Source organism: Cucumis melo, chromosome 4 (assembly GCF_025177605.1).
Source record: "Cucumis melo cultivar AY chromosome 4, USDA_Cmelo_AY_1.0, whole genome shotgun sequence".
NCBI classification, from domain to species: domain Eukaryota; kingdom Viridiplantae; phylum Streptophyta; class Magnoliopsida; order Cucurbitales; family Cucurbitaceae; genus Cucumis; species Cucumis melo.
Genome location: NC_066860.1, coordinates 4733214 through 4787440, shown reverse-complemented (window position 1 = coordinate 4787440; position 54227 = coordinate 4733214). Strand labels below are relative to the sequence as shown.

The window sequence follows — 54227 nt, the reverse complement described above, 5'->3', positions numbered from 1 at the left end:
GTTTTATTATAGAGAAACACTGTCAGCAACATACAATGGTTGTATTCAACCTGTTGGATCTCATTTTGATTGGAGAGTTATAGATTCTGTCATGAAAATATTATCTCCAATTTTTAAACGGCAGGTTGGAAGACCAAGAAAACAAAGAATTCCATCTGTTGGGGAATTTAGTAGTTCAACCAGATGTTCCAATTATAATCGTAAATGACATTATAGTAGGACTTGTAAGCAAGGCAATATTTGAACAATTAATGAAAATACGTACTATCTTTCTTTCATTTATTATGTATACACGTTTGATATTAAATTTGATAGAGAGTTGTATCGTTTAGACATTAGATATATAAATGATCGCTTAATATTTTTTATGTTTACTAAGAAGATCGTTTAGATTTTACTAAATGATCGCTTAAAGATATATGCACGATCTTTTACATTAGTGTGTTACATATAAATGATCGCTTAATATTCTTCACCTGTACATTAGGAAATCGCTTAATATTCTTTTAGATATTAGTGTGGTTTATATAAACGATCGCTTAATATTTTTTATGTTTATTAAGAAGATTGTTTAGACTTTACTAAACGATCGCTTAATAGTTTTTATGTTTATTAGGAAGATCGTTTAGACTTTACTAAAAGATTGCTTAAAGATATATGCACGGTGAGTATTTCTGTACGTAAATGTTTTTATATTTTTATACAATTTTTTTGTGATATGTATCTAAACGAATACAAACATTAACTCAAAAGTATAAGAACGAAATATATATTTATTTACCAAAAATATTTATTTGCCTAAAGTTCCAATACATACTGTTGTCTAAACAGTTTCATGTTTTTGACAGTTAGACAATCATGGTCAGCATTTATTAGAAGGCATTCAATAAATTTAGAACAGAAAATGCCACAATCCAATGAACATCTTCTCTGTAATGTGGTAGTTGACCTGAGTACTGGTTAAGGGCCATATTTGAATCGTTTTGAATGGAGGTTCACTCTAATTGCAATTGCGAGTGAGGTGATGCATCGTGCAGACATTTCAAGAGCTTGATCACCAAGCTTCTTATCAACATAATTTGGCATCGAGTCGAACACGTAGATCTTGCATTTTCTCATATCAGCTGCAACAGCCAACCAGTGTTCTTTTATGTTGATGCAGCCAAGCACGTAGTTGACATCTCCCCACCCTGGCTTTTCTTGGAAATCGCCAACAGCTGTATTGAAATAGTATTCCAAATTTTCTTCTGTCCATATATTTAAGTGTGTTGTTGTGTCTGTCCATTCAGCTTTCTTATTGTCCGCTGTCAGCAGATGAGTATCAAATAGACATTGCCAAACTATGCAATGCGGCTTATTGATTCAAGTCTTGAAAAACAAGTACAAAAATTTAGTCAGAATATAATTATGCAGTATAACTTCTATACAAAAAAAAAAATTAAAGAATAACAACTTATTATAAACTCGGAATCTATTGCTCTAAAAATATACTTGCAAAGTTTCTTGATATACAACATTTTTTTTTCTGCAAGTGGGATAATAGCAAATCCTTGGTTTACAAAGAAAATTCAACGATCGTTTAGTGAACGAAAGAAGAGTATAAGCGATCCTTTAGAAAATACAAATGATCATTTACTTACTAAGAAATCGTTTAATATATATAAACTATCGATTAGTGAATAGAAACGATCGTTTAGAAAATACAAGTGATCGTTTACAATATTTTTTTCCTTACTAAGCGATTGTGTAATATATATAAACAATCGTTTGGTTTAGATAAAGTATGTTGTACTCGATCATGTATTTTTATATGTAAAATGAAATTTGAAAAGAGTACTTACGTTTCCTATTATCCATTTGTTTTCTTCAAGTTTTTTAAAGAAATCTTTCTTTCTGGTTGTGAAGACTATTTTCCTTTATTTATGAGTTGTTTTTCTTGATCTTTTCCATGTTAAGTATTCGTTCCATAATTTTTCATCCACTTGCCACGTGGGATTATATGTATCTACATTAATAATTTCGACATCTGGTACATGTATTGTCGGTTCTGATATGATCTCAATAGATGTTGTAGGTAGATTAACTTGTTGATCTTGATCAGACACCTTTTTATTTGCTATTTTACATAGCTTTCTTCTCTTCATTGGTTGTTGTTGATCTTCATTTGTTTCTTATAATGCACAATGTTGTTAAATAAGGAAAAAAATAAAAAACAATAATAATTGATGCAAAGTACTGATTCTTTTATATACATATCGATATAAGTTCTAAATCAATTGTAGAACTTTCTTTCTGCGTTACTGGTTTATTTTCAACCAAAGTAACTGCTTCATTATTTTTTTGAATCTCAACCTGTTGTTTTCTTGTTTCCTGTAACGTATGATATTAGACAAGTAACAAACTATTAATTTAAAGGACTACACATTTTGTTGTGTGTACATACCAATTAAGATTCTATTTTTTCAGTTGAGGTAGATTGCTGCACAGTTCCAATTGTTTGATCCTCAGTTACTTGTTCATTTTCCTTTTCTTTTTCTATCTCAGCCAAAGTAACTGGTTGATCATTTTTTTGTATTTCCTCAAATGTATAATATTAGATAAGAAACAAACTCTTAATTCAAAGGACTACATAGTTGTTGTGTATGCATACCAGTTGAGATTCTTCATTTACAATTGAAATTGACGGTGGCACCTCATGAATTTGTACAGTTTGATCCTATGGAGTCATTGTAGGTTGGTTGAGAGTACTACTTAATGATGGTAGTATCTCACAAAGTGGAAGAGGTTGGCTCACAAGTGGACAGGTAGTAATCATTTCTGGCAGGTATTTTCTTTCTGACTTTAAGCATTTAGATTATAATCAGTAGCAAGTCTGCATCCCTACCGTCTATGCTTATATCACTACCAGATTCATCTTGATGTTCCCTACACAAAATGAGAAAAAAATGAGAATAAGAAAAAAAATACAATTGTTACTTATTCAGAATGTAAACAATTTTGAACATTATAAAGCAGTAAACAATGAATGAAATGTTAACCTTTAAGTTTCCACGTTATGATCTTGAGTGTGTTGTTCTCAACATATGGCTAATCATTGCTCATCATATCTTCTCTATTATGATGATCATCATTTTTGTCCATATTGTCTTGATTAATTCCATCATGAAGATCATCTTGAAAGTGATGAGTATCATCATTGCCTTGATTTTGATTTTGACTCTAATAAATAAATAAAAATGAAAATAAAATAAAAAAAATGATTGCTAAACGCTCATGTATAAAAAAGTAAATGATGATATATAATATCTAAAAGATCATGTAACTATGATAAATGATCGTTGAAATTTGATAAGCGATCAAATATTTTAGTTACACGATCATTTATTTAAACAACCGATAAACGAAATACCTTCTAAAACCGAAGTTTACCTAGAGAAATCTTTCCAGTATTTGCTTCATTTCAAATAGCTCCAATGACTGCTTTTTGATTGTGTCATCCATTCTACAGACTATAGAAGTTAATGCAGATACATCTTTATTAACTTCTTTGATGTTCTTTTTCAGTGTTTTGTAGGATTTTGAATGACTTTGTTGTTTTTTGTCATTGGATCTATGGCTTTTCTTCTTGGTCATTGGATGCATTTCGGACTCATCAGCCACTGTTTGTCTTTTTTTCTTTCGTGGTGACAGTTGTGGAGATGAGGTTGACTGCAAGTTGTTATTGTCCAATGATTGATTGTTTGTTGTATCATCAGAAGTAGTGTTATCACTATTGTCAATATCTGGCATGGATTCATCATCCTCCATTTCCATGTTATCATCCTCTCGAATTTGACTTTCCATTAAAACTTTCTCTTGGGTTGATAGCTTGAGTTTAGCTTGAACAACAGTCTGCAATGTTTACAATCAAAGAATTGTTAATACGTTGTATATCAAACAAGCTAGTAAACGATCGTTTATAAAATAATATGATACTCGATATGATATTTGACATAAACGATATTGCATTAATCTAAATGATTGTTTAACAAATGTAAACGATCGTTTAACAAATGTAAATGATCGTGTAATTTTTGTTAAACGATCATGCAATTGTTTTAAACGATTGTTGAAACGTTTTACTTACATTCTTATTGTCGAATATGTTCTTTTGCAACATTTTGTAAGATGGAGCTTGTGTGCTCCATGTTAATATTCTAGGGATTGATCCTTTGTTTTTTTTCCTAGGTGCTCACTTGTAGTTCAGAGTATTTCATAAGTCCACATCTAAAACATTTAAACAAATATGTTAAACTTTGATGTTTAATTTGTATTTAATTAAAGTGTATGAACAAATAAAAATTACCTGAAAAGCAAGTACGTAGCCTTTTATGTTGTAGTATGCCACGACTTTGGAACTTTTTGCACTCTTTAACATGTATGCTTCCTTTTTCCCTTGTAGAATTGTCTTTAAACTGTTGAGCAAAGAAGTGTAGAAGAAAGTTGACCAATCAAAGTTCTTGAAAACTTCTTCATCATCAACTTTTCCTAGAATATCCATATCAAACTGTGTTTTTTTATCCTTTCCGACCATCACAGTTTCTATAAAAAGGGCCAGGGCAACCTTCACAGCATCTTCATCATTTGTGAACTCAAAGTTTTTGAAAATTTCTTCAAGTTCCAAGCACGTTATTATTTTCTTGTTCTCTGATCTAAATAGAAGGGTCTGTAGGCTCTTATTATCAGAGTCTTTCTCCAATGTTACTCTGGTTGGCCACAACCCGATTATGATGTTGAATTCATTTTGGGTGAAACAAACATTCTTCCTCAAAACAGAAAAAGAGATTCCATTTGCGTTGGCTTCTTGAGGTATCTGCCTCAGTAAGAAGTGATGGATCAGCTGGCCGTTGAAGACAATGTTGACATTCAACAATAGACCAAATATTGTTTTGTCGGACATTTACAGCTGTTCCTTGGTCAGTTTATCCTTAATAAGACTGTCAATCTTGTGCACTTGGCATGAGACAGTTGTAGGGAAATACTTGTCGCTAGGTACAACCATCCTGAAAATAATGATCATAGTATACTTTCGTTATGTACACAATCGCTTATAAAAACTAAACCATAAGCCCTAAAATTAAACGATTGTTTACTTGATGTAATAGATTGTTCAATCCAAACAGAAAGTAATAATAAATTGAAACATTTATCAATCTAGAGAATAAAAGTTTAAACAAATCCGAAAACCTAAACGATTTAGAATAAGAATTTAAAAACTGAACGGTAGTTTTTCAAGACAAAAGTTGAAACGTTTGAAAAATAAAGAAGGAAAAGTGTAATAACGTGAAGAGAAAAGTTCTTGAAACTGAGAGAAATATTATAGTAGGAAAAGTGCAGCAAAATACCTTTTGACGTTCAAGAGAAAAATGGACTGAGAGAAGAATGGAATTGGAAATCTTTGAGACGAAATGCTGAGTGATCATTGTGTTTGTGTATTATGAAGTGACAAAAAACGAAGAAGGCGGAACGTATATATTAGTTGTTTTTACCAAAGGGGTAATGTTGTAAATTTGTGTACTATTTTAAAAATGTTTGCTCGCGTTCTTTACTGTTTAATATATATTTAAACGATCGTTTAATTAAGTGAAAACGATCTTTTAAAAAAATGTAATTGATCGCGTTGTTAAACGATTGGAAAAACATATAATGTTAAACGATGATGTTGTACAACTAAATGATCATGTAGGATATCATTTATAAGATGTACGATTTACACAATCGTGTAGTATATTACTTAAGCGAATATGTATATATGCGGTTAAACGATAGTATTGTTGAATATGAACGATCGTGGTAATAAATGTAATTGATCATTTTGTATGTTTTACAAGATAGTGTAGGATATAAAGAGTGAAATGGAATACGAATTTATCGAGTATAAAATAAAGAAATTTTTGAAAGTTAAATTTAATGATTTGAAGCTTTACAAAGATTATAAATCATCTATAAAATATTGAGAAATTTGTAGGTCGAAGGATGGGGCAATATCAATGTATTCTTGAGTTGACATTGTTCTTTCGTTTCTCTTGCTGCTTTCTCCTTATGTTGAGACTTTTGTCTTTTTTTGCTAAATAACATTATTTTTCTTTTGCATTTCTTTAATTTCTCTCTTGTTTCCTTTTATTTCAAGTTGATCTTGTGGTTCTTCACTACTATCAGTGTCAATTTCTTCTTCAGTTTCAGTTTCGTTATTATCAAATTCATCTTCATCAATCAACTTTTGTTTTTCTTTTGTTGTATCTTTTGTATTTTCTTCCCCTTGTTTTTCTATATTATTTTCTTCGATGATTACAATATTTCCCAATTGAATCTGGCTTCGTTTTGTTTTGTCTTCCTGGCTCCTCCTATTTTTAACTGCTTCTTCTTTTTCTCCATCTTTAAATTCAATTATCTGAATGTAAAAAGAGAATGTGCTGTCAAAATGATTGTGCAACAAAATGTAGAAAGGCATGTAATATAAAGATTGTTTAGTTATGTTAAATGATCGTTTAGTTATGTTAAACAATCGTTTTGTTATGTTAAACGATCGTTTAGTTATATTAAATGATCATTTAATTATGTCAAACGATCGTTCAGTTATGTCTCGTTTAATTATGTCAAACGATCGTTTAGTTATGTTAAACGATCGTTTAATTATATTTAAACGATCATGAAACAAGTTGTATATTAAACAAATTAAAACCTGTCAATACGTGTGTTTTTGGTGTTCCTAAATGAATAAGCCAGTTGTTGTTTTCGTCTTCTTCATATATCTGGAAGCACATAAAGTAAGAATGTTAAGATACATCATGAAGAAAACACATCCATATTGATAAATTATATCTGTCTATATGAGTTATTTTTATTGTTTGGAAAAGAGTTAAACCTTGGACAATATTTGTGTTTTGGGAGTTTCTAAATCTGTAGTACTATTGTTTCCAAGCTACTTTGTGTTTCTAAAACAGCAGTTTCCTGTAAAGAAAAAGAAACAACATAATCGTGTTTTATTTTATTTGGAAAGTGAGGAACATTAAACAAAACAAAGGAGTGGAAAATGAATAAGGCACTAATCGTAGGGCAATTTGTTGTTGCATACTTCACCATTTAATTAACTTGTTCATCATCATCAAGAAGATCAAGGCTACAAGTAGGTGGTCTATTTTTCTCCACGACTTTTGTATATGCAACTTCTTTCTCATTCTGTTGTTGTTGAAGTTTGGCTGATGGTGGTCCTACATTCAAGCTTGTCTGTAACACCCCATAAATTTAAGGAACTTATTATGGGTGTTACATTAAGTGGAATTAGAAGTTAAGGAATGTATTTGGTGTTTTGTGTTAGATTAATTAAATATATATACATGGGTGTGTATATTTAATTAAAGATTTTGGAATTTGGTAGAATTTGTTATTAATTAAGACGTGAGAGCCAAGTATCCCAAGCTGTTCAAAGATTAGAACTTTCGAGGACGAAAGTTGTTAAAGGAGGGAAGATTGTAACGCCCCAAAAATTAAGATAATTTATTGGGCGTTATTTTGAATCCATTTAATGAGAATTATTTGTTTTAGGTGGGAATTGAAATTAATTAAATATTTCTGTAACGACCCAACTCTTTATACTAAGCTGAGGTCGTTACTAAAAAAGGGAACAATGACAAGAGACACCTTTTTGAAACGAGGGAAGACTAAATTTTCATTAAAAATGGAATATTAAAACACTGAAACATAAACGCGGAAGCAAAACTGAGTCCCCATATGGCATGTCACGGATCCTTCTCTGTCGCTCGCCAGCTTTCCTCTACCTTTACCTTCGCCTGAAATGTTAAACATAGAAAGAGTGAGTATAAACATATACTCAGTAAGGGACCTACTACTAGTCCCGCTAGGTGTCTGTTAACTTCCCATTAGAGTCCTGAAAATGGTACCCAATCTCTGGCACGTTCCCGAACACGTGCAACATGCGCTCCCGTAGGAACGAAAATCTGGTCTTCGGTGTCCCGAGGGAGCACCTAGGACATGCTGGTCTGTAGTGAACCCGGGGGTAACACTAAGACAATCGGGATGCGAGGACCCCGTCGAATCACTCGAATCATATCTATATCCATGCTAGACTGGCGTCCCGTCGGACCACACAGTCCTAAATAGGTGGTGATCCCGAAGGACACCCATGCAGGTACGACTCTAATAGACAAAGTTAACAGAACACCCTATCCATAGCATGTAGCATAACATAACATCATAACATGGCATGAGTATTAATCTTAACGTCCTTAATCATGTGATTAATATATCATGCATTAACAATCATCAACAGTCATCAACAACATACTACCGGTCATTAACATAACATCAGCCATCATCAATCATCAACATAATAATCTCAGTCATCATCATCAACATCAACTATCATCATAATCTCGGTATAATCATTATCATCAAATTATGCATTTTAGCTACCATCAATGCATAATCATAATTACATGCGGTCTCTTGAATTCAGTTCGAAGGTCTAGTAGGAGAATCTCTTACCTGGAGATTTTAGCCAAACAAAGGTACTCCTTAGTTGACAGTAAAATTCTCCAATTAACTTGATCCTAATCATAAAAGGAAAACTTAGTATCTTAATTAATGAAATTGGCAAATGGCTAACACCCAAAAATCCTCCCAAATTAATTAACTTTCTAAAAATTGGGTTGAAACCAATTCAACCTTGATTGGGAAAAATCCAAGATTTAGATCTTAAAAAGTTTAGCCAATTGAACCTTTAAAGAAACCTCAAATAGATCCAAAATTAAATTAATAAAATATTAATTTAATTTCATTAGCTTACCAAGGTTACTCAGATGGAGGTTGGAAAATCCTCTTATCCTTGATGAAAAATTCATCACTTTAAATCCTCAAGCTTCCAAAGAGACCAATCTTAACTTTAACTGAGGCGGCGACAGCAGAGGGTTATCTTAGAGAAGAAGATAAAGAACCTTTTTCTTTTTCCTTTATTTCCATCTTAAGCATTCTAATGCTATTTATAGACTCACATAATAACAATAATAATAATTATTATTATTATTTCCTTTTCCTTTTCCTTTTAGGATATATATATATATATATATATATATATATGTATAATACCAAAAAAATATACATATATCTTTATTCCCATTATCTTTCCTAAATCAATGCCTTAATCTTAGGCATTTATAACTATTAGTAATAATAATAATACTTCTTTATTATTATTATTTTTCTCTCACCAAAATCTACAATAAATATATATATTTATTTAAACCATTATTCTCTCTTATAAATAAATATATATCTTTTTCGTCCAATCAAATCAACCATCTCTCTCCTTATGGATTATCTTCTTTTCCAAACAAATATAATTATATTCCATCATATAATTAACTTCACTTTTCCATATTATTAATTAAATATATATATCCATATATATATACTCAATTAATTACAATTCCACCAAAACTAACTTTTCCCTCCAAAATCTCAAATTAACTTAAATCCTCAATTCTTTTAATCAATCAAATCTTTTCTAATAAATCACTTATAACTTCCAACATGAATTATCTTAACCCAACCATAACAACTTCACTCCATAAACAATATTTATCTTTCTGCAGAATAATTAATTATTTCTCAAAATAATTAATTATTATTTATCTTTCTCCAAAATAATTAATTATCTTCTACAATAATTAATTATTATTTATCTTTCTCCAAAATAATTAATTATCTTCCACAATAATTAATTATTATTTATCTTTCTCCAAAATAATTAATTATCTTCCACAATAATTAATTATTGTTTATCTTTCTCCAAAGTAATTATCCTTTTACAAATAATTATATTTTCCCAAAATATAATTATTTTACTTTTTCTCCTTTAATAAATATCCTTTCCCCAAAATACAACTATCTTTTCCTTAAATAATTATATTTCAACAAATATAATTATCTTTTCCTTTAACATAATAATTATATATATATTTCCACATATACATATAATTATTCAATCTCCAACAAACTTTCCACCCCACAATTTAATTAAATAACATCCATAATTATTTAATTAAATTCAACTTCAACAACACTAAAAATCCACAACTTTACTTAATTCTCTTAACCTACCATTTAAACAAAAACTTAACAAACACCACGTGCCAAAACCTCTAATTAATTAAATATTCATCCAAGAAATATTTAATTAATTTCAATTCCCACCTAAAACAAATAATTCTCATTAAATGGATTCAAAATAACGCCCAATAAATTATCTTAATTTTTGGGGCGTTACATTGTCATAACCATTGTCAACATGCATTTTATTTCTTTTATTCCTTGTCTTAATAATATTTGTTCTATTTATATTTTTTTCTTAATTTTTTCTGATTTCACTTATTTCATTTAAGATTTTATTTGTTTCATTGTTTTTTTCCCATTTGTTTCTCTTCTTTTTTGTTCTTGCTCTAATTTTTCTTTTCTTTCCTGCTTCTCAATATTTTTGAAATATCTCAAAATTGTTTGAGAATCTTCTTGTGATGAGTCTAGAGGTGTCTTGGAGAACTACAAATAAAATGATATTACATTATTAGTGAAAAAGTAGTAGCATTGGTAAACAGTGATACATTTATATCATCATCTATTCTAGATATAGATGGATAGAAAATCTTTTATTGTCTATCTAGATAGACGTATATATAAGCATGCTCTAAGTTTACTTACATTTTCAGATTAAAAAATGTCAATGTTTAGAGTCCTCCAGTCACTTGTTTCCAAACATTTCCATGTTACAATTGGTGGCTCTTCCTTTGCAAGCTTTCTTCCAAACCCAACATCTAAATAGGAAAATCTTGGTATTTTCTCAAAAGCCCAATAGACTAAAGCTAGGGGAAATCCTTGAAGGTATACAACATCCTTGTCACTGTAGGATGGTTTTTTCAAGAACTGATATGTTAGGATGTATGATAACCTTCCCCATGGATAGCCTTTGAAGATTTCTTTATTATCCTATATGTCTAGATGTAGGAGATTTATGTAGTTGTGTTGCTGTTTGGGAATTAAAAATGCTTCTAAGATATAGAGGTTAACTAGCTTTTCTTTCGATGAGTCTTTCTCATTGCACAATGCTTTGAAAGTACTTTCTATATCTCTTCTTGTTATAAAGTCATCATGACGGAAAAGCGCATTCTTCAGACCATTTTCTTTTCTTTCTCCTAGATTTAACTTAGGGAATTTGTGACCTTTTAGTGCAGTCACAAAACAAAAGTATTTCAGCCCAAATTCTGCTATATGTCAATTGAAGTTAAAAGCAAGGACATTAATTTTTTTGTATGGCATTATTTTCTTAATAGAAAATTCAGGAATTGTGTTGGTATTTTGACCATTTTAATGTTAAGGAACTGGCTAAAAAGGCTGTTCGTAAAAACTCGAGAGAGAATCCTTTTGTCTATTTCTGACTTGATCTATTCAATGTTTCTAAGCTGTAGTATACAGTAATTCAAAGGCTTTTTTGTTCAACTTCCATAATAATGTCATTTGGATAGTGTTTCACCTGTTGAATGATATAATAAATCGTATGTTTCAAACAAGGACAAGTTTAAAAAAATTACCAATGCAGAACGCTATAAAGAAAAAGATACAGAAATATACAACGCTATACATACAGATATTCACATTATAATTTGTTACATTTTTTCCTTTTTCTTTCTTTACTTTACTTTCTTTTGTCTTTGCTTTACACCTTATTGATTTGCTACACAATGCTTGTTGATTCTTGCTCACCGTCTATTTGTAAAAAAAAAGACTAATATAAATTATACAAACAGTATAGAAATAGATATGTTTGTATGTGGTATAGATCGCGATAGATATAGATTGAACGAAATGATATAGATTAAGGCCTGTTTGTATGCGTTATAAATCGTGGTACGTATATGTGGATGGTCGAGATAGATCGAGATGATTATAGACTCAATAAATCAAAATGAATATAGACTCAAACCTTTTTGTATGTGATATAGATGGTGCTAGATATATGTGGATGATGGAGATAGATCGAAATGAATATAGATTAAAATCTTTTTGTATGGAAGGCAGATCGTCGATCGGGACAGTTATGTTGAAGTAGTTACCATGATGTAAATGATTGACGACGAAGACGATGAAAGAAAAAGTTTGAGCAAGTTCCTTCACCTTTTTATAGCCTCTTTATTTGGATGACATTTTTGTAATTACGGTTTATTGAAGTTTCTGTAAATTTTCGTTTATAAACGATCGTTGAAATTTCTCTACACGATCGTCTATACTTAAACTTTTTCGTCATCTTTTACTGTTTATTACCTTATTATTTATATATATGATTATCGTTTATATAATGTACAGAATCGTGTATGCTTATCGTTTATATTTACAAACATGATCGAATGTACAATCGTTAAAGTATATTGTTATCGTTTAGCGTTTATTGTTGATCGTTTATGTATTTTGTACTTTACGAGATCATGTATCAATTGCATATTATTCTACACGATGGCGTCTAATAATCGTTTATTAACATTAGTCGCACGCGCGCGTGGGGACGATTAATCGCGCGTTTGTTGGCATATTTTTGGTATTTCGCATTGTGGGCCTATGGGCTTTTTCCATTTCTGAAATTGTTCTATAGAGTGTAAATAACTTGCCGCTTTGTTATATTATTAAAAAAACCCCTTTATCTATCTCCAAAATAATTATCTTTTTACAAATAATTATATTTTCCCAAAATATAAATATTTTATTTTTTCTCCTTTAATAATTATCCTTTCTCCAAAATACATATTATCTTTTTCCTTAAATAATTATATTTCAACAAATATAATTATCTTTTTTTTCCCATAATAATTATATATACATACATACATATATATATATATATTTCCACATATACATATAATGATCAAATTAGGGGTGTAAGAATAACCCGATCAACCCGAGAACCCGAACAACCCAACCCATATTATATGGGTTGGGTTGGGTTAGTTTAAAATGTGGGTTGGGTTGGGTTAAAAAAATTTAAAATTTTCGGGTTGGGTTGGGTCTCGGGTTGGGGGTTGAAAAATTCGGGTCAACCCAACCCAACCCGAATTAATATAATATATATATTTATATTTATATTTATACTTTATATTATATTTTTTTTAAATAAAAGAGTCATTTTTAGGTTTTCATTTGTTGAAATTGAAAATCTTCAAAGTAAAGCAGTAGCCTCACGTCTCCCTCCTCAGTCCTCAGCCGTCGGCCCGTCATTCACATCTCCCCGTCGTTCACGTCTCCCCAGCCCCAGCTCCAGTCGCCGACTCCCCCGACTCCCCAGCTCCGTTCTTTTATGAGTAATTTGTTTGGATTTATGTATCTTTCAAAACTTTGAATTTATCTATGTTTGTAACTCTTGAAACCTTCGATTTATGTATGTTTAAGAACTTTAAATTTATCTATGTTTGTAAGTGTAACACTTGAAACTTCGAATTTATGTATGTATGCATTTTAAATTTATCTATGTTTGAAATTTGAATGTCCAGTTTAAAATTCTTTTTAAAAGAACAAGTTTGAGCTTTATAAACTTTGGTATTTAAAAATTTAAAAAGAAAAAAACAACCCGACAACCCAACCCAACCCAACCCATATTTTATGGGTTGGGTTGGGTTGGGTTGGATACTTAATTCGGGTTATTCGGGTTGGTAACCCACCCAACCCGAAAATATGGGTTGGGTTGAGAATATCTCCCAACCCAACCCAACCCAACCCATTTACACCCCTAGATCAAATCTCCAACAAAATTTTCCCTCTACAATTTAATTAAATAACATCCATAATTATTTAATTTAATTCAATTTCAATAATACAAAAAATTCTCCAACTTTACTCAAACCTCATAACATACAATTTAATCAAAATCTCAACAAACACCACAAGCCAAAATCTCTAGGTAATTAAATATTCTTCCAACAAATATTTAATTAATTTCGATTTCCACAAAATTGAATAGTTCTCATTAAATGAATTGAAAATAACGCCTAATAAATTAAATATAATTAAAAAAAACTAAGATAATTAACTTCAAAATTATCTTAGCTTTGGGAGCATTACAATTTAGATTTAAGTAGCCAAATCTAAACGATTTTTTTCAGGATAATTATTTTGGAAAAATAATAAAGATAAATTATTATGGAAAATAATTAATTATTTAGGGATAATAAATTATTATGGAAAATAATTAATTATTTAGGGATAATTATTGATTGGGAAATTGATATGGTTGGGTAAATAAGGAAAGAGAAGGAGTTAGATTTATTTAAAAGGAAAATTGATAATTATATATTGGAATATAATTATTAGGAAAAGGAACGTAAAATCTCAGACCTTTAAGGAGTTTTTATTAATTATGTTAAATTATTTGTGTGTTATATCAAGGATTTGAGCTAAAATTTAATTGTTGGGTTAAGATAATTTATGTTAGAATTTAGGGAAACTTACATAAATGCAACAAAACTGTAAACTATTTATGGCCCGTATAACAAGCCCATTAAGGCAAATTATTTTTTCAGAATTCCTTATTTGCCCTTATTCTTTTATAACGATCTTTCTGATGTTCTTCTTCTTCCCGATTTTTTCACGATCATCGTTTTCGAGTTATTCATCTCGTCTTTTATATATCTTTCCTCTTGATCATTCTTTGCCTTTTTCGTAATTTTCGACAACATTCGCTCTCATATCCATCATCTTCGATAATATCGTTTCTTTTCTTGTCATCTTGGATAATCAAGATCGTTTATATTGCTCTGTTAATATCGTCTCGGTGATTTTGGTTTCGATTAGTATTCTAAATATTGTTTTTTCTTTAAACTACTTAGTTGATTATAAAATTTCGTTCAAAATTATATATTTCGATTTGAAGATAGAATATTTAGAATATGTAGGTATTATTGTAAGACATCCTGTATTTGGTTATGAATATCGTTGAAAATTTTGATTACTGTTTACGTTGATTTAAAAATTTATATTTCAGTATGAATGTCGTTTTTGTTTTTTGTTGTTTGTAAGAATATAAATTTTTTTTTTTTAGTTTTGAACTTTTAAGAATCACTGTAAGAATTGTGTATTTCATTATGAAGATCGATTGTTCGAAGTTTTTCACAATAATTTTCATTGAATTACTTGATCGTTTACCTTTATCAACATCAACGTTAGCAATATACAGACGATCGTTTCGCTATATGAACACGATCGTTCATCTTTATGAACACAAAATTTTTTAATATTTTGTATGATCAGCGTTTTTAAACGATTATGTATCAAAATCAATACGATGGTTTAAACGATCAAAATTTTTAAACGATTGTGTATCAAATTCAATACGATGGTTTAAACGATTAGCATCTTTAAACGATCGTGTATCAAATTTATTACCATGGTTTAAACGATCAGCATCTTTAAACCATCATTTATCAAATTCAATACAATGGTTTAAACAATTGTCTATAGCTTATTCTATACGATGATTTATTTTATTATATACGATCGGCTATTGGTGTTAAACGATCGTTTAGTATTTATTAACTTCTTACCACAATTGTTTAATATTCGGTTATTACATCTAGATACTTATATATATATATATATATATGTATGTATGTATGTATGTATATTTGCAGATTAGAAAGTCTATTTCTATTGTTGTTTTTTATGGAGGTCAATGGAATGGTTGCAATGTTTATGAGAATTACTCAGTGTCCGGAATTTTGGTAGATATGCGAGTCAACTTTAATACTTTGGTTGCTTTGACATGTGAACAACTTGAATTGGATGAATCAATAGAATTATCTATTTTACTTGATTTTGGTAAAAATAATGTTCAAACTATGGTACCAATAAAGGACAATGATGTTGCTTGGTAGTTAGCTTTTGCTAAAGATGCAACTAAAAGACATCCATTAGTTGCTCATGTAAGTGTTAATTGTTTGGAAATGTCTTCTTCATCTAGTAGTGTACGGGAGAATGTTGATATGTCACTGAATATAGGTTTTTCTTCTTCTGTTTCAAATGATGAAGTTATAAGAGACATCTCTTATTATTTGAAAGTAAATAAGTGTTTTCAAAGTGTTTTTGCATCATAGCAGTGAAGAACAACTTTCAATTTTGGACTACAGTATCAAATTTAAGGTCTCTTGAATTTAGATGTCTGTAAAAAGGCTGCAAATGGTATGTAAGGGCATCTCGTTATAAGAAGAATGATTTGTGGATGCTACAAAAATACACTTCCGACCATGATTGTTCATTGAGTACTGCCCAAAGTTCTCACATGCAAGCTTCTTCAACAGGAATTTGCAATTGTTTGAAAGATGATTTTAGATTCATGTCTACTGATCATTCCATTCCTAAAGAGATTGTGCATAAAACTCATACAAATCTTGGAGTTAATATAAGTTACCAAAAAGCTTGGAGGGCGAAAGAACGTATGGAAAAGATATTACATGGTGACACAGTTGAATCGTATGCATTGATTCCAAGATTCTTTCATAAATTGATTGAATTTAACCCAGGTATGATTAGTTTTGTATATCAAATTTAAATTCATTTGCAGATAAATGTGGATAGACTAATATCATAGTCTATCTAGATAGACCAATATTAGCATCTTTCATATTCTTTCTGTTCTTTTTTGTTTGTGCTTATAGAAATGTGTTTTTTAATTATTATAGGTACATGCACTACTTTAGAAATGGATGAGAGTGGTCATTTCAAGTTTTGCTTTATGGTTTTGGTGCATCAATTGTGGGGTGGAAATATTGTAGACCTATTATTTCTGTTGATAGGACATTTATGAAGTGTAAGTTTGGTGGCATCCTATTAACAGCCTCATCACAAGATGGTAACAATCAAATCTTCCTTCTTGCTTTTACCATTGTAGATTTTGAAAATGATGTATCATGGACATGGTTTTTTGAGAAGATACGAGGTAGTTTTTTAGAGCTGGCTAATTTAGTCATTGTTTCTGATAGGCATCTTAGCATCCCTAAAGGATTTTTAAGATTGTTTCCTGATGCTGAGTATTTTGTGTGCACAAAACATCTTTTAAGTAACTTGAAACTTTATTTTAAGGATCCACTACTTAATAAGTATGCCTTTAGCTGTGCTTATGCCTACACGGTTGAAGAATTTGAGTACCATATGAGATGCATAGGATCTGTTTGTTCAAATGTCAAAGATTATCTTAGTATTGTTGGTTTTGAGAAGTGGTCTCGGACATATTCACGTAGACGAAGGTATAGAATGATGACATAAAATTGTGCAGAAAGTGTAAATACAGTGTTTAAAGATCTTAGAGAACTACCTATGGCTATGATGCTTTGTTCAATTAGGGATGTACTGTTAAAGTGGTTTTATCAACGAAGTAAAGCTACTTCTACAATGAAGAGTCATTTGACTTCTTGGGCTGAGAACGTTATGTGTTTAGAACATGAAAAGTTGATAAGGTTATTGGTAAGAGTTTTTTTTTTTAATCTCGGACAGTTAGAGATAGATTGCTATCTTTGTTTAGTGAATGGACATTCATTCCAATTGCAATTGCCAGTGAGGGGATGCATCATGCAGGCATTTCAAGAGCTTCATCAACAAGTTTTTGTTCAACATATTTTGACATTGAGTCGAACACGTAGATCTTGCATTTCCTCATATCAGCTGCAACAACCAACCAGTGTTCTTTTATGTTGACGCAACTAATCACGTAGTTGACATCTTTCCACCCTTCTTTATCTTGGAAACCACCAAAAGTTGAATTAAAACAGTAATCTAAATGTGGTTCTGTCGATAGTGCTAAGTGTGTTGTTGTGTCTATCCATTCAGCTTCCTTATTATTTATTGTCAGCACATGATTATCAAAAAGTCATTGCCAAACTATGTAGTGTTCTTTATTGATTCCAGTCTTGAAGAACAAGTAAAAAAGTTTAGTCAAAATATAATTATGCAGTTTAACTTCTATAGAAAAAAAATAAAGAATAACAACTTACCATAAACACCGAATCTAGTACTCTAAAAGTATACTTGCAAAATTGCTTGATATGCAACATTTTTTTTCTGCAAGTGGCACAATAGCAAATCCATGGTCTACAAAAAAAAAAAAAAATCAAACGATAGTTTAGAGAATTGAAGCGATAGTTTAAACCATCGTTTAGCAAATACAAGTAATCGTTTACAACATTCTTTTCCTTACTAAGAGATAGTGTGTTATATATAAACGATCATTTGGCTAGATAAAGTATATTGTACTCGATCATATAGTTTTATATATAAAATGAAATTTGGAAAGAGTACTTACATCTCCTAGTATCCATGTGTTTTCTTCAAGCTTTTTGAAAAATTCTTTCTTTCTAGTTGTGGACATTACCGTCCTCTTTTCATGAGTTGTTTCTTTTTTTTTTTTTTTATTTCTTCCAAGATAAGTATGCCTTCCATAATTTTGGATCCACTTGCCTCATGGGATCATATCTATCTACATCGCTGAATTTGACATCTGAGACATGTATCTCAAATGGCCTTACAAAACGTGGACATTACCGTCCTCTTTTCATGAGTTGTTTTTTTTTTTATTTCTTCCAAGATAAGTATGCCTTATGTTTTTTTTTATTTCTTCCAAGATAAGTATGCCTTCCATAATTTTGGATCCACTTGCCTCATGGGATCATATCTATCTACATCGCTGAATTTGACATCTGAGACATGTATCTTAAATGGCCTTACAAAATGTGGACTTAGCTTCCCCTTCTTTTCAAACCTCAGAACACCCTTCATAGGTGCTACCTTCAGAAACACCATGTCTCCCACATCAAACTCGAGATCCTTTAGCTGTTTATGAACATAACTCTTCTATCTGCTCTGTGCTGTCAACATATGAGCTCTAGTCTTCTGTATGGCTGCATTTGTAGTCTGAACTAACTAAGGGCCTAACATTTTCTACTCACCAACCTCATCCCAACATATAGGAGACCTACAACACCTACCATACAGAACTTCAAATGGTGCCATGTCAATGGTAGCCTGGTAACTATAATTATAGGCGAACTCCAATAAATGCAAATAAGAGTCCCAACTCCCTGAAAACTCCAAAACACAAGCTCGCAGCATATCCCCCAAAATCTAATTCAGCCTCTCTGTTTGACCATCAGTTTGAGGATGAAAGGCCGTGCTGAAATCTAACCTCGTGCCCGATGAAAGCTGAAGTTCTTTCCAGAACTTTGAAGTGAAACGAGCATCTCTGTCAGAAACAATAGATACAGGCACTCCATGCAGTTCACTATCTTAGTCATATATAACTATCCCCACTTACTAGCAGTGTAAATAGATTTCCCTGGAATAAAGTGAGCCGACTTTGTGAGCCTATCCACAACAGCCCAAATCACCGTATAACCCTTCAGAGTCCTAGGCAGTCCTGTAATGAAGTCCATCGACAAACTCTCCAATTTCCACCCTCGCACACTCAAGGGTTGTAACAAACTTGCTGGCCTCTGCCTTGGTGCCTTCACCTGCTGGCATACCAAATATTTACTGACGAAGTTTGCCATCTCTCTTTTCATATTTCGCCACCAGTAAACTTGCTTCAAGTCCTGGTACATCTTCGTGCTACAAGGATGCATGAAAAACGAAGAACTATGGGCCTCAGTCAAAAGCTCAGTCTTAACTGCACTATCTGCTGGGATGCACAAACGCTTCTCAAACATAATTCCACCATCAGAGGATATAGAGAATTCCTCATCTTGCCCTACTTCTGCCGGGCGGCGCTTCTCAACCAGATAAGGATCATTTAACTGAGAAGCAATAATCCTCTATCTCAAGGTCTGCTGCACTGACAACTGAGCCAACTATGAGGTAACTTCCCCTACCGAAACTACAATCTCAGCTCTCTCAAGGTCTCTAAGGAAAGGGGCCTACTTAGTAATAAGGGCTGCTGAATGTGACACCTTCCTACTAAGCATCGACTACCACATTCGCCTTACCTAGGTGATACAGAATCTCGCAGTTATAGTCCTTTACTAACTTAAGTCATCTTCTCTGTCTCATGTTCAACTCTTTCTGGGTGAAGAAGTATTTCAAGTTCTTATGGTCAGTAAAAATCTGTATCTTCTCATCATACAAGTAGTGTCTCCATATCTTTTGTGCAAAAACCACTACTGCCAACTCTAAATCATGGGTAGGGTAGTTCTGCTCATGGCTCTTCAATTGATGAAAGGCATACGCAACTACCTTACCTTGCTACATCAAAACACAACCCAGTCCCTTCTTAGAGGCATCACTGTAGATAACAAAACTTCCAAACCCATCTGGTACTGTAAGGACTGGTGCAGTCACAAGTTTCTGCTTAAGATCCTGGAAACTCCTCTCACATGTTGGGCTCCAAACAAAAGGAGTCCCCTTCATAGTCAACCGAGTCAACGAACTGGCTATACGAGAGAAACCTTCCACGAACCTCCTATAATAACCTGCTAGATTGAGGAAACTACGAACTTCGTTAACTGTAGATGGTCGAGGCCAACTAGTAACAACTTCAATCTTCGCTGGATCTACTGAAACTCCCTCACTGGATACCACATGACCAAGAAAAGACACCTTCTTCAGCCAGAACTCGCACTTAGAAAAATTAGCGTATAGCTTATCGACTCGAAGAGTTTCCAAAATCTGATGTAAGTGCTCCTCATGCTCAGCCTCTGTCTTGGAGTAAACCAAGATATCATCGATAAAAACTATAACAAAAATGTCTAAGAAATCCTTAAACACCATGTTCATCAAATCCATAAATACCGCAGGAGCATTGGTTAAGCCAAAGGACATTACAATAAACTCGTAATGTCCATATCTGAAACGGCAAGCTATAAGCCTTCGTTCCATTTTCTTTTATGTATATTAATATTCTCTAAGTTGTGAAAAACAAGTTGGAATACTTTTATGCCCTTAAGGTTGATTCGGGTGGTAAGAAAATTTTAGAACTATTTTTAATTGGGTTTTTAAAACTTAAATTGTTTAGTTTAAGTGTTGAAAAGAATGAAGAAGGGTGAGAAGTGAATTCAATTGAAATTGAAGGGAATTTTGGTCATTTTATTATTATTATTAAGCTTATAAAAAAAGAGAGAGAAAAGAAAATAAGATATTTTGTTGTTGTTGTTCTTCTTCTTCATCCTTCTAGAGAGAGAGACCAACGACTTCCCCCTCCTTTCATTAAAAAAAAAAAATTTCTTCTCCGCCACATCTCCCTCTTTCTCTCCTAAAGCCGACGCCATCACTTGCCGATGACCTGCACGCCACCGTTCTAGCTTGGACGACGATCAGCGTCGTTCGACCCTCTTTCTCCTTGCGCGGTGCTTAAGAGTTCAACTTGCACACCACCATTTGCTGCGGTCACACCAAACTCACGAATATGGTAGTAACTTAGTTGTCGTTTGAATTGCTGAACTTCAAGGCAGGTTACTGCAAAGTTATAGTCTCGTATTTGTCTTGTATCGTAGCTATAAATACCATGGCTCTGCCGTTCTCGCTAAATTTTTGCTTCGAGGTAAGATCTATTATATTTTAGTTGGGTTTCTTGTACACTTTCAAGTACCCACTAAGTCTTGACTTGAATTAAACATTACCCACAACATTTTGATGCTAGATTGGAATATTTGAGGAGGTTGACCACTGTCTAGTCTTTGAAAGCTCGAATTTGGCGTTTATGCACAACGTTGGTAAGATTCTAAGCTTTATGGAGTCGATCTTGAGTACCCATCTAAATTTAGTAATAATATTTAATAGCCCATGATGGTGAATGCTTGTTTTCGAATTAGGAAGTTGTTAGGGTGCTGTCCATTAAGATTAAGGCTACTTTGATAAGTGTTTCGTAAGATTTTGGGTAATTTCGGTAAATTTTGTGAATACCCATTTAGTTTTAACATGAACTTGATATTACCCATAAGGTTATGTATAAAATATGGAAGATTTTGTGAATTTGAGGGTGAAGAGAAAGAAGAGAATTAAGTGACAGTTATAACAGAAGTGTGGTAAACACAGATCACCTCTGATGTTTTGATCGGTTTGAGCTACACAAAAAGAATTAAGAGGTGAGGTTTAAATTTTCTGAAATATAATTCATTTTTGAACAAATTTTATGAAGGAAGCTTGACCAAATTCTGAGGTTTATTGGGTGAATTCTCACACAAAAGACAGAGCTTGTGTTTTCACGCGAAATCAGAAGATCTTTGTTATGTTTAGTATTTTAGAGTGTACCAGTGGAGTTAGGATCTCTATTTAGTATGGTTGGAAAGCTTATTCGATGTACTACAAATTTTATGAAGAATTTGTGAGCTAATACTGTAGAAATCTGTTGGGAATCGTATTGTTCTTCCTTCAAGTAAATTATAGAGGACATCAAAATGAAGATTTTGACATAAAGAACACTCATTTTGGTTAAGTATTGGAAGAGTTATGATCATTTGAAGTTCATGTTGCGAATCTGAAAAATTTTGAGAAATTTGTAGTTGAGCTGATTTTGATATGGTTTTAGATAAATTTTAGTGAGTTCTCTCATGTTTGGGTGCTTGTGGCGTTAAGAGATTGATGTGATGCTAAGGGTTCAAAGTTGGAATTTTTAGAATAGATTAAGCATGAAGGGATAATTCAATTTAAGTCTTGGAAGAGAGAAATTGGAGTCTTTGGAGCATAAAATAGTTTGAGTTGGCTTTATAAAGTATGTTGAAGATTGTTGTGTCGTCTTGCTTTGTAAAGTTAGTTGATAAACCTTAATCTTGTTTCAGGCTAGCTCGAAGTGGCGAAGGCGCAAAATCCAGGGGATCGAGTAATTGATTGTGAGTGGCTTAAATTCAAGTATTTTCTTTATAAATCTAGTATAATTGTTCTAGTATGAAAATTTAGAATATGATTGCTTTATGATTTATGTGTTATAAAGGTTTTCAAATGTGATTTTCGGTTTTCCATGAACTTTTGTATTTCGAAACTGTGGATGAACCCAAACTTATTAAGTAAGTTTAGATGACAACTTGTTTCTAAACATTCATTGATTTATAACTAGATTTGAAGGAGTTTTAAAAGTATGTATTGATGGATAAGGATCCAAATATGTGAAAACGTGTTTCTAACCATGTTTGATTTGTTTTCAAACTTGAACTGTGTGACATTATGGATGTTGGTGATTACCCTTAAGGCTACGAGAATGTGTTTCTATAGCGCCACCTACGGTTGTCAGGGGATTCCGTGGCTGAAAGAGGCCGTGACCGGAGATCCGAGAACCTTAGCCTAGTTGAGGACGTGGATGGAGGATTGTGATATGGCTTCGGGCCTAGCTTAACCCATGGTTGGGTGGCTCTATGTGCACATAGGAGTGGTATGTTGTTACCGTGGTAGGTGCTAAGTATGCGTGAGCTCCTTTTGGCTGCGTGTTTCCTTGTGGATTGGATCACGTGTGAGCTATCCTCGGGTCGTATGCTTAGTATGCTATCATGGATGGATTGGATTGGTTGGATCGGATTGGATCGAGGTTGTTGTCGTGGCGGGCACTAAATATGCGTGAGCTAGTTTTGCCCGCATGATTTTTAGTCATGTGCGAGCTATCTTTGACCGTATATTTAGATGCCTTGCCATGGTTGGTTTGGATACAGGTTTGTTGGCCTTACTTATGGTTTATGGTAATATATGATTCTAATGTTTTAAATTAATATTTCGGTGTTGCTTTTATAACTAAACCGTTAAATGTATGTTTTATAAGTTTTTAACAAAATTGCCACTCATTGAGTTTTAACTCACGTTTTCAATGTTTTCTCCCTTCCAGGTAATGGTCAAGGACCAAGCATTGGTTGTGCTTTCCTGTCAGTGATTGTAGTATCTCGTTTTGTAACATGTATATACTTTATGTATTCTATTCCATTATTGGGTGATTAGAAGAAGCAGTAGTCACGATGAAAATTTGAGTATGTAATGTCTCTTATTAGATTGTTTTTCCTTTGCAACTAATTTATAGTTGAATATAAACTTTGTTTGGGACTCTGGATTATGTTGGATGAGTGTGTGGTGAGACACACTCGGGGATATTTTGAATTTTTGAAAAGTATAGAAGTGTGTCTTTCTTTTATTTTCCAGGTATGGTTCGTTCATTTTTCAGGGGAGACTCTGCCGAAATTTTTATAGAATTTCTTGAAAAAGGTTTTACTAATCCTATTTATGAAAGGAATGAATTTAAGGAGTGGATTCACACAACGATCTAGGTTAGAGGGGAAAACTTAGATCGGGGTGTGACAAAAGCAGTCTTAGGAATGTCACTGTCTCTAATCCTCAACTGGTGATAGCTTGAATGTAAATCGATCTTAGAGAAAATAGTGGCTCCTTGCAACTGATCAAACAAGTCATCAATCCTGGGCAATGGATAGCGATTCTTGACTGTCACCTTATTCAACTCTCTGTAATCAATGCAAAGGCGCATCGATCTATCATTCTTCTTCATGAACAGTACTGGTGCTCCCCAAGGTGATACACTAGGTCGTATGAAACCCTTGTCCAGTAACTACTGCAACTGAACCTTCAGCTCTTTCAGCTCTGCTGGGGCTATTCTATAAGGAGTTCTAGATACTGGAGCAGTGCCTGACTCCAGCTCGATAGCAAAATCGATCTTCCTAGGAGGTGGAAGCCCTGGAAGCTCATTAGAAAAAACATCGGGGTATTCTCTCACCACTAGCTTAGATGACAAGGAAACTTCTGGCTCTCTAATGTCCACTGCGCTAGCCAAGATACTCCAAGCACCCTAGTTGAGTAGCTTACTGGCTTTCATGGCTGAGATGACTTTGGGTAGGACCACAGTCCCTGCCCCCTTAAACTTGAAACTAGTCGCTGAAGGAGGGTTATAAACTACCTCTTTGGGGGAACAATCAATACTTGCATGGTTGGCAGACAACCAATCCATGCCTAGAATTACATCAAAATCTCGCATGTCTAAAACTAGCAAAGTTACATCTAACACATGGTTTGCTATCTTTACTTGACATGCCTTTATCTTATCCTTAGACAACATGACTTCTCCCGATAGAGTAGAAACAGATAGTCTACTACCCAACGGTTCTACTTTTAAACACATTTATGGAACAAAAACTGAGGATATGAAAGAATGGGATGACCTAGAGTCAAACAATACAAATGCAAAGTGCCCCAAGATTGAGAGTGTACCTGTCATTACCAGCTTACTTGGCCTCCTGACGAGTAGTGGCAAAAACTCTTCCCTGCTGGAAAGTGGGAATCTAGTTCGAAGTAGTCTCAAACAGTTTCAGAGAACAAAAGTCAGTTGTATGTCTTGGTTGCTTACACCCGAAACAAACTCTATTTCCATCCAAGCAACGACCTCCATGAGATCTCCCATAACTACAATAAGAAGGTAGCTCTCTCAAAGTCCTTCCTAAAGCAGCAAGCTCCTGGCGATGTTGTTGGAAAAGACCTCTTGACCTCATATTTCTCTATGGCACTATAGCAGGTTGCAAGTCAGCCTTCCTTTTCTGACCTGGGGTAGACCCTCTTTCTGCAGTCTTGGATAGAATAACTCTCTCATGCAGACTCATATCCACTGCCAGGCGTAGTGCATCAGCATGAGTGGTTGGCCTGAAGGCTCGAACGAAACCCTGGAGGTCTAGTCTGAGACCTCTAACGAACTTTTTGGTCCTAGCAGCCTCATCTCTCACTACATCGAGAGCAAAACGGGATAGCATATCGAACTCTGCGTCATACTGCTCCACAGTCATGTCGCCTTGCTCCAGGTTTAGGAACTCTAGCTGCTTAGCGTACCTCAAGTTGGCAGGCAAGAATTTAGCATAGACGCGCTCCTTGAACTGCTCCCAGGTTATTTTGTTGACATCACCACCAATATCCTCTCAGCAGTCTCCCACTAGGCGGTACCTCTATTTTTCAAGAAGAAAACTGCGCACCGAAATTTTTGTTCATTAGGGCACTTCATGTACCTGAAGATGGTCTCTATAGAAGTCAACCACATTTGGGCCTTGGTGGGATTATCCATGGATCCATCGAATGTTTTAAGATTGTATTTCCTAAAGTCTCTTAGATCTTTAGCCTCGGTTGACAGTAGGATCGACAGCTTGCATAGCAGGTTGCTCTTCATGCTGGATACGTCCAGCTCCTCTACCTTACCTACCACCTCTACGTGCACCTCTACATGGCGGCATTTTTCCTAAATTCCACCAGCAGAAGTTTTTCACAATACAGTCATAACATCCATACATTATCTAGTTTAATTCAGGCAAGGTTATAAACATAACATCACCTTAATCATAAAACATACCTGACGAATGACGAAGGATAGTATTAGCCATAGGGGTAAAAGCAAAAACAAAGACTTACATCGTAAGTCAGTCTGAAGAACCTAAAACTTAGGCTCTGATACCAACTGTAACAACCTAACTCCTTATACTGAGCCGAAGTCATTAGTAATTAAAAGATAAGTAAAATTTCTTAACTTAAAAATAGAAACTAAAACAAAGCCTCAAATACTCCTTAAAATCATAAACAAATGTATGCAGAAATAAATTTAAATAAAATCCTAACTTGAACTCTATCTAGTTTTAAAGAAAAATAAATAAAATTAATAAAATAAAATAACATAAAAAGTGCATCTTATCAAATGAAATAAAGCGGAAGCAAAAATGATCCTTATGGCTCGCCAGAGTCACTTTTTGTCATTCGCCAACTTCCCTCTGCCCTTACCTCTACCTCTGCCTGTAAAATTAAACAAGAACCCATAAGTATAAAAATATACTCAGTAAGTAACCCATTACTAGTCCCAATAGGTACCTGTTAACTTCCAATTTTAACTTGTAAAGTGGTACGCCTAAACTGGTACGTTCTCGAACACGTACAATCTGTGATCCCGTAGGGACATATCTGGTCTTCGGTGAACCCAAAGGAACACCTAGGACAAACTGGTCTTTAGTGTACCCGAAGGAAACACTAAAACAATCGGGCTATAGGTGATCCCGTCGAATCACTCATAATCATGTCTATGTCAATATCATACTGGACTGGTGATCCTGTCGGACTATACAGTCATAAAAAAGATGGTGATCCCAAGGGACACCTATGTGGGTATGACTCTAATAGATAAAGCTAACAACGCACCCTATCCATAGCATGTAGCATAACATAATAGTATCATAAACATGGCATAAGTATTGATCATATCATTCTTAATCAAACATCATTATAAGAAACATAACGTAATCGTTATGATCAATATACTACCAGTCATAAACATAATATCAGTCATCATCAATCACGCATATAATAACGATCATTGTCAATGGCATCAAGTTATGTATTTCAGCTGTCATTAATGCATAACAATAAATACATGCAATCTCTTAAATTTAGTTCGAAGGCCTTGTACGAGAATCTATTACCTGAAGGTTAGTTAAAACTGAGATTATCCTAACCGTCACGGTCAAGCTTTCGAATAGTAAAGTCCTATTCACAAGGGAACCCAATAACTAAAGTAAATAAATTACTTAATAGTCGCTTAAGGATCAAATTTCAATTATTTCAACTTACCAAAAGTTGAGGATGAATCCAAATTTATCCTTGGTTTAGGAAAATCATACAACTCTGAATTGATCCCGTCATGAAAAATAATTCAATTAAATCCATAATTAAACTATTTAGGGTCCAAAATTGATCTTTGTTGGGAACTAAGCAAAACCCAATCAAAACTTACCAAAAAAAATAGGTGAAAAACACAAAATAAGCTAGGTGGCTAAAAAATGGCTTGGCTAGAGAGGAAATTGGCTAGGCGGCTCGACTGAAGGATAGGATGGCTCGCGGCTCACGGTTGGAGGCAGGCGTGCACAGGAAAGCTCGGTGCGGGTCGGTTCCAATAGACGCACGATGCTGGTCGACTCGACGAGGTGCGAAGAACGACTGGTAAGCACAAACAGATCTTGCGCATGTGTGGCTCGGTGGTTGTTCACGTCCTGATGTTCATTGAAGGCGATGAGCGATAAAATCGTGATGAAGAGATGTGGCGAAAGACGAAGGCGTCGCGATCAGACAGCTCGTGAACGGTGACACTGACAGCTACAGACGAGCGACGAAGGCGACTCAAGTTGAGGGTTCGGGTGAAGGGAAGCTTTGATGCTTGCGGCGATCGATTGACGGACGTCTTTCGACACGACGGAAGGTGGACAGAGGTGACTACTGATGATCTTACGGCTTGCCGACGACGCGCGATCACTACGACTCTCCAATGCGGATCGACGACACTGCAGAAGGAAATGCGGCAGCGGCGGTGGAGCAAGGGTGGCTAGGGTTTCCTTGGGGTTGCTTGAGGAAGAAGATAAGTGAATAGTGTCACGTTTTCCAAGGAGCATTTAAAAGAAAAATAATAATATAAAATTATTAGTATTTTCTTTTCTTTTCTAAACAAAAATCTTCACACTCTCTCTTCATTTAAAACCCACCAAATCTTCTCTTTAAACTCAAATTTCCCTCTTCCTCCACTCCAATCACCTTTATCTTTCAAAAATAAATATCCTTACCTACTTATATTATCCACATAATATACTTATTTAAACTTCAAATTCAATTAAATTATATAATCATATATAATTAATCAAATTTCCTCACATACAAACAATTAGATATTTTTTCAAAATATCTATTAAGTTCCAATTTCTATCAATAAAAGATTTCAACAATTAAGTAACACCCCTAAAATTCAAAATTAAACTTAAGATAATTACAAATAAATTTAAAGTAATTTATTTTCGTGTCACCGAGCTAGAATGTGAACTTTCGTCATTTTCAAAGACAAGCCTGCCAAGGCTAAAAATATTAAAATATACTATAGGGGAGGCATAGTAGTTGAATCCTCAACTAAGCCTTGTCGCACTTTTTGCAAACAAAGCTTTTCTTTGCAACTGACAATCTTCAATGCTTTCATTTATGTTGTTTTCAATGATTTTTTTTCTCTCTCACATTTTATAAAATAATTTTCTCAAGAACATGAAGGGAGACTACATCATATCGCGAGTTTTTCCATGGATTTCGAATTTTACATGGCTGACTTGTTGACTGAGCAGAACAAATGCCGCACAATCGTGTTTGAAAGGTTACATTTGTGACAAGCACGCCAAAAATTGTCTACATTGATGGTATTTTCCCATCAAGTAGGCAGACATCAAGAATGCCTGTTTATTTTCTGGTGGTCATAACATGTCATAAAAACCATTTCTTGATGGTATTAACCATCAAGAAAAAAATTGATGTTTTTTGTCCATCAAGTATAATGAAAAGCTCATCAAGAAAACCAAGTCTCTTGATGGCCAACCTAAGTCATCAAAAACTCTTTCTTGATGGTTTTGACCATTAAGCGAGGAGACGTTGTCGTCTTTTGTCCATCAAGAATATGGAAAAGTGCATCAAGATAACTATTTTCATTCACCTATTTTGCCTATTAAGTATTATCCTTATATTAACGATTTTGTACCGTCAACTAAACTCTTTTGTTGATATTTTTCAACCATCAACTATAACAATTTGAAAAACAAATATGGATCATTACGACCCTCCCATATATGCGACCTCATGTAATCAAACTTTAAATTACATAAAAGTCAAAATATGAAAAATCCACATACATATAACTATACAACAACTTCAAACAACTTCTGCAAAATACCACAATCACAAATATTATAATATTTAACAAAATCGAAATGTATCAACAATTTGATACAAAATTTGTCCAACATCATTAACAAAATGAAAATAATAAACTTGTAATCAAAATTACTTAGACATCAACAACTTTTCAAGTTTTGAAACAGGTTCAAGTAACTCGTTCGAACTTGCCATCATATATCTTGATGATTATATTGTTTCTTTTCCCTTATTAACAAATGAAAATAAAAATTGTTATTAATATAATATAAATATAAAAACTAACAATATCACTTTAATTAAACTTGATAGCAAATTTAATTGAGGAAAGAAAGGTTATACATGATTGTGATAGTATCAAGTCTCAATTTACCTCTTAGACACTTTCAACTCAAACTAAAAGAGAAAAAGAAGATATTGCACTATTATGTATAATAACAGTATATAATATATACTTATATAACATTATCAAGAAAATAGAAAAAAATGAAGACAAAAGGATTGTAGCATAATACTATAATTCAATTACCTACTATGCTCTTGAGTCCTTTGTGAGAATAGTTTTATGAAAAGTAGTGGTAAAAATTCATAAAAAATTAAAAAATTTAAAAATTCAAGAATCCACTATTTAAACACAAAATTCCTTTTAAAACAATACGGTGTGAAACCATTAAAAATACAAAATTCTATTAAAAAAAGGAAAACTTTCATAAATATGAAAAACTACTAAAATATTTACTGCCTGTGTAACAAAGTCCATAAAGTTAGCCCTTTTTTAAATATTCCAAGTTTGCCATTTCATCTTTCTTCTCCTCTCTGCGATTTTTTTATCGTCTTCCTCCTTTACTCTTCTTTTTTTTCTTTAACTGCGATTTCTTTCCATCTTTCTTCTTTTTTTATATCGTTTAGATTTAAGTAACCAAATCTGATTTCTTTCAAACCAAATCTGATTTCTTTCTATCGTATTTCTTGTTTTTCTTCTTTTTTCGCTGTGTGCATCGTCTTTCTTCTTTTCTTTTTTTTACGTTGTTTAGATTCGGGGGTATCCAAATCTAAAATATCGTGTATAAAGAATCTTGAAAAAAATCGTTTAGTCATTTAGATTAGGGTAACCAAATCTAAAAGATTGTGTATAAAGAATATTAAAAAATAATCGTTTAGTCAAATCTAAACGATCGTGTACCAAATTTTGAAAAAAATCGTTTAGATTTAAGGTAGCCAAATCTAAATGATAGTGTACCGAATTTTGAAAAAAAAAATGTTTAGATTTGGGAGATCGTGTAACTAAATCTAAACGATCGTGTAACACAATTAATTAAACGATCGTATAACCAAATTAAACGATCATGTAACCAAATTAAATGATCGTGTAACCAAATTAAACGATATAATTAAATGATCGTATAACCAAATTAAACGATCGTGTACCAAACAATAGCCAAATCTAAACGATCGTATACCTAATCTATTACGCGCGTTACCAAATATATTACGCGCATTGTTGACGGGACATTTTTTGGTATTTTCCATGGCGGGCCTGTCGGCTTTTTTTGTTCATTTTTAGAATTGTTCTATACAGTGTAAATATTTTGCCACTTTGTTATATTTTTTAAAAGACCCCTTAAAAAATATGGTGTAAAACCAAAGGAGTTGCCTGAATAAAAAAAAATTTGTAGGGATGCAATCAGTTGGTGGAGATCAAAGAAAGAAAGTAAATTCCAATAGTAGATCATCACAACCTAAATACATATTGTATCAACAATAAAAAGAAAGAATATTAGAAACTCTAATAAAAACACTAAGAATCAAGATCACTTTCATTATGAAACATAAATTGAATTAATAAAATAAAATTAACAATAGAAAGTTGTAAACAAGAATTTTGTAAACATATATAAAAGTATCAAGAGCTTGGAGAAGAAAATATTTTGGTGCCAAGAGAAATTGAATGCATGAAAAGAGGTAGGAAAGGAGAAAATTAAACCCATGAAGAGGATAGTGGGAGGCAAAATGATAGGTCTACAAATAAGGAGTAGGGAGTTACCATTTACCATTTACCTATTTTGTTAAAATATATATATGAAAAATTCAAATTGACCTTGTTAAAATATATATATGTAAATTTCAAAATTTGAAGATAACGGCTCTTTTTAAACTAAAATGGTTAAGTGTTTCTTATGTAACAAAAAATGGTAGTTAAGATTTTACTTTAAGAATATAATATCAATTTTTTTTACTAGAAAAATAAAGTTACAAAGTATACATTAAAAGAAATTGTTGCAACTAAATAAGTGGTATATACGATATAATATTTTTTTATTAAATAAAAGTATATTTATTTATTTATTGTGACACATTTAAATGTTATAAGTAACTGTTGCAATCGACTCTATTGCAACCATTGTTAAAATTCTTGCAACTTAAAATATCAAACTTTGAAGAGATATCGAGATATTGCCAGCAAACTTGAATAATTTTGAAGAAAAAAATTGAAAACACACTAGGCTAAACGTGAGGGATGGACGCTTACCACACTTTAAATCTTTTTTTTCTTTATGTTTTTTCAATTATTATTGTTGTTGTTTAATTTTTATATTTTATATTCAAATGTGACGGATTAGTTCATGTCATAATTTTTTTACCAAAAAATTGAAAAACTTTTTATAAAAAATGACCACATTAATAAAATAACAGAACATATATGGCAAAAAGGAAGTGGAACAATTAATATAAATATTAATATTACTTTTATATTTCCTTGATGTTTGTTATTCATGATGGAAGTTTTCCTTGATGGCTGTTGCCCATCAAGAAAAACAATTTGAAAAATTAATTGATTGTTTTCTTTATGGTTCATGCCCATCAAGAAAGGTTTTCCTTGATGATCATTGCCTATCTAGGAAAAGTTTTTGAAAGGTAGGTCCATCAACAAAATTCATTTCTTTGTCCATCAAGGGAAACCAAATTGTGCATGGTTTCTTGATATGCAATGCCCGTCAAATAATATGATATCTTTTATATGTATTGTCCATCAAGCAATGCTTTTCTTGATAGTTTTTTACCGACGACGTAACCACAACTCAAAAACTCAAGTATTTTACCATTTTACATGTGTCCATAAAACAAGGGATCTTTTCTTGACAGTCGAGACCGTCAAGATAACCATTGCATCAAGAAAACTATTTATTTTTCTTGATAGTCTTTTGCCATGAGTCTCATCGTGAAGTCTCCTTTTTTCCGTTTGAAGCACATCCATTTCGTCTTCGACCACCATTGAACATCTCATTTCGTCCACATCTGCCGTGTCGTCTCCATTTTGCATCACCGAACAACCACGTCTGTTAGTTGTCCATCTCTACATATGAGCTTCTCCCCTTAAACGCCTAAGCTAAGCTAATTTACTCCGTACTTCAAGCCGCCTCAGCCATCCGAGCTGAATTTCCTCTAAGTCGATCTGTGCATCCCTTCCATCCAGCTGAGTTCCTTTAACCAAGCCATTGTTTCCCTTCTTAAGCTAGTTCAGCCAACTTTGGATGCTTTTTGGTAAGTTTTGTTTATTGGGTTTTGGTAAGTTCATCGAATATTTAAATTTTGGTTTAAGTAAATCAATTTTGAGATTAAGTTGAATTTTCTTAAGGATAGATGATTGTTCTTTGAAGGTATTTGGTTAACTTGTGGAAGGATTAATTTGTGGAATTTTTCCCCATTTAAGGTTGATTCGGTCTCAACCTCAGTTTTGGTAAGTTGGAAGCTTGAATAATTAATTGTCTAATTTTGGTTTTCAAACCATTAATTTAAATCTTACTTATGTTTAGGATTGGTTCTTGGAAAATTGATTCATTGGGAAGCTTTGGCTGTTAGGAAATAATTGTTAGTTAATCTCGAGATAAAAGATTCTACTATTGAACCTTCAAACATGAATTTAAGAGCTTGCATGTAAATTATCATGCATTGATGGTAACTAAAATGCATAATATGATGATGTTAATAATGACTGATATTGATGATCGATATGTTATGACACATTAGATATTAATCTCAGGATAAGGACGTTATGATTTATATTCATGCCATGTTATGATATTTATGATATGATACATGCTATGGACGGGTATTCTATTAATTTTGTTTATTAGAGTTGTACCTATATAGGTGTCCCTCAGGATCACCACCTTTACAGAGATTTATGACTGTGTGAGTTCGACGGGACCACTAGTCTGTCATGATAGGTTTTATGAGTGGTCAAAAGAGACCACTTACAACTCGATTCACTTAGATGTTCCTTCAAGTTCACCAACAGACCAGATGTGTTCCTACAAGATGACTAGATTGCATGTGTTCGAAAGTAGGAAAGTTTTAGGGTACTTGTAACGACCCAACTCTTTATACTAAGCTGAGGTCGTTACTAAAACGGAACGACAATGACAAGAGACACTTTTTTGAAACGAGGGAAGAATAAATTTTCATTAAAAACGGAATATTAAAACACTGAAACATAAACGCGGAAGCAAAACTGAGTCCCCATATGGCATGTCACGGATCCTTCTCTGTCGCTCGCCAGCTTTCCTCTACCTTTACCTTCGCCTGAAATGTTAAACATAGAAAGAGTGAGTATAAACATATACTCAGTAAGGGACCTACTACTAGTCCCGCTAGGTGTCTGTTAACTTCCCATTAGAGTCCTGAAAATGGTACCCAATCTCTGGCACGTTCCCGAACACGTGCAACATGCGCTCCCGTAGGAACGAAAATCTGGTCTTCGGTGTCCCGGGGGAGCACCTAGGACATGTTGGTCTGTAGTGAACCCGGGGGTAACACTAAGACAATCGGGATGCGAGGACCCCGTCGAATCACTCGAATCATATCTATATACATGCTAGACTGGCGTCCCGTCGAACCACACAGTCCTAAATAGGTGGTGATCCCGAAGGACACCCATGCAGGTACGACTCTAATAGACAAAGTTAACAGAACACCCTATCCATAGCATGTAGCATAACATAACATCATAACATGGCATGAGTATTAATCTTAACGTCCTTAATCATGTGATTAATATATCATGCATTAACAATCATCAACATCAATCTATCAGTCCTTAACATAACATCAGTCATCATCATCAACCATCAACATAATAATCTCAGTCATCATCATCAACATCAACTATCATCATCAATCATCAACATAATAATCTCAGTCATCATCATCAACATCAACTGTCATCATAAATCATCAACATAATAATCTCAGTCATCATCATCAACATCAACTATCATCATCAATCACCAACATAATAATCTCAGTCATCATCACCAACATCAATACAATGACAGTCATTATCAGTAGCATCAAGTTATGCATTTTAGCTACCATCAATGCATAATCATAATTACATGCGGTCTCTTGAATTCAGTTCGAAGGTCTAGTAGGAGAATCTCTTACCTGGAGATTTTAGCCAAACAAAGGTAGTTCCTAGTTGACAGTAAAAATTCTCCAATTAACTTGATCCTAATCATAAAAGGAAAACTTAGTATCTTAATTAAATGAAATTGGCAATTGACTAACACCCAAAAATTCTCCCAAATTAACTTTCTAAAAATTGGGTTGAAACCAATTCAACCTTGATTGGGAAAAATCCAAGATTTAGATCTTAAAAAGTTTAGCCAATTGAACCTTTAAAGAAACCTCAAATAGATCCAAAATTAAATTAATAAAATATTAATTTAATTTCATTAGCTTACCAAGGTTACTCAGATGGAGGTTGGAAAATCCTCTTATCCTTGATGAAAAATTCATCACTTTAAATCCTCAAGCTTCCAAAGAGACCAATCTTAACTTTAACTGAGGCGGCGACAACAGAGGGTTATCTTAGAGAAGAAGATAAAGAACCTTTTTCTTTTTCCTTTATTTCCATCTTAAGCATTCTAATGCTATTTATAGACTCACATAATAACAATAATAATAATAATTATTATTTCCTTTTCCTTTTCCTTTTAGGATATATATAATAACAATAATATTTATTATTATTATTTTCTTTTCCTTTTCCTTTTAGGATATATATATAATACCAAAAAATATACATATATCTTTATTCCCATTATCTTTCCTAAATCAATGCCTTAATCTTAGGCATTTACAACTATTAGTAATAATAATAATACTTCTTTATTATTATTATTTTTCTCTCACCAAAATCTACAATAAATATATATTTATTTAAACCATTATTCTCTCTTGCAAATAAATATATATCTTTTTTGTCCAATCAAATCAACCATCTCTCTCCTTATGGATTATCTTCTTTTCCAAACAAATATAATTATATTCCATCATATAATTAACTTCACTTTTCCATATTATTAATTAAATATATATATCCATATATATATACTCAATTAATTACAATTCCACAAAAACTAACTTTTCCCTCCAAAATCTCAAATTAACTTAAGTCCTCAATTAATTTAATCAATCAAATCTTTTCCAATAAATCACTTATAACTTCCAACATGAATTATCTTAAACCAACCATAACAACTTCACTCCATAATCAAGATTTATCTTTCTGCAGAATAATTAATTATCATCCACAATAATTAATTATTATTTACCTTTCTTCCAAAATAATTAATTATCTTCTACAATAATTAATTATTATTTATCTTTCTCCAAAATAATTAATTATCTCCCACAATAATTAATTATTGTTTATTTTTCTCCAAAGTAATTATCCTTTTACAAATAATTATATTTTCCCAAAATATAATTATTTTACTTTTTCTCCTTTAATAAATATTCTTTCCCCAAAATACAACTATCTTTTCCTTAAATAATTATATTTCAACAAATATAATTATCTTTTCCTTTGACATAATAATTATATATATATTTCCACATATACATATAATTATTGAATCTCTAACAAACTTTCCACCCGACAATTTAATTAAATAACCTCCATAATTATTTAATTAAATTCAACTCCAACAACACTAAAAATCCACAACTTTACTTAATCTTCTTAACCTACCATTTAAACAAAAACTTAACAAACACCACATGCCAAAACCTTTAATTAATTAAATATTCATCCAAGAAATATTTAATTAATTTCAATTCCCACCTAAATCAAATAATTCTCATTAAATGGATTTAAAATAACGCCCAATAAATTATCTTAATTTTTGGGGCGTTACAATCTTCCCTCCTTTAACAACTTTCGTCCTCGAAAGTTCTAATCTTTGAACAGCTTGGGATACTTGGCTCTCACGTCTTAATTAATAACAAATTCTACCAAATTCCAAAATCTTTAATTAAATATACACACCCATGTATATATATTTAATTAATCTAACACAAAACACCAAATATATTCCTTAACTTTGAAGTCCACTTAATGTAATACCCATAATAAGTTCCTTACATTTATTGGGTGTTACAATCTTCCCTCGCTAAGAAACTTTCGTCCTCGAAAGTTTTAGTCCTTGAACAATTTCGAGTATCGAGCTCTCTTGTCATACTTTTGTTCTTAAGTAGCCTTGTCAACTTGGTAACTCTGCCATAAAATTTTCCTAAGTGCAACTCTCATGTTGCGCAATGCTTTACTTCACTTGACAAAATATTACTTTTCTCAAACACTTTTCTTTCCTTTACACTTATCCAAGTAAAACTTAATTCATAAACCTTCAAAAACTACGTTCTATTTTCCAACTTCAAACTTCGACCAAAAAGGTATTCTCCACCATTTAGCAATCTTTAGAAGTCACTAATTTCTCTTTTCTTGTTTGATAAAGTTCAAACTCATGTCCAACTATTGCTTTCTTTAATGACATCAACTTAACTAGTTATTCTAAAGAAATTCGTTATTTCATCACTTGTACTTTAAACTAGATGTAACTTATCCTTCATGGTAAACTCAAAACAATTTCTTGAAATCTCACCAAAATAACTATGCACTAAAGTTTACTTTGTTCCTTCTCCAGCAACTCAATTCTAAATACCGTCAAATGTGTTTGATATACTTGAACTTAACCATGCCTTTAGTTTCCTTTAAAACCACCAACATAACTAATGTCTTAGATATCCAGTCACAAAGCAGTTCATCAGGCTGAACACGTTCTACTCTTTTGCCTACTCAACCACCTCATTGAGCACCTCTACGTGGCAACATTTTTCTTAAAACTTTACCACCAAAGCCATCACCATTTAAATCATAACATCCATGCAGTTCTAGTTTAATACAGGCAAGGTCACGTGCATATTCATAATCATGTATCATAAAATACATACCTGGCGAGTGACGAAGGACCGTAATAGCCATAGGGACAAAAATCAAAGACTCACATCGTAAGTTAGTCTACAGAACCTAAAAGCTGACGCTCTGATACCAACTGTAACGACCCAACTCTTTATACTAAGCTGAGGTCGTTACTAAAACGGAACGACAATGACAAGAGACACTTTTTTGAAACGAGGGAAGAATAAATTTTCATTAAAAACGGAATATTAAAACACTGAAACATAAACGCGGAAGCAAAACTGAGTCCCCATATGGCATGTCACGGATCCTTCTCTGTCGCTCGCCAGCTTTCCTCTACCTTTACCTTCGCCTGAAATGTTAAACATAGAAAGAGTGAGTATAAACATATACTCAGTAAGGGACCTACTACTAGTCCCGCTAGGTGTCTGTTAACTTCCCATTAGAGTCCTGAAAATGGTACCCAATCTCTGGCACGTTCCCGAACACGTGCAACATGCGCTCCCGTAGGAACGAAAATCTGGTCTTCGGTGTCCCGGGGGAGCACCTAGGACATGCTGGTCTGTAGTGAACCCGGGGGTAACACTAAGACAATCGGGATGCGAGGACCCCGTCGAATCACTCGAATCATATCTATATACATGCTAGACTGGCGTCCCGTCGAACCACACAGTCCTAAATAGGTGGTGATCCCGAAGGACACCCATGCAGGTACGACTCTAATAGACAAAGTTAACAGAACACCCTATCCATAGCATGTAGCATAACATAACATCATAACATGGCATGAGTATTAATCTTAACGTCCTTAATCATGTGATTAATATATCATGCATTAACAATCATCAACATCAATCTATCAGTCCTTAACATAACATCAGTCATCATCATCAACCATCAACATAATAATCTCAGTCATCATCATCAACATCAACTATCATCATCAATCATCAACATAATAATCTCAGTCATCATCATCAACATCAACTGTCATCATAAATCATCAACATAATAATCTCAGTCATCATCATCAACATCAACTATCATCATCAATCACCAACATAATAATCTCAGTCATCATCACCAACATCAATACAATGACAGTCATTATCAGTAGCATCAAGTTATGCATTTTAGCTACCATCAATGCATAATCATAATTACATGCGGTCTCTTGAATTCAGTTCGAAGGTCTAGTAGGAGAATCTCTTACCTGGAGATTTTAGCCAAACAAAGGTAGTTCCTAGTTGACAGTAAAAATTCTCCAATTAACTTGATCCTAATCATAAAAGGAAAACTTAGTATCTTAATTAAATGAAATTGGCAATTGACTAACACCCAAAAATTCTCCCAAATTAACTTTCTAAAAATTGGGTTGAAACCAATTCAACCTTGATTGGGAAAAATCCAAGATTTAGATCTTAAAAAGTTTAGCCAATTGAACCTTTAAAGAAACCTCAAATAGATCCAAAATTAAATTAATAAAATATTAATTTAATTTCATTAGCTTACCAAGGTTACTCAGATGGAGGTTGGAAAATCCTCTTATCCTTGATGAAAAATTCATCACTTTAAATCCTCAAGCTTCCAAAGAGACCAATCTTAACTTTAACTGAGGCGGCGACAACAGAGGGTTATCTTAGAGAAGAAGATAAAGAACCTTTTTCTTTTTCCTTTATTTCCATCTTAAGCATTCTAATGCTATTTATAGACTCACATAATAACAATAATAATAATAATTATTATTTCCTTTTCCTTTTCCTTTTAGGATATATATAATAACAATAATATTTATTATTATTATTTTCTTTTCCTTTTCCTTTTAGGATATATATATAATACCAAAAAATATACATATATCTTTATTCCCATTATCTTTCCTAAATCAATGCCTTAATCTTAGGCATTTACAACTATTAGTAATAATAATAATACTTCTTTATTATTATTATTTTTCTCTCACCAAAATCTACAATAAATATATATTTATTTAAACCATTATTCTCTCTTGCAAATAAATATATATCTTTTTTGTCCAATCAAATCAACCATCTCTCTCCTTATGGATTATCTTCTTTTCCAAACAAATATAATTATATTCCATCATATAATTAACTTCACTTTTCCATATTATTAATTAAATATATATATCCATATATATATACTCAATTAATTACAATTCCACAAAAACTAACTTTTCCCTCCAAAATCTCAAATTAACTTAAGTCCTCAATTAATTTAATCAATCAAATCTTTTCCAATAAATCACTTATAACTTCCAACATGAATTATCTTAAACCAACCATAACAACTTCACTCCATAATCAAGATTTATCTTTCTGCAGAATAATTAATTATCATCCACAATAATTAATTATTATTTACCTTTCTTCCAAAATAATTAATTATCTTCTACAATAATTAATTATTATTTATCTTTCTCCAAAATAATTAATTATCTCCCACAATAATTAATTATTGTTTATTTTTCTCCAAAGTAATTATCCTTTTACAAATAATTATATTTTCCCAAAATATAATTATTTTACTTTTTCTCCTTTAATAAATATTCTTTCCCCAAAATACAACTATCTTTTCCTTAAATAATTATATTTCAACAAATATAATTATCTTTTCCTTTGACATAATAATTATATATATATTTCCACATATACATATAATTATTGAATCTCTAACAAACTTTCCACCCGACAATTTAATTAAATAACCTCCATAATTATTTAATTAAATTCAACTCCAACAACACTAAAAATCCACAACTTTACTTAATCTTCTTAACCTACCATTTAAACAAAAACTTAACAAACACCACATGCCAAAACCTTTAATTAATTAAATATTCATCCAAGAAATATTTAATTAATTTCAATTCCCACCTAAATCAAATAATTCTCATTAAATGGATTTAAAATAACGCCCAATAAATTATCTTAATTTTTGGGGCGTTACAGTACTTCCTTTCGATACCCTAATGAGAGGTTTACACACTTAGCGACACGAGTAGTGGGTCCCTTACTAAGTATATGTTTATACTCACTTTTTCTATGTTTAATTTGTTAGGCAGAGGTAGAAGTAGAGGAAAGCTGGCAAAAGAAAAGAAATGACTGCGACTTGCCATAGGGGACTTTTTGTTGATTCCACCTTTCATGTTTTTAGTATTTGATCTGTGTATTTTTATTTGAATTTATCAAACTCATAAATTATTTCTATGTTACTTTTCTCTAAAAGTTAGATAGGGCTCGAACTAGGCTTTTATTGCCATATATTTTTAATTATGATTTATAAATGAATATTTGAAAATTTCATTGAAAATTTAAGTGTTCTTTTTCATTTTAAATATTATAGTCTTTATTTATTTTGGTAGTAACAGCCTCAGCTTAGTATAAAGAGTTAGGTCGTTCCAAATACGTATGAGTGACTTGAATCGTCTAGAAGTCGATATCGGCCCATACTCTACAAATTTGAATGAATTTTCCTCCTGCATTTTTTTACATAATGATACATCTTGCAGTTCATTTACCAATTGAAACAAAGAATGTAAGTCCAGTAAGCTATAGTTGAATGTATCCCATAGAGAGAATGTAAGCCTTCATCCCGCGCTCCTTTATTTTTTTTAAAAATTATTTATTTTATATCTCCTAAATGGTGAAAAAAAGTTGGAATACTTTTATACTCCTTAAGGTTGATTCGTATGATAAGGAAATTTTAGAACTATTTTAGTTGAGTTTTAAAACATAAATTGTTTTATTCGGTGTTGAAAAGAATAAAGAATTGTGAAAAGTAAGTTTCAATTGAATCGAAGTGCATTTTGGTCATTTGATTATTATTATTAAGTTAAGAGAAAAAAAAAGGGAAATTTATTCTTCTTCTCCAAGCCAACCGTGAAACCCCTCTCACTATCTTCTTCTTCTTTCGCTCACCATTCTCCTTTAGCCGACGTCTCCATCAACCATCCCTTGCAGCGTGTGACTCGACAGACGACAGCTGTACGTCGACGCAACCCAACAACCATCGTGCGTCTCTCCCTCGTGCGATTGGAGTATCGTAGCTCGCCGACGCCAAACCCACCGCCGTCGCGCCGCCACATGTCTCTCACTCCTTCACCTCGACGTGTCACCCAACCATCATTGTGTTACCCCACCGTTGTTGCATCGTCCAAGTTGCCAGACGACGACCACCGACACCGGGCACAGCCTTTATACGACGGCGTTTTGAAGCAGTCAATTCGATCAGTACAATCTATTCAAGTTTCCTCCTTTTGTTTCATCATTAGTCGAGCTGTGCATCACTTAACGATCGTTCGTCGTCATTCGGCAAGTCGAATCATTTCTAACCTCGTCCTTTTCAACTCCTTATCGTGGATCTGAGTGTTTAGGTAAATTTTCTTTATTTTATTGAATTTTTTTGATGAGTTTCAATTACCCATTAAGTTTTGACTTAGTTTTCACGATACCCATTACATTTTAATGCTAGATTTGAGTTTAAAGGAGTTCAAACCATTTTCCAGCAGTTCGGAAGCTTGAATTCGAGCGTTTTAGTACAACTTGGGTAAGATTTTAAGTTTTTGGAGTTGTTATTCTTGAGTAACCATCTAATTCTAGTGAAACTTTGAATAACTCATGATGTTGGATGTTTGATCTTTAATTTTAGAAGGTATTTTAGTGTTGTCCATTGAAGTTTGGGTTACTTGGTTAACTTCTTGATAAGTTTTGAAATTTTTTTGTAGAGTTCTTGAATCTCCATTAAGTTTAAGAGTTAGCTGAACAGCCCTGGATGCTCGTTTACGAAGTGGAAAGTCGTTAGGGTGTTTTCCATTAAGACTAACACTACTTTGTTAGGTAATTGGTAATATTTTTGGGTAATTTGGGTAAGTTTCATGAATACCCATTTAGTTTTAACATGAACTTGATATTACCCATATTATTAGGTATGAAAGATTGAAGATTTGGAGGACTTAGAAACATTGATCAACTCGTTTAAGGTCGTTTTAGACAAGTTTGGGTAAGTTCCTAATTTTTGACTCGTTAGATTGATATTGAGTTGTTAATGGATCTAAACCTCTAAGGTATGGATATTGGGTATTAGAGCATATGGTTTTAAAGATGACTTAAGCTTGTTTGCTTGTGGTGTTAGGAGTTTAAGTTGAAGTTTAAGGGTCCAAAAGTGTAGCCTAGATTAAAGCCTGTGGCGAATGATACCAAGTTAATAAGAAAATTAGAGACTTCGACCCATCAAATCATATCTAGATAAGTGTGTAGTTAGACACATTTGATGTGTTGTGGACTTCTGAAGTTACATTTATTTATAGAAGTGCAAAAGCTCCCCCTTTACAGGTTTAGCTAACCCATATTTTAGGGAAGGTGCTGCCGAAATTTTTATAGAATTTTTTAAAAGCATTTATTTAAACTTACGTTTGAAAAAGATTGTTTTAAAGATAGATTCATCACGATCTAAGTTAGAAGGGAAAACTTAGAGCGGGGTCTGACAAAGAAGCATGCGAACATTAAAACAATATGTATGAAACAAAGATCGAACCATTGGGTTGTATTGCAGAAACGTTCATTATGAATGAATGTCTGACATTTTGCTCGATGTATCTAACAGAAATAGAAACAAGCTTCAATAGGATTCCCCATAACGATGACTCAATGAACAATCAACTTGGTTGTGGGGACTTTGATGTATTTAGATAGAATGTGCGACTAATGGGGGGTCATTTGTGAGGACGAAGTCTGAAGACGAGAAATGAATGTGCCTTGGTATATAATGAACAACTATTGTGACTCTAGGTCATTTCTCGATAAGATTCTATTTGTAAGTCATTTACAAGTACTTAGTCAAAATTCTTTGTAATGTTTGATATGATTACCAAGCAGAGAACATTTGAGCTTGATAAATACCAGAGGAGAGGATAGATTAGATTTATTTAGAAGACATAAATTAGAAATTCTTGATTCGTTTAGAGCACATGTAAGTGTTGCTTTCAACTTCGTAGTATATTGTTTTACTATTGAGCTACTAGATGTTACTCTAACCTACCTAACATTATATAGATGTATTCATTACGTGAAAGAGGTGAAGCATTTGATGATCTTTACTTCATAGCATTGGGGCCTATTAATCAAGTTCGCATTTACTGTGGTTGCTTCATGAATGGATTACGTTTTCATACAATAGAGCATGACAATTGTCAGACTACTCAAAATAGTGTAATCATGGCATATGGAGAAACCAAACCTGATGAAACGAATTATTATGGTGTATTGCAAGAGGTCTTGGACCTAGAATATTCTAAGTATAGACGTGTAAGTCTTTTCAAATGTAACAGGTTTAGCAAAGATGTTATGAAGAATAAATTTCGTTGTGAATAGGTTTTAAAATAATCAATGCTTCCAATTTTTGGTACACTGATGACCCATACATATTAGCTACTCAAGTTGTGCAAGTTTTTTACATTGACGATCCAAAACTCTGCATTAATTGGAAAATTGTGAAAATTATCCAAAATAAACAAGTATGGGATGTTCAAGAAGTTGAATTAGAAGATGATAGGATTTAGTTGTTAAAAGCATGTAGTTCAATTGGGGTCGATGAATCCATACACGATATCTCATTTTGTAGAGGGGATGTTGAGCCTACTGTTGTTGATCATCAAGAGGTGGATAAACAAAGAACAATCTCCAATTGATGATGACTTTATAAATGATGAACCTAAACAACTAGAATCATCTTGTGAAGAGGGATTAGAAGGAATTCAATATTTGGATTTAGATTGGTAATGAATAAAATGTATATATTATATGTTTAATAAATTTACTTATGACATGTTATTTTAAAATCTAACCACTAATAATTGATTTTCCAACTTAATGGTACATTCAGATCAAGCACAACTGGCATTGACTGAAGTTGAACAAACAAACACTCCACCAGTACTCGATCCTTTTATTTATCAAGACGACATAAGGGCAACAAGTATTGATATGATATGTAAGTTTAATTTCTTATTTGTTACTAAAATTATCTAATTTTTTTTTTCTTTTAGGATCTCAATCATGAACTAAAAAATGAGGAAGGGGTGTGAAAGGATATGGTTAGAACATAGAATTGAACAAGTTTGTGCAGAAACATGGAAAAATTCAAGATTGAGATTAACGAAGATGAAGGAAAATTAGTAAGTGCTTTTTCCCCTAAAATTGTGTTATTCATTGGTACTATAGTTCGAAACACCATTCCATTGAGTTGTGAGAACAAAAAAAGAAGTACCTTTAGGTGTAAGGGAGCTCGTGATTGATCGGTTAGAGGTACGTTTATGCTTCTTTTACTCATTCTTATATTGTTTAAATGTAAAAGTGGTCAATTTCTACATTTATTATTAAATATGCAGATACATTTTGAATTTGACTCCACTAACATGGTTATGAGAAAATACTTAGAAAAAAGATGCAAAATTGTAACGACCCAACTCTTTATACTAAGCTGAGGTCATTACTAAAAGAAATAACAAGAGACACTATTTTTTTTAAAGGAGGGAAGATACATTTTCATTAAAAACGGAATATTAAAACACTGAAACATAGACGCGGAAGCAAAACTAAGTCCTCATATGGCATGTCACGGATCCTTCTTTGTCGCTCGCCAGCTTTCCTCTACCTTTACCTTCGCTTGAAATATTAAACATAGAAAGAGTGAGTATAAACATATACTCAGTAACGGACCTACTACTAGTTCCGCTTGGTGTCTGTTAACTTCCCATTAGAGTCCTGAAAAGTGGTACCCAAGAACTGGCACGTTCCCGAACACGTGCAATCTGTTATCCTGTAGGAACATGTCTGGTCTTCGGTGAACCCAAAGGAACACCTAGGACAATCTGGTCTTTAGTGTACCCGAAGGAAACACTAAGACAATCGGGCTGCGAGTGATCCTGTCGAATCACTCGAATCATGTCTATGTCAATGTCAGACTGACGGTCCCGTCGGACTACGCAGTCCTAAAAATGTGGTGATCCCGAAGGACACCCATGCAGGTACGACTCTAATAGACAAAGTTAACAAAACACCCTATCCATAGCATGTATCATAACATAACATCATAACATGGCATGAATATTAATCTTAACGTTCTTAATCATGTGATTAATATATCATGCATCAACATCAACATCAACAATCATCAACAACATACTACCAGTCATTAACGTAACATCATCCATCATCAATCATCAACATAATAATCTCAGTCATCATCATCAACATAGTATCAAATTATGCATTTTAGCTACCATCAATGCATAATCATAATTACATGTGGTCTCTTAAATTCAATTCGAAGGTCTAGTAGGAGAATCTCTTACTTGGAGATTTTAGTCAAACAAAGGTACTCCCTAGCTGAGAGTAAAAAAAATCTCCAATTAACGTGATCCTAATCATAGAAGAAAAAGTCAGTATCTTAATTAATGAAATTAGCAATTGGCTAACATCCAAAAATTCTCCCAAATTAATTAACTTCTCAAACAAAAGGGGTTGAAACCAATTCAACCTTGATTGGGAAAAATCCAACCTTTAAATCTTCCACAATAATTAATTATTATTTATCTTTTTCCAAAATAATTATCCTTTTACAAATAATTATATTTTTCCAAAATATAATTATTTTACTTTTTCTCATTTACTAAATATTCTTCCTCCAAAATACAATTATCTTTTTCTTAAATAATTATTTTTCAACAAATATAATTATCTTTTCCTTTATCATAATAATTATATATATATTTCCACATATATATATAATTATTAAATCTCCAACAAACTTTCCACTCTACAATTTAATTAAATAACATCCATAATTATTTAATTAAATTCAACTTCAACAACACTAAAAACCACAAATTTACTTAATTCTCTTAACTTACCATTTAATCAAAAACTCAACAAACACCACATGCCAAAACCTTTAATTAATTAAATATTCATCCAAGAAATATTTAATTAATTTCAATTCCCACATAAATCAAATAATTCTCATTAAATGAATTCAAAATAACGCCCAATAAATTAAATCTAATTAAATAAAATTAAGATAATTAACTCCAAAATTATCTTAATTTTTGGGGCGTTACAATCTTCCCTCCTTTTTGAAACTTTCGTCCTCGAAAGTTCTAATCTTTGAACAACTTGGGATACTTGGCTCTCATGTTTTAATTAAAAACAAATTCTACCAAACTCCATAATCTTTAATTAAATATACACACCCATGTATATATATTTAATTAATCCAACACAAAACAACCGAATACATCCTTAACTTCGAAGTCCAGTTAATGTAATACCCATGATAAGTTCCTTCAATTTATGGGGTGTTACAAAAATACCTTTAGAGAATTTAGAGCAGACTTGTACAAAGATTACTGTGAGTTTGATGATCTTATTGAAGCTCGTACCAATCCATTAGATAGGATATAACATTAGGATTAAAACATTATGTGTGATAGATGGGAAACAGATGCATGAAAGGTATGTTTTTCCTAGTTCAATAAATTGTTTTAAATGAATATGTCGTACTTGTTCTTATCGCTACTTCAATTAGAAAAAAGCGAGAGACAAATAGAAGAAGTCGCTCTGCTGTCAAGTTCAACCATGTCTAGGGGCAAAGTTATTCCTCCAAGTTCAACATGAATTGGTATGATGGTGTTCACACAATCTCTAGTGGGAAGGCATGCAAAAGTCTATTAGGATCTCGCTCAATGCAAAGTATCAACCCAAAAAGTGGTGAACTGTTAGGTAATGTGTCATCTACACATGAGAAAGAGAAAAATGAAATGACATACTTTAAAAAAGTAAATGAAAAGTTAACTAATACACTTGTAAAATGGGAATAAAAGTGGGCTGACATAAAAAAAAAGTTGGATTTAGGAGAGGAAAAGGATGCATCTTCAAACACTTAATTATGTTCCTAAACTAAAATAAAAAAAAATTATATTGTTAAAGCATGCTTCAATATTATATATGGCTATCCTGTAGTTACGATAGCCAATTGTGCATACTTTTCACATTTATTTTATACTTGAGTTGACCTATTTTGTGGCTATCCTGTAGTTACAGTAGCCAATCATGCATATAGTGGCATTTCACAAGTAGATTTTTGGATGGTTTGTAGAAATATCACTTAGACACTTAAACGCCTAGGCCATTTGCATCTTGTTTGAACTTTCACTTTTTTTAGGTTTTGTTTTTTGTGATTGCACTTAGGCATTTGAAACTTGTTTTATAGGTCAAATTTGAGAGTTAAGACACTTTTTAGCATATTTTTAGTTCGCCTTTAGTTTCAAAGTCACACATGAGACATGTAAGTGTTGTTTTAAGAGTAGAAGTGTCACCTAGACACTTTTTTGGGACTTTTTAGATTTATTGTAGTTGGTTTTATATTTTGTTATTACACCTAGGTGTTTGAAACTTGTTTTGTAAGTTGGCTTTGAGAGTTAAGTCATTTTTAGCACATTTTTAGTCGGACTTTAGTTTCAAAGTCACATGGGGGCATGTAAGTGTTGTTTTGCAAGTAGAAGTGTCAACTGGACACTTTTTGGAGACTTTTTAGGTTGGTTTTGGGTTTAAAGTCACATTTAGGTCATTTTCATCTTGTTTGAACCTTCACTTTAAAGCATATGACATCTTTTTAGCTTTTTGGATGGTTTGTAGAAGTATCACTTGGGCACTTTTTAGATTTATTGTAGTTGCTTTTGTGTTTTGTGATTACACTTTGGCATTTGAAACTTGTTTTGTAGGTCGAGTACTCTAAGAGTTAAGACACTTTTTATAATATTTTTAGTTGGACTTTAGTTTCAAAGTCACACATGGGGCATGTAAGTGTTGTTTTTTTTAGAACTAAAAGTGTTACCTAGACACTTTTGGGGGACTTTTAGGTTAATTTTGGATTTGAAAGTCACATTTAGGCCATTTACATCGTGTTTGAACCTTCACTTTAAAGCATATGACATTTTTTTAGCTTTTTATATGCTTTGTTGAACTATCACTTAGACACATTTTATATGTATATTGTAGTTGGTTTTGAGTTTGGTAGTTACACTAAGTTGTTTATTGGCCGGACAATTTTGACTGTTTTTAGGACATTTTTTAGATTTTTGGATGGTTTGAAACATATATGAGGATTTTTGTTTTAAAGCACATAGGTAATTTTGTTTTTCACTTTATGAGTACAAATATAATTTTACTTTATTTATTTTGATATACTTGATTTATTTGAAACAAGTAGTTAAGTTTTAGCATGTTATTCATCTTAATGTATAATTTTCAGGTTTTTGTAGTTTGCAGGAGTGGGGAATTATGTTACTTGTTTTAAGACTTTTTGACTGAGATAACCATTTTTTATGTTTTTAATATTTCTTTTGTTCATTCTAGTATGCCAAAATGAAAATTAATATAACTCATGTATCTTAACACACTAAAAAATTATGGTTTGTCATATTTTGACAAAGTATATTAATGATTGAAAATATTTTCATTTTTAAATATTTTGCTGCAATGTTAGATATACTTTGTTATAGCCAGAAAATTCATTATATATTTTAGCACAGGGATAAATTTTCTTTTTTGCCGACAAAAATCTTTTCATCAGTAGAAACATATTCAACCCATGAAACAAACTGGCCAGAAAGTCTTTTTTTGCTGACTTGATGATGATTTTGGGTAAAAAGACCTTTTTGACGACTTTTTTTGTGAGCATAAATATATTTTTTGCCCACAATTTTAATTGGTGTGGGCATTTATATAGACGTAACATCAACAACGTGGCCAAAGGAAAAGATGACGGGATTTCGACATTAAGTGTGCCCATGCAAAAAAAAAAAAAAAAAATCGACAGAAGCTCTACCCACGTTTTTCTTAAGATCTGTCCACGTTTCTCTCTGTTGGTAAAGACCAAAATTCTTGTAGTGTTTCTCTGGTTTTTTGCTATCTTTCAAATACAAAATGCTTCTATAAAGGAAGCTTAGGACAAAAATATTGATGATTGGAATATTGCACTAAAAAGATCTTTAAACGATAGAGAAAGAAATACTTCGAACCATATCAAAAGAAATCTACCTTCTTGTAATGCCCCAAAAACTAAGATAATTTTAGAGTTAATTATCTTACTTTTGTTAATTAGATTTTAATTTTTGGACGTTATTTTGAATTCATTTCATGTGAATTATTTGATTTTGTGAGGATTGAAATTAATTAAATATTTGTTGGATGAATATTTAATTAATTAGAGGTTGATATTTTGATTAAATGGCAGGTTAAGAGGATTAAGTAAAGTTATGAAATTTTAGTGTTGTTGAAGTTGAATTAAATTAAATAATTATGGATGTTATTTAATTAAATTGTAGAGTGGAAAGTTTGTTGGAGATTTGATAATTATATGTATATATGTTGAAATATATATATATATATATATATATATATATATATATATATATATATATATATATATATATATATATATATATATATATATATATATATATATATATATATATATATAATTATTATGTAAACGGAAAAGATAATTATATTTTTTGAAATATAATTATTTAAAGAAAAGATAATTGTATTTTGGAGAAAAGATATTTATTAAGAGAGAAAAAAAATAATTATATTTTAGAAAAATATAATTATCTGTAAAAGGATAATTATTTTGGAGAAAGATAAATAACAATTAATTATGGTGGAAGATAATTAATTATTTTGGAGAAAGATAAATATTGATTATGGAGAGAAGTTGTTATGATTAGGTAAATACGGAAAGAGAAGGAATTTGATTTATTTAAAAGAAAAATTGATAATCATATATTGAAATATAACTATTGGAAAAATGAATGTAACATCTCAAATTTTTAAGGAGTTTTATTAATTATGTTGAATTATTTGGGTGTTATATTAAGGATTGGAGCCAAAATTTAATGGATGGGATAAGATAATACATGTTGGAATTTATGAGTGATTTATTGGAAAAGATTTGATTGATTAAAAGAATTGAGAATTTAAGTTAATTTGAGCTGCTGAAGTGAAAAGTTGGTTTTGGTGGAATTAGATTTAATTGAGTATATATATATATATGGATATATATATTTAATTAATAATCTAGATTTTTGTGGAATATGATATTAATTATTTGATTTTGTATAAATAATTAATATGAAAAAGTGAGGTTAATTATATGACGAAATATAATTATATTTATTTGGAAAAGAAGATAATCCATGAAAAGAGATATGGTTAATTTGTTTGGACAAGAAAAGATATATATTTACGATAGTTTAAATAAATATGTGTTTATTTTTGTGAGAGAATAATAATAATAATAAATAAGTATTATTATTATTATTATTAAATGTTATAAATGCCTAAGATTTCGTACATTTAAGGAATTTATTGAGTAAAGATGATGGGAATAAAAAAAATATATTTTTTGGATATTATATATGTATATATTGGTATGATATGTATATCCTAAAAGGAAAGGAAATAATAATAATAATAATAATAAATATTATTGTTATTATTTGAGTTTATAAATAACATTAGAATGCTAGGTTGGAAAGAAAAGAAAAAAAAAAGTTCTTCATCTTTTTCACTAAAATAGCCCTCTGCCGCTGCTGCCACCAATTTTAGTTAAGATTGGTCCCTTTAGCAAAGCTTGAAGATTTAAAAGTGATGAATTTTTCCATCGATAATTTTTTTCAACCTCCATTTGAGTAACCTTGGTAAGCTAATGAAATTAAATTAATAATTTGTTAATTTAATTTTGGACCTAATTAGGATTTCTTTAAAGGTTCAATTGGCTAATTTTTGAAGATTTAATCTTGAATTTTTCCCAATCAAGGTTGAATTGGTTTTAGCCCTATTTTTTTAAGTTAATTAAATTGGGAGAATTTTTTGGATGATAGCCAATTGCTAATTTTATTAATTAAGATATACTGAAATTTCCTTTTATGATTAGGAACAAATTAATTGGATAATTTTTACTATCAGCTAAGGAGTACTTTGTTTGGCTAAAATCTCCGGGTAAGAGATTTTCCTACTAGACCTTCGAACTGAAGTTAAGAGCTTGCATGTAATTTTTCATTATTTATTGATGTAGCTAAGATGCATAATGTTTTGATGTTGATGACTGATATTATTTTGATGACTGTTTTACGTTGATGTTGATGCATGATATATTAATCACATGATTAAGGACGTTATGATTAATATTCATGTTATGTTATGATGTTTATGATATACTACATGCTATGGATGGGTGTTTTGTTACCTTTGTTTATTAGGATCATACCCATATAAGTGTCCCTCGAGATCACCATCTTTTTATGGCTGTGTTGTCCGACGGGATCACCAGTTTCATGAGATGTTATGTATATGAGTGGTCCGACGGGGTCACTTATAGCTTGATTGTCCTAAGTGTTCCTTCGGGTTCATTGAAGACTAGTTTTATCCTTTGTGTTCCTTTGGGTTCATTAAAGACTAGATGTGTCCCCATGGAATCATTAGATTGCTTATGTTTGGGAACGCGCCAGTTTAGAGGTACTTTTTTACAGGACCATAGGAAGTTAACAGACACCTAGCGGGACTACTAATGGGTCCTTTATTGAGTATATGTTTATACTCACTCTTTTTATGTTTAATATTTTCAGGCAATGGTAAAGGTAGAGGAAAGTTGGCGAGCGATAGAGAAGGATCCGTGACATGCCATATGGGGACCCAGTTTTGCTTCCACGTCTATGTATTAGTGTTTCAGTATTCTGTTTTTAGTAAAAATTTAGTCTTCCTTTTTTCAAGAAAGTGTCTCTTGTTATTGTTTCTTTTTAATAATGACCTTAACTTAGTATAAAGAATTAGGTAATCACACTTCTCTCTCCCCAAACAAAGGATTCAACCGACCTTTTATGCAAGCTCAATGAAAACAATATTTTCTCCACTACGTTTGTAAAATGATCCTTATACAATGTCATCTCGAGCGACACCCAAAGCATTGGGCCTCATTTTTATAAAAATTTATAGAAATCTGCTATCCAAAGAAATACAAATTCTTTGTTTGGACTATCATCTATGAGCGCTAAACACAATGGATGTTATTCAAAAGAAGCTTTCAAAATCGTACCTAAATCCAAACAGGTGTACTTTCACTACAAGAGACGGGGGTACTCCCAACGCACAAAATCGTCGAGAAAGGATATGCCGACATTTTTTGCGGCGTCGGACCGTATGTCGGGAAAACTGAGTCGAAAGAGGCATTCCCGACGCTTGAACAACATGGCATCGGGAATGCCTATCCCGACGTCGTGTTTCTTGACGATGCTGATGGCGTCGAGAATACCTCTCCCAACCCCGTTTATTGCGACAGAACCGCTGGCGTCAGGAATGTCACTCCCGACGTCTTTTTTACCGACTCATATTGTAGCGTTGGGGTCGATATCTTCCAATGTTTTTGTGCATCTTATTCTCGACGTTTCTTTACGTTGGAAATTCCTTTTTATATCTATTTTTTAAAAATATGTAATTTTTAATTTTTTTTCCTTAAATATTTTGCTCAAAGAAGTTCTTTATTTATGTGAAATAACGACATTCGGATTGCTTAAATATTTTTTCAACATTTTGGATTAAATTAAAATTATAAATTCAATACAAATTAAGAAATTAAGAAAACAAACACAAATTAAAAAAAAAACATAATTAATAAGTTAAAAAAACATAATTGTTCATAATACAAAAAATGTAGTTCTCATAATACAAAAAAACTGCAAACAAAGTCGTACGTCTCCTAACGAGGCTCGTACGTGCCATTCTACACCTTGGATCCTACAATGATACAAAAATAAGTAAGTTTAATACATATATTCGTATGTTCACTGTATATTATCATTGCAAAAATTTAATAATAATGGAGACATATATACGTACCGCAAAGTTAGGGATCATGGGGTGGTCTTTGATGTGCCCGAGTCAAGTCTTCTATCAACTTTTGCATTCGTTCCACTTGTGAAGCTAATGCTGCTTGATTTCTATCTTGCACTTCAATCCGTTCCAAAGCTTCATTAAATTGAGATCGTAATTCAATCTCTTTTTGTGTGGACGACGAACAAGAGGTCGTAGAACTGCTTGCACTCGTTGTCTTACGGGCCTTCGGCTTGGGTCCCCAA

The 54227-nt window shown here is 32.3% G+C and overlaps 1 long non-coding RNA gene across 3 annotated transcripts; it reads right to left on the bottom strand.

Moving 5' to 3' along the window:
* Positions 1–7707: 7707 nt before the first annotated feature.
* On the bottom strand, positions 7708–39643 carry LOC127148828 (uncharacterized). 3 transcript variants are annotated; one of them, XR_007819960.1, is made up of 3 exons: positions 39524–39643; positions 8545–8609; positions 7708–7829 (listed from the first exon to the last, which is right to left on the bottom strand). It is a non-coding gene; the product is annotated as an uncharacterized LOC127148828 (long non-coding RNA). The 3 variants fall into 3 exon arrangements; XR_007819959.1 differs by lacking the exon at positions 39524–39643 and adding an exon at positions 35493–35755; XR_007819961.1 differs by lacking the exon at positions 39524–39643 and adding an exon at positions 8846–8946.
* Between the last annotated feature and the right edge of the window lie 14584 nt (positions 39644–54227).